The 70,522-nt window shown below is 54.2% G+C and overlaps 1 protein-coding gene across 1 annotated transcript; it reads left to right on the forward strand.

Moving 5' to 3' along the window:
* Nucleotides 1-6,031: 6,031 nt before the first annotated feature.
* Nucleotides 6,032-8,509, forward strand: CXXC5 (CXXC finger protein 5; the record flags this gene model as incomplete). Its single annotated transcript, XM_084252193.1, has 2 exons — nucleotides 6,032-6,949; nucleotides 8,465-8,509. 2 exons carry the CDS (start codon nucleotides 6,032-6,034, stop codon nucleotides 8,507-8,509), a joined length of 963 nt encoding a protein of 320 aa, XP_084108319.1.
* Between the last annotated feature and the right edge of the window lie 62,013 nt (nucleotides 8,510-70,522).

Below are 70,522 nucleotides of genomic sequence, written 5' to 3' on the forward strand. Positions count from 1 at the left end.
CTTGGGATTTAGAGGATGCAAGGGGATCACTATCTGGAGTCTGAATCTCATCTTCCCACCTTTTTCCCAGAAACCTCTCTGTGATGGTTTTCCCAGAAACCTCTCTGTGATGACTCCTGAAGTTTGGGGTGAGGAGCAAGAGCCCTTTTCCACTTTACAGATGGGAAACTGAGGCTCAGTGGGGTTGGGGGGAGAACTTGGTGAAAGTCAACAGAGGGACAGAATGGAGCCACAAGCCTAGACCTCAGAGCTCTAGTGCCCCAGCCAGCCCTCTTGACATGCCTCCCCACGCTGAAATGAGCCCCACAAGGAGAGACCTCCCCAATGCCTTGGCCCAAATATCTCTGAACTTGTCTCATGGAGAGGTGCACTGGGAAAGAGGCCCTGTGTCCCCATGTCTCTTTGGGCTCAAATCCCAGGCTGGTTCCTCTGTAACATCAGCCCTTAGGAAAACTTGAAGATCAGGGGGTCCCAAATGGAGAGGGTGTCATCACAACCTCTGCTCAGGGGGCCTGCTCTGAATGAGGCAGTAATAACATTTCCTTCAGAAGATGGGGATGAGGGCTCCCTGAAAGGAAGGTCCAGTGGCCTCCATGCACATTAGCTGCTACCGTCATGGTCCCGTTTCAGGTGAGAAGACTGGCTTAGAAACCATATTCCAAGGTCACAAAGTAAGGAAGGGCCTTCCTGATCCTTCGACTCTTACGAGGAAGGAACCTGATCTGAGGGAGGTATGTGCTGAGGAAGACCTTGTCTTTATCAGGTGTCCCCATCTCGCTCCCTAGGTGTGCTCAGGTCAAGACATACCTCCTGCCCGGCACCACAGTGTTCCCATCCATGAAATGGGTTGATCTCTTTTTTCTACTTGTTTTGGGGAGCTGCACAAGGGAGAACAGAGCCCCACATACCCAGGGGTTTTCTCAGCTGCACATTTTAGTCCTCAGGCAGGGAGGAGGGAGGGAGGAGGTTGAGGGTGTGGAGTCAGAGAAGTAGTATTACATTCCCCATTCTGTCCTTGGCAGTCAGGGTCGGGTGAGAGTCTTGGAAAGACCCTAGTGATGTTGCGGGCATGTCCCGCACCCTCACTGGGTGCTCGCCGTGGTCTGAGTGTCCTGTGTGAGTTCATTTATCACTGGACATGTACCCCACCCCCTCTGGCCAGACTGCATTTCTCCCTGCCTCACCCCAAGTCCAGTGTCCCCATGTGTATCTCCTTGGGCCTGAGTGGAGTGTTTTCCCCTATGGAAAGTCCCAACTTGAATCATGGAAATCAGATGAACGCCCCCCTCCACACACAACACACTTGGCTCAGCTCACTTGAGTAACCTGTAGTCTGCTCTCCAGGTCAGTCTGTCCATCTTAGCTCCATTCGCAGCCAGAGACCAGCCCACCAAGGCGGGCGGAGGGGATGAGGGGCCGTAGCGGGGATGTCAGGAGTATGCGTGGAAGGGCAGGAAGGTATCACAAGCTGGGGCGTGCAAGTCTCAGAGCTGGCCTGTCCAGACGATGGCGGGCTTGCGGGGCTAGTGCTAGGCAGGCACCTGAAGGCCTCTCTGAAATACAGCCTCCTCCAGGAGGCCCTCCCTCAGCAGGCAGGGTGCCGTGGGGAAGGGATGGCTCCTTGCTCAGACTCTACCCTTGCTGGTAGTGATGATCGCACGACTCTGTAAACTAAAAGTCGTTGATTTGTACACACACAAATGGGTGGACTTTGTTTTATAGTGTGTAAACTATACCTTAGTAAAGCCGTTTAAAATAAAATCCTGCCCTTGAACTCAAGGCCCAGCCTAGTTGGGATCCTGCCAACTTCATAGCCACACTTAGCACCCGCTTCCCATTTCCTAGGAACCCTTTCAGACGTGTGTCCCCTTTGGTAACCTCTTATCCTCAACTCACAGGCTAGCATCCTCACCCCCCACCCCCACCCCCGCCCCGGGAGGCCTCCCCAGGTTCCCTTCCCTCTGCCATTTTACATTGGTTCGTGTGACCATCAGCCCAGCTCCCACATTCTCCTCTGGGGTAGCATGTTCTGTACCCTACATTGTCTCCTCAGTACCATGGGGCATGCGTAAGCAGTGGGGGATCTGTGCACCAGAACATTGGAGTGTCTCGCAGTGGGCTGCCTGTGCGCCACTTGCCTTCGGCACCATCCCATCCTTGTGCCCCAGCAGTGCTGCCCGGCCCGAAGAACTCAGGATAGGGTCCTACTGGATGTTGATCCTGGCTCCCCTGGGGCTTCGGGTGAAGTGAGGGTGCTGCCACCACCTCCCATGACCTCACTACCAGCTGGCATTATGATGTCACTGACCTAGCATTCTTGTTTCCTGCCTGGGCTATCTCCAAGCCCCCCAGGTGGGGGCGCTCCCCTGGGGTCTGTGACAGCGCGCCCGCCCAACCACGTAAAGGTGACAGCACGTAACAGCCCTGGGGCGGGGGGTGGGGGGGGGTGGGGGGTGGGGGGCGTGGAGGCAGCTTCAGGGGTGGCTGGATCACCTTGCCCTGGGCTGCTCTGTCAGTTGCACGGGTAAACAAAGGCATCACTGAGAAGGGTGACTAAATTTGGGTTCTGGGTTCAAGTTCTACCCCCACTGGGCCCCAGCTGTTAGACATTGGCCTGACAACTTGAACCTGTGTGAGCTTCAATTTCCTTATCTCTGAAGTTGGTTCATACATAGTTCCTATCTCCTGGCTTCTGGGGAGGAGTCAAGGAGGGGAGACAAGATATATGTATCATAGGGACACAGCACCTGGGACACAGTAGGTGCTCAATAAATGATAGTTGGTAGGGTTAGTTGGTACGTAGCCTGAGTTCGCTTGGTGATGGGAACTGGTTAGAGAAGGGCGGGGCGTGTGCTCTGTAGGGCTGGCCAGGGCCTGGGGGTAGGGACAAGGAGCTGCCCCACTGACAGGAGAGTGGCCCCAACTTTGGCTAGCCTGAGGCCACAGAGTACTGGTCCCTGAGTCAAGAACCATTGCACGCCTCCCCCTGCCCCTCTAGCCCTCCTCAGAACTGGGACCAGTGTGGACTGGGTCCCTGGACAAGGTGGGTCTCATCTGCTCCCCCCACCTGTCTCCCTTTCTCTGGGTATGCCTTCTCTTGGTCCCACGTCCCTGAGTCCAGGCTCTCCTGGGCTCTGTTTCTGTGTCTCTCATACCCTCAAGTGTGAACTGGGCTCAATGCCTGGTCTTTCTGACCCTCCTTGCCACGTCTCTGCTCTCCCTGCCATTCTATCCTCTAACCTTGACCCTTTGCCCTTTCCTTTCCAGATTGCCTTTTCTCAGACCCACCCCTTAAGTGCTGTCTCATGACCCCCTATCTCCACCACCTGTCTCTGTTCTGCTTCCCTGTTCCCTGTGACGCCCCCAGCTCTCTATGACTAGCCCCCCCCCCTCATCCCCCACCCCCTGGGCTCTGTCCCCGCCCGTCAGCCCCTGGTCCCAGCTCCCTGGCCGGCCTGGCTCCTGCATGGACAAAGGGGTCCTTTGTGGGCTGACCGCGGCTGGCGGGGCGGCGGGGCGCTGGCTCCGCATTGCTGATGAAACGGAGCCCTTTGTTGTCCCTCCTCAGGCGCAGTATTTCTTTTTGGGGGCTGGATGCGTTCCTGGCAGGGCCGATGATGGATGCGCCCGCCGCCGCCCGCCTGCCCGCCAGCTTTCCCTCCCGCTCATTCCCGCTCCGCTTCAACGCAGCCCAGCTCCTCCCCTGCTGCCTGGGCACTGCCAGGCCCTTCTTGGCCTGAGAAGGGGTTGCTGTGTGCCCTCCTTTGGTAGGAGGCTGGGCCCGGGAGAAGATCCTCTCAGGTCCTTTCCTTCCATCAGTAAAGCAAACAGGCCTTGTGGTCAGGGGTCCAGTGGGACTCGGGCATCAGCTTTTCCCAGGGTCTGGAGGAGAGGATGAGCCAGGTGTAGGGGTAGATTTGGAATAAGCTTGGGGACTAGATGGTGGTATCTGCCCACTTTGAGATTTGAGCACGGAGGCACCCCGCATGCCAGTTCTCCTTGTGTACCCCCACCTTCAGTTTCTGTGGCTGACAAACCACAGCGCTGTGCTTGCAGCACCTGTTCGATGACATATCACGTCCTCTGGTCCCAAGCACCCAAGCTCAGCATGTCCCAGGACCTGGGGGGGCTGGGGGAGGGGAGCCCCCAGTGGAAGGACAGAAATGGAAGATCGGAGAGAGGGCCAGAGATCAACACAATGTAAGGTTTGGTCCCCACCACAAGAGACTCGGAATGGAGACAAAAGCAGAGAGCCTCAGCCAGAGCACTAGCCCTCGCTGTGTTGGAGGGAGCTGACTTCTAATTGACCTGCCCGCCCTGCACACAGAGCTAGATCCTGGAGCTGGGAGGAGGGAGGGAGTGAGTGGAGCAAGAGCTGCGTTAATGCAGCTATCGATTTCTGCCACCAGCCAGCAGGCCGCAGAGGCGGAGGACGCACGAGGGGGCTAGGGCGCAGACTGCTCCCCTCCCCGCCTCTCCAACCCTCGGGCGCCTGCCTACTCCTGTCTCCTCTCACCCTGTGTCTGGGGCTATGGTCCAAGGCAGAGTAGTTAAGCTTGGATGGGCAGGAACTTGGGTGAGTTGACTTAGGGTGATGATCTCTATCCCTGATTTCACTGACCCTAGTCCCCAACTCTTAGCCAGGGTCACTGATGCCTGGAAAGGTACCTGTCTCTGCAAAGAAGGCCAGCCTGGCCCGCGCCCTTAGGAGGTGGTACATGCAGCACAGCTGTCCTTGTGCGTACATGACCCCTTCCCTCTTAACTCTGACTTCTGTGGCACTGGATGCCTAGCAAGTCATCCTGAATGTCTGGTGGAGTCTGCTGACTTGCCCAGCACTTCTGGCCAGTAAGACATGAGCCTAGGCCAGTGCCCACTGGCAGGGCGGGTGTTACTGATGCTTGCCATTCACCCCACCCAGAAGACAGACTTCCCTTTCCTGCACTTGCTCCTCCTTGTGATCTCTCCTTAGCAGACCTGGGGCAGAGCCCTGCATGCTCAGGGCCTCAATTTCCCCTTCTGTCAGTGCAGAGAGTTGGACTAGATGATCTCTGGACAGACTGAGTCCTGTGGCTGGGGGATGGTGGGGTTGCCTGGGGACAAAGATGCTGTGTGTGCCGCCCCCAGGCCCAGGGCGGGACAGGCCCAGCCAGATGTGCGCCTCCCCCTTAAGCCGCCAGCTGCTCAGGGGCTGGGCCCTCTCTTGGGGGTTGCTGGGCCACGGCAGGCAGACAGAGAAGCGACGCTTGAGAGCCAGGGCTGATGAGGAAACTGCCACTCTACTCCATCTGGACTAGTTCCTTGCAGAGCTCCTGGCCAAGGAGCCTGGCTGCTCTGTGTCTTTGTCTTGGGGCTTGAGCAGAGCACGCTCTGTCTTAGGAAGGACCACCTCAGAAATGTGGAAAAGGCTTCGTTCTCTGGAGGGTCACACCTGTTCTCTCAGTTCTCATTTGTACCAGCCATTGGCCCTTCCTGCCACAGCCCAGCCCAGCTCTCTAGGCTGACATGCCCCCACACCCAGGAAGGACTGCCTGCCTCTGTCAGGTGTTCCCAGGTGTTCCCGGCATCACAGATCTGGGCTAAGGAATCTGGGTGAGCCTCCTCCAGGCCACTGGGCACAGGTGGAGCCATGGGCTGTGGTCAACTCTCCTACCCCTGGTCATCCTCATCTTCAAGTGGGGCTTGACTAGCCACTGCATCTTAACTGAGATGGTACAAAACACCCAAACACCTCACCAGGATGGACCTGACGTTGCATAAACACCTGGGCAGGTTGGTGGTCGATGCACTGGCTGCCCGGGCATAGCTGGTGGTGGTGATGTTGGCGGCCATGTTGAACGCGGCCCTGACCCTGTGTCCTCTTCTTCCAACAGAGTGAAGACACTTCCACGTGGACACCCGACCATGTGCCTGCCCTGAGCAGTCGGCCCACCAGGTGTCTGTTGTGGGCGGTGGGGCCCAGTGCTCATCTGTGGACCCCCCCACGGTTGACAGGCTCCCCCAGAAGCGGGCTCTGGGCCTCAGCCCCACCATGTCGAGCCTTGGCAGTGGCCCCCAGGACACCGGCGGCAGCAGCAGCAGTAGCAACACCAATGGCAGCGGCGGCAGCGGCCCGAAGGCGGGCGTGGCAGACAAGAGTGCGGCGGCGGCCACTGCCACACCGGCCTCGGTGGCGGATGACGCGCCACCCCCTGAGCGTCGGAACAAGAGTGGCATCATCAGCGAACCCCTCAACAAGAGCCTGCGCCGCTCCCGCCCTCTCTCTCACTACTCTTCCTTCGGGAGCGGTGGGGGCAGCGGCGGGGGCAGCATGATGAGCGGGGAATCTGCCGAAAAGGCTGCTGCGGCCGCAGCGGCTGCCTCCCTGTTGGCCAACGGGCATGACCTGGCGGCAGCCATGGCAGTGGACAAGAGCAACCCTACCTCAAAGCACAAAAGCGGTGCTGTGGCCAGCCTGCTGAGCAAGGCAGAGAGGGCCACGGAGCTGGCGGCCGAGGGACAGCTCACGCTGCAGCAGTTCGCGCAGTCCACGGAGATGCTGAAGCGCGTGGTGCAGGAGCACCTGCCGCTCATGAGCGAGGCGGGCGCAGGCCTGCCTGACATGGAGGCTGTGGCGGGCGCCGAAGCCCTCAACGGCCAGTCCGACTTCCCCTACCTGGGCGCCTTCCCCATCAACCCAGGCCTCTTCATCATGACCCCAGCAGGTGTATTCCTGGCCGAGAGCGCGCTGCACATGGCCGGCCTGGCTGAGTACCCCATGCAGGGAGAGCTAGCCTCCGCCATCAGCTCGGGCAAGAAGAAGCGGAAACGCTGTGGCATGTGTGCGCCCTGCCGGCGGCGCATCAACTGCGAGCAGTGCAGCAGTTGTAGGAACCGAAAGACTGGCCATCAGATTTGCAAATTCAGAAAATGTGAGGAACTCAAAAAGAAGCCTTCCGCTGCTCTGGAGGTAACGGCGCCTTAGAGGGAGGTGTGTGGGCTCTTGCGTCTGTCTGGCAGTCCAAACCCACCCCCACCCTCACCTTTCCTACCTGGCCAAGAGTCTGGGGGATGCCCGGCCATCCCTGGGCTCGGGGGTTCTAGACCCGGCTCCCAGACACCAGTTCACTGCCCTCAAAGTCAGAGTCACTTCCTGAGATCCCATTAGGTTATAGTTTGCAAATCAAGCATAAGATTCCAGGCAGGGTCCTGGCCGGGAATGCCAGGCTCTGGGATTCCGAAGATACTTCTGGGCTAGGTATCAAGACACCCGTAGAGGTCTGAAGTTTCCCACTCTTACACGTGTCCTTGAGCTTCCAGTCCATGACTGAAGATTCTGGGACTCTCCCCTGCCCTGTTTGAGGTGTCCCTTGGACCTTGCCGCTTTTAGAGTCAGCCCTTCTCTTGCCCCTGCAGAGCTCACTGTCTCCCCCAAGGCCACCCAAGGGTAGGGAAGCCTCAATGCTGCCCACCTTGCCCTGAGATCTGGAAGAATTCTGGGTCTGGGCACCTAGTTAATAGATTTGGTGTGCCTCGGAGCCTCAGGATCAGTCTGCCTGCACAGCTACTGGTCAGGGGTCCTATGGGCCTGGGGTTAAAAGGTGGCTGTGAGCCTGGGGTGTGGGTAAGTCCTGTCCACTATGGGCTTATCTTGAAGAAGGCAGAGAGCTTCCCATGGCTGCTTTCTCTTCCCGCTCATGACAGGGCCTGTCCCTGTGCTCCCAGCCACCGCAGCCTAGCTTTGGTGCCAGGCCTGGGTACAAAAGCATCTTTTCAGCCTGCTCTCCCTGCCCTGTCTCCGCCCCTCTACGAGTGGGCTTGATTCAAATGTCCCAAACGGTTGGAAAACAATAATGGCGTCCCAGCTGTGGCTCCCCCCCACCCCCACCCCGGCCCCAAACCTCACACATCTGCTCTCCTGCTCAGAGGATACACCTATGTGCACGCCAGGGCACCTGCTCTCGTCTCGTGTAGATACACACCCGAACACAGCCCCCCCACTACTGCCCCTGCCCACAGCTTAGAGGCGCAGCCTCTCGGTGAACACAGCAGCTATCCTTCCTCCCTGCCAGGGCTCCGACTCACGACACACTGTAGCAGAGCTCGAGGCACACACCCGCGTACCGCCCCGCGCACACGCTTAGCACGCTCAGTCGGCAGAGCAGCGCGCCCAGCTCCCAGATGCACCCCAGCCGCCTGGCGCTTGTGGCCTTTGGATCAGGGGGAAGGGGTCTTCCTGTCCGGAAGGAGGGTTCCTGGGCACAGTGACTCAGGAGACCTCAGGGTGCTCCGGGCTTGCCAGCGGCCCAGCGGGTCAAGGCTCCTTCTCTGGCCTGGCCAGGATGGCAGGAACTCCATGGGGTGGCTGCTTGTCCTCCATGCCCATCCCTCCGCCATGAGGCCATCCACAGGGAACGTCTTTGCACCAGGCCCGGCCGGACCCTGACTGAACTCTCTCCTTGTTTTTGTCTCCCGCCCCCGCCAGAAGGTGATGCTTCCGACGGGAGCCGCCTTCCGGTGGTTTCAGTGACGGCGGCGGGAACCCAAAGCTGCCCTCTCCGTGCAATGTCACTGCTCGTGTGGTCTCCGGCAAGGGATTCGGGCGAAGACAAACGGATGCACCCGTCTTTAGAACCAAAAATATTCTCTCACAGATTTCATTCCTGTTTTTATATATATATTTTTTGTTGTCGTTTTAACATCTCCACGTCCCTAGTATAAAAAGGAAAAGGAAAAAAAATTAACTGCTTTTTCGGAAGAACAACAACATATAAGAGGTAAAGACGAATCTATAAAGTACCGAGACTTCCTGGGCAAAGAATGGACAATCAGTTTCCTTCCTGTGTCGATGTCGATGTTGTCTGTGCAGGAGATGCAGTTTTTGTGTAGAGAATGTAAATTTTCTGTAACCTTTTGAAATCTAGTTACTAATAAGCACTACTGTAATTTAGCACAGTTTAACTCCACCCTCATTTAAACTTCCTTTGATTCTTTCCGACCATGAAATAGTGCATAGTTTGCCTGGAGAATCCACTCACGTTTGTAAAGAGAATGTTGACGGCGCCGTGTGGAAGCCCCTCTGTATCCATCCCCGTGTGTGCAGAGCCGCCGGGAGGGGCTCAGGGAGGGGGGGAGCAGCCACCCACCCCAGGCCCAGGTCAGTCATGCTGCACCCACCATCCCCAGAATGGGATCCCCCCACCCCAACAGTGATGATTTTACAAAAATGGAAGGTCTGTTCGTTTATCCATTGAGATCTGGGGAAGCCGTGTCTCAATATTTCCTATTCTGGCTGCTTCCCTTAGAGAAAATCAGTCCCTTCTTTCTGGCCTTGCCGATGGCAACAGAAGAAAGGGCTTCTTTGCGTGGCCCCCTGCCAGTGGGGGTGGGTGCCCAGGGGGCCCCCCTGTGGCCTGGGCCCCCTCACCCATGGCCCAGCTTCCTGCTGATGAACATGCTGTTTGTATTGTTTTAGGAAACCAGGCTGTTTTGTGAATAAAACGAATGCATGTTTGTGTCACGAAGCACTGCTGGCTTCTTGCTGTCTGGATTTGGGGGCTGTTGCTGGGCAGGGCTTACGTGGGACCACCGTGTGTGGGAAGAAGCTTTGTATTCAGAGGGGGGATTTCTTGGGGAGTGAGGTCTTCCGGATTCAGAAGAGGGCCAGACCAGCAGAAGCAACCAGTTTGGCTGACAGGATGGAAACAATCTCGAAGTAGCCGATAATGGAGCAGTTCACCTGCCTGGCTCTGCCCCTACCTCAAACCTGGACCTTTGGGGACCATCTTTGCCTGGGTCCTCCTCAATACCTCAAGTCATCAAGGCCTGACCAGGCCAGCCATACTGAGGGTGGGACCTGAGCTGCCTGGGTGTGGCAGGGAACTAGTGTTCCCCCCAACCACTGAGGTGATTCCCCAGGCAGCAGTTTCAGCTCTGGTCCATGGAGATCAGGCTGTGCCCAGCATACACAGACACCCCTCTTTGGGCCTGAGGGCTGACAGTCCCAGGGCCTGGGGGTGTGCCAGGCTTTCGGGGGGTTTTTTGTTTGTTTTGGTTTTTTTTTTAAAGATTTACCCGTCCATGCATACAAGAACTGGGGCACAGGCCAGAGGTGTGGGGGGTAAGAGGATTCACCAGAGACAGAGTGGGGAACAGAGAACAGGCAGACTGACTGAAATACACTGCTGGGGGTAGCAGTGGGTGAGTGAGGAGAGGTCTGCTGCACCATATGGGTTGCTCCCTGGCCGGCTGGGGGATTGAACTCATGCGGCAGTGGCTGCGGACAGCCCCATGTGTTGCGTCCCAACCCCCTGCGCCACCAGGGAGGCCCCCAGGCTTTCGTTTTTGAGTGACTTTTCGCCACCCCCAGAAATTATGTTTGGTACAGGTCATCTGGGACCTCAGAGACCAGATGCTTGGGGAAATCACATGGCCACATGGTCTAGGCTGAGGCAGCCTGAACAGGAAGAGGTAGCAGCTGCACAGCCCTCCTGCATGTCAGAGGCCGGCCTGTAGGTCGGGCCTATCATCCACTCCTCAGGGCAACATTCTCCCCACCCAGCTGCTTTGAGCCTGGTCAAGATGGAGGCTAGTTTGGGGAAGGACTTTCTAACGGTGTTGGAGCCTGACTTCAGGTGGGTGAGGGTTTTTAGGACAAGGGAGCAACTTCTGAAGCTGAGCGGGTGGCAGGGCGGGGGAGATGACCTGTCTCTGCCATTGTTTCCAAGAAGAGAGAAAGCGGCCATGTTGGGTGGGGGCTCTGACCCCAACCCCTTTCCCGGGTGTCACAAGCTCCCTTTCTACACCAGGAGCTCAGCAGCCTGGCCTGGCACAGCAGGGGCAGGCGGGGGCGGTGGGAGGCAGCTTTCAACTCCATCACTGCCTGGGAAAAATTCCCTTTCATGTGGCTGCCTGTGATCTCTCCAGGCGGCTCTGCCAAAGGGGGGCATCCAACAGGGAGTAGGGGGAGGTGTTACAGCCAGGGGCACCCTCACCCCCTGCGCCAGGCAAACTGCAGCACCCCCAGAACCTTAAAGGGTGGGGAGGGTCCTTGGTGGGGTGGGGGTGGGCAGTCTGACCAGCAGGGGGCACCCGGGCAGGAGGCCTTGCCTGTCCTGTCTTGCTGCTGGCAGCATGCGGGCTGCAGATGGCCTCGGTCAGCCCTCATTGGCATGCCTACAGGTATGGGGTGGGTGGCTCTGGTGCCAGCCCAGGGGTGCGGGATGCCGTGACTCAGCCGGCCTGTCCCTTTCAGTGTGCCAGCCCCACAGCCCAGCATGGCTCCTGCACCTATCCCCCAGCACAGGGAAGCCAAAGCTTGAAGTCCTTCACCTCTCAGCTTCGACTCTGCTTTGTGGAAATCGTTGGCCAGGCCCTCTGGAGGAGGCCCAGGCTGGGATGGGAATGGCTGTGAGGCTGAACACGTGATGAAACCTCAGTTACTTCATCTGGGAAAGGGAGGCAGTAATAATCTCCCCAATAAAGTTGCCTGAGATCACTCTAGGGAAGGGCCCAGCTCATGGTAAGTGCTCAGTCAGTGTGGCTGGTGTTGCCATTTTAAAACTATCTTTCACCTCATTTTCATCAAGATGTCCCTCACCTTTTGCCCGGAGTGTGCGTCCTTCCTAAAGCTCTAGCTTCCCACCTCCCACCTCCACAGAGTACCCTGCTTTACCCTGCAGCAGGCCCTCTTGGCCTGGTCCTGCTCTGGTGGGTCTGTCCTGTTTATGTCACGCTCGCTGTCTACATCTCTGTCGTGATGGTCTCTGTTTCTGTGTCTCATGTCTTTTGTCTCTGGGTTGCCCTACCTCCTGCACCTCTGTCTTTCTGTTGCAGGCTCTCCCTGCTGCTCTCCCGTCTGACAGAGAAGCACTTAGAGGCACGCTCCCCAGTGGAGTCATATGCCCAATTCTCTTCCCCTGGGTACCCTCAGCTCCCCTCTGTTACAACCTGGCTCCCTTAGAGATCTGGAAGCCTTCACCCGAGGCATCCCAAACCCCTGCCTGGGTGATCTGGCATTCAGGGTCAACTTGGGGCATGGCTGAGAGGCTGGGGGTACAGAGACAAATCCAGCCTCTCTGCACATGTGTGTGTGTTTGTGCACGCGCGTGTGTGTGTGTGTGTGCATAGGAGATACTTAAAGTCCCTGACAACTGTGTGAGGCCTTGTGCAGCAGTGTGGCTATGTGTGACACTGAGTGCGATATTATGGAAATAGGCCTGTGACAGTGTGTGCTAGACTATCATGTGAGACTCATGTCACCATGGGTTATTGTATGATGTCAGTGGCCAGACTTTGTGTTGTTTGGTGACATTGCATGTGTGATCCTGTGACATTGTACAGTCCTGTAACAGACCCAGTGTGATGCCAGTTTGTACAACTGAATGTGTGACACTGGATATGTAACACTGATATTGTGTGACAGCTACGACCCTGTGACTGAGACCCGGACATTCTATGTGGTTTGTGCCATTGTGTGGCCCTGATCAGTGTGGCCCTAGGATTGACACCAGGGAACCTATGTGATTGTGTGACACTGGCTTATGACCACACTCTGACCCTGTGATGCTGCCTGTGCTGGGTGTGTGGTCACACTGCATGTCAACGTGCACTTATGATCCCCGCACTGACACCATATGCAAAGTGTGTCTTTGCCTACAGCATTTCCTGAGTCTCTGCCCTGACATCATGTAACTTTAGTGACAGAGTGGGGATGGTGGCAGCCCTTCTTCCCCCCAGCCTGACCCTGAGGCCCAGTCTAGCAGGGGAGCTGGCATGGGGGCAAGGGGTGGAGTTCCCATGGCCACCGCCACCCCTCTCCCAGCTCCATTACCACCAGCTTCAGCGCCACAGAATATCCTGGCAACCCCAGCCTCTTTGTTCTCTGTGGCAGCCAAAGGCCTTCCCCCACCCCAACCTTCCCAGCAGTGCCTGGCAGGCACCCTCTTCCCCACGGCAGCGGGGGACTTGGTCTGACAGTCCCTTGCTACCCTTATCACCCTACCCAGACTGGAGCCCTGTTTCATTCCCTGAGCCTGACTCAGAACTCCAGACAGACTTTCGACCCTCTCCTATGAGCTAGCTGTGAGCCTATAGCACAGGAAGAAGGAAGCAGGATAACTGTGGCTGCACTGGGTGATTGTCGCCCACGAGCTTGGCTTTCTGTGCGGATACTTCCCCTGGACCCAAGGCTAGCTGGAGGCTCAGTTTTCAGACTGGAATGGTTTCATTTTGGTACGAGAAAAGCTGTTTCTTTGGCTGCAAGAAATCATGAAGATAGGGATAATTATCCATTTTACAGATGAGAAACTGAAGTGCAGAGTATGTGATACGCAAGTCACGGAAGACTATGGTAGTAAGGCCCTGGTTAGAGCTTAGGTTCCTGCCTATCAGACCCCTGCACCAGGCTGCCGGGGGAGGGCCAGCTGCACCCATGGAGTGGAGATGGGCTCTGAGAGTCTAGACACAAAGTTCTTCCTCACTTCTTGGTCACGAAGTGTCAAAGCCAGTGTATATGCGTGTGTGTGCGCGTGCGTGTGCGCTTACGCCCGCACAAGGTGACCTTGTCCAAATTCCCTTGCCTCTGTGTTCCCAGGCAAGGGCAACATAACCAGGGGGTGTGGGGTGGGTCACTTGACAGGGTACTTTGTCGAGCAACAAGGTCACCTCACAGTGCCAAAAGCCACAGCGTCTCCACCCGGGACACGGTTCTGGCTTGGGACCCCAGGCTCAGCCTCGTTCTGTGCTGTCACAAAGAAAGTGGTGATGGTGGCGTGGCTCGGCTGCGGTCAAGGCTGCTTAGGATTGACCTGATTGCAGTTCCCACTCCCTCCCAGGTGCCAGAGATAGATGGAGGTCACCGCACAGCCCGCCCCGGCCCCCCACTGCCCACCCAAAGCAATTGCCAACAGGCACTGCTGACAACCAGGGTGGGGGAGGGACAGGCAGCTACCAACATGTTAATGGTAGAGAGAGACCTTGGCCCAAGGCCCCTGCAAGCTGGTAACGGGCTCAGAGAGGCCCCACTGACTTCCAAGGTCACACAGCCCTGCAGGGAGGGAGTCCTGTCCCAGGAGGACCCCATCTCCCCTGAAGGCCCCTTGAAGGTGCTTTCTGGAACACTGAGTAGAAAATGTCTGGGGAGGCTGCAGGGGTTGTGGAGGGTCCCCCCGAGGCCACCGACCCAGCTGCCAGAGCGGACACTTTCATCTCTCTTCGCCTGTCGACCTGCCATCCCTCAGCGGCATTAAATTCCCCTCCTGCCAGAGAACAAGGGCTGCCTCAGATTCCAAGCAGCAGGGCGTGAAGATGGGGCAGGCCCAGGGGAGGAGAGCGGGTCCTCTGAGGCTATGGGCCTGGGTGCAAAGCGCGTGGGCTGAGGGTAGAGAGGTGCTTGAACTGGGGGCTCCGTGGCCGCTACCCCAGCTTTCCAGTACTTGATCAGATGCAGACCTCTTTTTGTTGCCCTCTCCCTCCTGACTAGCGCCTTCCTCCCACTTCAGGTGGTTCCTGGGTGGTGGTGGGGGGGGGCTCTTTAAATCCTGCAGGCCAGGCCAGACCAGTGTCCCTGTGCCACCCCCATCTCAGTGCTGGTCGCTGGGTACAAAAGCCTGGCTTCAGGGCTGTGGTTTGCAGTTCTGTGCGGGTGGCACTGGTGCCTGGCACATGGAAGGGGTCGAAAACATTTGTGGATTGAATAAGCGCATTATCTCTTCTTTCTGGCAGTTTTTCCTCCTGTCATTTCCAGTCCTAACGGGCGAGCTGTCACAGGTGGGGGGAAACTTACCAGAAAGATCACCTCCACCCCCAGACTCTCCTCTCCCTTGGTTAAAGGCGCTAACAATACCCCCTGCCTCACAGGGGTGTGGAAATGTGGAGCTTGCGTTTCTTCTGCCAGGCACTGGGCCAGTCCATCGCTCACAGTCTCCCTCAGCCCTCACATTGATCCCTGAGGAGGGCATTCATCAATCAGCTCCCCCATCTTATAATTGAGAAAGTTGAGGCTCACAGAGGTAAAGGAGGTCAAGACACATAGGTGAGGGCCTCCCCTGTGGCTCAGCGGTTGAGCGCTGGGTTGCGAGGCTGCCCGCGGCCTCTGCGGTGCCAGTTCTATCCCCGGCTGCTCCCCGGCCACCGGAGGAGGGTCCCACATGGCGCGCAGACCTCTCCTGCCGCCCGCTGCTCCCCTCAGCAGTGTACTTCGGTCCTTCTGCCTGCTCTGCTCCCCGCTCTGGCTCTGGTGAATTCTCTCACCCTCCCGCGCTTCTGACTGTACCCAGTGCTTGTATAAATAAATAAATAAACAAACAAACAAACAAACAAATAAATAAAACATGCCTCTATTAAAAAAAAAAAAAAGACACATAGGTGAGATCATACAGATTCCTCTGCTTTCCGAAGCTGACCCTTACCAGCTGGTTGTGTTTCAGGCTTTGGCTGGCCGGAACACCCCTGCCCCCATCCCACAGGCTGCCTGGGATTGTGCCCAAATGTGGGATTAGGGTCAAGTATTACTTCCTTCTTTCAACTCTTCTGCTCTTTCTGACTTTTGAACATTTTTTTCTTTAATATCCATATATTGCTTTTCAAATCAGAAAACCCACTAAAGTTAACTACCCAAACATCCTCAGACCCCAAAAATGTTTGGAAACAAAGAGCACCGTGTGGATTGAATGCGGGTGCGAGAAGAGAGGGTACCCCAGATCACTGCCCCCTCCCCTGTAGATTTTGTGTCTTTAGGAACCAGTGTGGGTGTGGCCTGAATCTACAAAGGCCTGTGCCCCACCGAGCTCCCAGCCCCTCACCCATCTCTGACGCCTGCCCAGGGGGGGCACTGCCCCTGGCTGAGTTTTGGCTGAGGTGGGAGCCACAGGCAGCTGATGGGCCGGCGGGGGAGAGGCTGCAAGGGTGAGGGCAGTGCCCGCCGTTGATAAGGCGACAGAGCCCTCGGGAGCTGGGACGCAGTGAAGCCATGGAAACGTGGCTGAGGTGTGAGGCTGGCTCAGCAGCTTCCCCCAGGTGGCCGCCTCCCGGGCTTGGCGGGGGCCCAGCAAGGCAGGTCCTCCTCCCCTGACCTCCTGGGGGCCAGGCCTGGGCAGCCGTCTGGGCAGGCTTGACGTCACCCCAGCCCGCTCTCCCCAGGGCCAGGCTGGGGTCAAACCTTGGGTCTGAATGGGGAGGGCTGAGGACAAGGGTAGGGTGCTCTGAGTCCACGGGCCCCAGAGCCCCCGACCCTTTTTAGTCCTCCCGACCTTCTGCACCCCCTCCCTTCCTATAAATATGTGTGCATTATTTACCTTAAGCATTTTGATAAATCATAATAGCAGAGACATCTGCTGTCAAAACTGCAAACTGCATTTGGGGCTCAGCTGGTGGATGAGGGCTAGGGGCCAGGGTGCAAGGGCTCCAATGGCCTGAGTGGGATAATGTGGATATCCCCCCCTCATCTAGGGCTGGGCCTTGAAGGGATCCCTCCTCACCAGCTGCTGACCACAAAACCTTCCCAAGGAGGCTACCCCCCGCTCCCCCCAACTGTCCCTTCCTTCCTGCCTCCCTCTGCCTCAGAATTAATGCAGCCGTGACAGCGGCTGAGAAGTCCCCTGAGCGGAGATTAACTCCTGGGGCAGCGCGGGAGGGGTTGGCCATGGGAGGCTGAGGAGTGGGGGGCTGATGCACGGGCATCACAAGATTAATCGCCCTACAGCCAGCTTCATCAGGAGGGTGTCCAGTGCTCCGGCCCCCACCTTCAGGAGGGGTGCTGGGTCCTGTGTCAGGAGCCTGCCTTGCCTCCTACAGCTCCCAGGGCTCTCAGTCCTGTGGGTGGGAGGATTTGGGGCGCTGAGACTGAGTTCTTTTCTGATTTTCTCTTCCCTTCCTGATGGCCCTAGAGAATCTTGACGACCAAGAAGCAATCGTGAGTCTTCTTTCCCGCCCCTGTTGCTGCCAGAGCTCAGCAGCCCCTGCAGGAGGTAGCTGTGAGCCTTGCCTGCCCCTCTCCTGAAGATCCCTCTGGCTCCCTTGGCGCCCCTGGCCTACCAGATCCCCAGAGCAGGGGTCAAAAGGAGTATGGTGGATGTTACCTCGGGGTCTGCTGTTACCTCGGGGTCTGCTGTTGGGTCTGCTGTCCAGTCAGCCCCCTCTTCCCATCCTGGTGGACCTGTGGCAGTAAAGAGAGGGAATCCTGGGCCTCCCTGGTGGCACAAGGGGTTAAGCATAGCACTGTGAAGCTATCTGCAGCCTCTGCAGCCCAAGTTCGATCCCCAGCCAGGGAGCTACCCACATGGCGCAGCAGACCTCTCCTGACTCACCCACTGCCCCCCTCAGCAGTGTATTTCAGTCAGTCTGCCTGTTCTGCTCCCCACTCTGTTTCTGGTGAATCCTTTTACATTCCTGTACCTCTGGCCTGTACCCCAGTTCTTGTATGCATAAATAAATAAATCTTTAAAAAAAAAAGAGAGAGGGAATCCTGGGTAGATACAGTATGAGTTTGCTGGGTGATAAGCACTGGGGCCAGGAACCTGAGTCCCTGCCTTTCTCAGCCAGTTCCCCACTTATTTCTTTCACCGACGCCCTGACCACCCTGCACACTTCTCTCAACCCTGAGACGGCCTCATCGTCTACTGCTGTGCTGGTCCGCGGCAAAAGTCCTTTAGGGATTGCAGCTAGTGAGACTGAGGTCAGGCACAGGAGTAAAGTTCTCCAAGCAAGCAGGACCTAAGGGGGTGCTGAGCTGTGGTTAGGGTGGGCCTCCACCCCTCAAGTTTGGCTGGAGAACTCCTTTCTGGGCACCACTGCCTCCTGAGACCCCCTCACAGTCTTGCTGGGATCATACGAGTGAGCTCCCCTGTTCACCTCTGGGCTTCCCGGCAAGAAGGCAAACTCCAACGGGGAGGGGATTGTCTACATGGCAAATGTTAGGTGCTCAATAATGTTGAATAAATGGATGATTTGGAGGTGGAGGGCGTAGGCTGGCCCTGTGTATTAAGGAGCTGGGGAAAGAACTATCGATTCTGAGCTTGAGGATGTCAATTGCAGTGCCCTGGGCTGGTGACTGCCAAGAGATGGCCCCAAGAGAAGACAGAACCTGGAACCAGGTACCAAGTTGACACAGGCTGTATAACTTTCCGCACAGCTCTTCCCTGCGTGATCCTTGGTTTGGTGATCAGCAACTAATATCACTCTCAGAGAGAACGAGAGAGAATAGAATGAGAAGTCCTGTGTGAAAGTCTCAAAACTTGTACCCCTTGGTGAGCAAAAGATCTACATGGATGGAAAGAACCAAGAGGGCTTCTCAGAGGAGGTATGAGTAGGGCTGAGCCTGTAAGGACTATGTTGCTTTCCTGGGAGACTTGGACACTGTTATTCCTAGAGCACTGAGGAGACCATACTAGATGGAGCCCAGGGTACTATGGGGTCAGCCTTAAGCTCCAGGATGACTGGATGTATTTTGTCTTAGGACAGTAGGAGCCAGAAGTGGTTCTAGAACCTGGGCAGCCTTTGGAGAGAGAAGGCTCCCGTCAACCTAGATATGTGCTATGTGGGGCAACTCCCCAAACCCACTCTGAGGTTGGGGCAGGGAGTCAGCAGGAGGCCAGGATCCTGCCATGCCCCCTTCCTGGGAGCCAAAACATCTCCCCTGTGGGGGAGTGTGAGGTGAAGGCCGACAAGAAGTAACCTGTCTGTTTTGGGGCCTCGACCGCTCATTATAGGATGGCCAGGGTGGTTGTATGGCTTCAGGACCCATTTACTTCCTGGAGATGAGGATAGGGGACAACCAGGCCCCATATTTTACTGGTCAAAAACCTAGCTTAGATGACTTCCTGCGCTGGGAGGCAGGGGACGAGCCCTGCCGCCTACCTGACTTTGTGAGCACATGACCAAAGGCAAAGCCAGTCCCTCCTGTGCTTGGCTTTCCCCTCAGTGCAACAGAATCCCTTCCAGCATCAAGGGGCCAAAGTTCTAGGCCTCTCCTGAGGGTTCAAGGCCTCATGAGGGAGCTGCAATTTGGGGGTCCTTTACACCAGCCCCTCCCCCATCTCTGTGCTGGGCCCCCTTCCTTCTCCTGCTTCTCCAACACACACCCCCCTCACCCCTGACCTTGTGGCCAGCAGCCTCTGCTGCTGTCATTCGTTGTCATGGGAACCTTGCAGCTCTGACCTGGCACAGGCGAGAGCTGGCCCAGAGCTCCTAGCAGGGGAAGATGAGGGTAGCAAGGGGTAAGGTGGGGGTGTCTTTCCCTGCCAGCTTGGCTGAGTACTCAAGTACCCCCATAGGAAGAGGGCATTGGAAAGATGACCCAGATGGGGGGAGACTAGGGTACAGATTCTCAGGACCTGACTGCTCTCAGTCCCTGGGGTCCCTGCTTTTTTCCACACTGCCCCCCGCCCACCAAACCCGGCTCCAGGCTGGCTGTGGTAGGGAGGGGTGGCGGGGACCTTCCCATTTCCCTCACTGCCGATGGCTGCTCAGAGCCCTGAGCTCAGCTCATTCTCGAGGCTAAAAATACCAGGGAGGCGGCAGCGGCAGCTCCCCTGACACCCTGTCCGCCGCCCCCCCCCCACGCACCAGCAAAACACACACACACACACACACACACACACGCATGCACACACACACACACAGCCCGGACCAGGTGCCAAGGTACAGTTTAACCCATGCAGCACTGTAGTCCGTGGGTTCCACTTGCACCTCTGCTCCCAATTTGCTGTGTGATCTTGGGATAATCCTTTGGCCTCTCTGGGTCTTGGTTTCCCCTTTTTGTGTAATGAGGGAGCCACAAGGAAGAGGGGAGGCTCAGGAATGGAGTAAATGGTCAAATCCTGATCGCCTCATCTCTCTTCTTACCATGGCTGTCCGGGCAGCCCCAGGTATACTCTGGTCATAGTCATTCTTTTCTAGAGGAGTGCATGGAGACTGCAGAGGTGAGGGTGGTTCAGGGGCTGCTTCTCCGGCCTTTGGGTCCCAGGGTAGGGCTCTCTTATCTTACAGTGGCAAGTTGAGCTTCTGGGAAGCCCAGGCATTTCTTGAAAAACAGATCTGTGCCTCCACAGCAGGCGGGGGGCTAGCTGCCCGAATCTGAGGAAGGCCGGCTTTGTGTGCTTGACTGGGATTGGGGAGGAGCCCACACCACCCGGGGTCAGGTTGGCTGAGGCTGCTGGTGAGGGCCCATGCTGTGCACCCCGGGTGTGGTTGAGGTTCAGGTCCATTTGCCCAAGGCCTGGTCAAAGCAAGGAGTGACTGTCCAGGCTGTTGGTCCATGCTGACCACGGCTGGGCTACCTGACCCATTCTGGCAGAGGCCAAGTTGAGAGGCCACACTGCCCATTTGCCCTGGGCCCCTGTCTTCTTTCCAGCAGCTCTGGAATCATTTTGGGTTTCATGCTTTCTTCCCTCCTGGAAACCAGAATTTTGGATCATCTACTCAATTTTAAAAAGACCCAGTTTTGGGCCTTCCTGGTGGTGCAAGAGGTTAAACACAGCACTAGGAAGAAATTCGCAGCTTCTGCAGCACTAGTTCGAACCCTGGCCGACCAGGGAGCAACCCACATGGCGCAGCAGACCTCTCCTGTCTCGCCCGCTGCTCCCCTCACAGGTGTACCTTGATCAATCTGCCTGTTCTGTTCCCCACTCTGTCTCTGGCGAATCCTCTTACACCCCTGCACCTCTGGCCTGTACCCCCCAGCTCTTGTATGCATAAATAAATCAATCTTTGGGAAAAAAAAAAAGAAGACGACCCAGTTTCGGGTCTCCCTGGTGGTGCAAGGGGTTAAGCACCACAGTATGAAGCAATCTGCAGCCTCTGCAGCACTAGTTCGATGCCTGGCCCACCAGGGAGCAAACCACATGGTGCAGCAGACCTCTCCTGTCTCACCCATTGCTCCCCTCAGTAGTGTATTTCAGATAGTCTGTCTGTTCTGTTCCCCACTCTGTCTCTGGTAAATCCTCTCACACACACCTGGCCCACCCGCCGCATCTCTGGCCTGTACTCCAGCTCTTGTATGCATAAATAAATAAATAAATCTTAAAAAAAAAAAAAAAAACAGTTTCAGGGGCCTCCCTGGTGGTGCAAGTGGTTAAGCACAGCACCGTGAAGTTATCCGCAGACTCTGCAGCACAAGCTGGATCCCAGCCAGGGAGTTACCCACATGGCACAGCAGACATTTCCTGTCTTGCCTGCTGCTCCCCACAGCAGTGTATTTCAGCCAGTCTGCCTGTGCTGGTCCTCACTCTGTCTCTGGTAAATCCTCTCACCCCCCCACACCTCCGGCCTGTACCCCAGTTCTTGTGTGTATAAATAAATAAATTTTAAAAAAAAGACTGGGGCCTCCCCAGTGGCACAGCGAGTTGAGCACCACACTGTGAAGCTATTCACAGCCTCTGCAGTGTGGGTTTGATTCCGGCCAGTGAGACTCCCACATGGCGCGGCAGACCTCTCCTGTTGTGCCTGCTGCTCCCCTCAGCAGTGTATTTCTGTTGTCTGACTGTTCTGCTCCTCACTCTGTCTCTGGTGAATCCTCTCACCCTCCTGCACCTCTGGCCTGTACCCCGGCTCTTGTATAAAAATAAATAAATCTTTAAAAAAAAAAAATATATATATAAAAGACCCAGTTTCATCTGGGGACCAACGGGGTGGGGGGGAAATACTGATGAGTCCCCTTGCTATTTCCAGGCCCTCCTGAGGTCTATAGAACCCACCATAGGTGTTGTTGCCATCGGGTGCAGAGAGGCCTGGAAAACCAGACCCAGACCTCAGGGGTCCGGGGTGCCCCAGTGCTGGGCATCAGGAGTCTCAGCGTCCCACCCCTCCCCACTCTCCACTGTCATACCTCCCCACAGACACAAAGTTTGAAACTGGTATCTGTAGGATCAGGGCATGGATTTTCTGAGGTGACCACCCACGCCTGCAGTGCACAGAGTGGGCTTCTAGCCACATGTCCTGCGTTTGCAATGCCAGCTCTTCCCTTTGGTAGCTGTGTGGCCCTGGGCAGGACTCCATCGTTCTGGGTCTGTTAGTCCATCTGTAGAACATGTGTTTAATAGTACCTGTTTGTAAGGACTGGCACAAGGATTATTGAGAGATTCCCCTAAAGTGTCTAGCAGAGTAAGCACTCAAGAATCATTCTCTCTGGGGGTCTGTCTAGTGGCCTAAGGGGTTAAGATGCAACCTATGAAGCTATCTGCAGTCACTGTAGCACGAGTTTGATCCCCGGCCAGGGAGCTACCCACATGGCGCAGCAGACCTCTCCTGTCGCACCCGCTGCTCCCCTCAGCAGTGTATTTCAATCTGTTCCCCACTCTGTCTCTGGTGAATCCTCTAACCACCCCCCACCTCTGGCCTGTACCCCAGTTCTTGTATGCATAAATCATCTTTTTTTTAAAAAAAAGGATCCTTTCTGGAGGGTAGAGACTTGCTCTGAAAGTGTTCTGAGAACTTTGTTCTAGCATAAAGAATGATACTGGTTGCTGGGCCTTAGGGTCTGAGGCCTGAAGGGGTCTGGTGGCCTGCTCTGCACTAACAGCTCCAAAAGAAAAGTCCTGTTATGGGGGCATCCCTGGTAGCGCAAGGGGTTAAGTCTCAGCTCTATCAAGCTATCACTCACCACTGCAGCGTGGGTTCGATCCCTGGCCAGGGAACTAACCTACATGGTGCAGCAGACCTCTCCTGCTTCGCCCGCTGCTCCCCTCAGCAGTGTACTTCGGTCAGTCTGCCTGTTCTGTTCCCCAGTCTGTCTCTGGTGAATCCTCTCACCCTCCCCGCATCTCTGGCCTGTATCCCAGCATTTGTATGCATAAATAAATAAATCTTTTAAAAAAAAAGTGTTGTCCATTAGTTTTGTGAACATATTTTCAGACCATAAATGGATGTTCTCAGACAAAACATTAATAAATTGCATCATGTTGGTGGGGAAAATTAAATGTAAATTAGATAATTAAAAATTAGCTGGTGCCTGCTGCTTGGTGGCTACTATCTCTTATTAAAAGTTGTGAGAGGTGGGCCCCGGTGAGTCGGGAGGCTGGTTGCAGGGTTCCGATGGAAGTGGGGGCTACACGGGGTTGCCTGCTAGAGCCCAGCCTGATCTTTGGGAGAGTTAGATGTAGAGATTCCTGCCTGAGCTCTGGAAGGCCCTGGATGTGCAGGCCTACCTGCTAACCCTGTGGGTCCCTGCCAAACTTCAGTGCTTCCGCATCTGTAAAACAAGGATAATAAAAGAACCTACCTCACAGCACTGAGGCGGGAGTGATAGGTGTCTAGGAAGTACCCAGTCTGGGGCCTGTCGTAAGGTACAGCTAAGCTGACTAACAATATCATCACCACTTTCAAGGCTATTGAGTCCCTCTGAGGGGCAGGCCCTGAGGACAAAAGCTACTGCAGAGCTCAGGTACGGGTATCCCAGACTAGGGGAATAAGGGCCCAGGGTCAAGCAACCCATGTGGTAGGTGGCATTGTTTATTATTCAAGGTCAGAGAGGAGGAGCCCAAGGAACAGCAGCCCCACATAGTGCTGGATCTCCAAACAACAGGTTACACTGCCTCCTTTCTTTTTTCTGCACCTGCCCTCTGCTCCAGGCACTGTGGATGGCGCTGGGCCCCCGCCAGAGGTGAATCATTCAAAAATGAGGGAGAGAGCCCCAGGGGCTAAGTCTCAAAGACGTGTTCTCACCAGAGAAGGCGTCCAGAGAATGGACCAGCCTGAAGAAGGGTTCCCAGGTCTCCCCAGGGGATGCTAGGGGTCCAGTATTGTAAGACTGATAGAGAGTGAATAGGTAGCAGGGCCAACCCAAGCTCAGTCAGGGAGGCTGGAAAACCACGGCCAGGCATGTGGTGGGCTGTGGAGGGTGCACTATGAGGGGGTGGGAACGCGAAGCGGGTGAGTCACCATTTCTGGGCCAGGCAGGCGGCGGCTGCAGAGCGGGGGGCGCATTCCTGGCTGGCAGGGCGGCCGGCACTAATGTCTTTCCCACATGGCCCCGAATTCCCGGCTCGGCACGATCACACGGACAAGACGCTCCCGCGGCCACCCCCGCCCCAGCTGCCTCCTTCCCACAGAGCGGGGAGGAGGGAGAGAGGGTGGGAGGGTGGTGGAGGCAGGCGGAACCGGCCCCTCCCAGGGCGGGGTGGGGGTCTTCAGCAAGGCCTCCCTGGGGCCTGTGCCCACCGTGCTGCACGCCCGCGAGCCACAAACAAGGTAGTTGTAGTCAAAATAAGAGCAGGACCGGGCCTGTCAGGCGGGGGAAGGAAGGAGGCCGGGAATGGCCGTGGGTCCTTGGCCACGTCCCTGCTTCTCTGGCCCCCGTTCATCCACCCCCGCCCTGTGTAAGGCCCTGGCACGGAGCAGAGCGCAGAGGACCGTTGCTGGAGGGCGCCCCGATGGGATTGGCCGAGGGATCATCTGCAATTTCAGGGCCTCAGACCCAACACCAGCTGTCCCCACCCCTCCTTCCTTATCCCTGAGCCCTGATTGAGGTGGGGGACTATCTGAGGTTGTGGTGCATCCGGTGGGGAGCAGGGGGCGGCAGGCGAGATCCTGGAAGAGGCCACACCCAGTCCCTCATTCCGTGGGGCTGAGGGGCGGAGGCCCAAGCTCAGACAAGGGGACTATGAGCCACTGCTCTCCCACGCAGTCCCTGTTGCTGGGCCAGTCCCCTGGGGGGAAACTGAGGCTGCTAGGGCGGCCCACCCAGAGCTGTGTGCTGGGGGAGGTTGGCAGTTGTCCCTCCCAGCTGGGCTCTGAGGCGCTAATGAGAGTTAAATGTGGGGTGTGAGTCACCTCAGGGGGGGGGCTGCAACCACCCCCAGATGTGGATCCTGGGTGGAATGGAGGTTTGTCCAGAAGGCTCAGCCTTTCCTCCAGTCCTCTGTGTTTCATTCCCCATCCCTTGGCAGGGTGGGACATGTGTTCCTGACCTACCAGATCAGACATGTCCCCTGGGTCAACCTCCCCCAGTTGTCAGGCAGCCTCAGGATGGGGAGTGCAGGGCTACGGGACTTCAGGGGATTACCAATCCCAAGATGGGGTCCAGTACCTCAGGACTTGAAGGATGGGCCAATATCTGGGATTGTCTAGTGGCTGTGAGCCCTGGGATATGGTGATATGCCTTGGATGGGGTTAGGCAAAGGGCCCAGGCCACCTGGAAGGGTCCCCTCATCCCTTACTGCCCATCTGGCCTCATTCATACCACCAGGCTTTGACCACACAGGGTGCCTATACCCCCCAGCCCCCACTTCTGACCTCAGGCCAGCACAAGGACTTCAGTCTGTAGTCCTCATGCAGGGCAGACTCTGTGCTTCTATGTGTATGTGTGTGTGTGTGTGCGTGTGCGTGCACCCATGCAAGACTATATACAAGCATGTGCCCCTGTGACTGGGTCTGTTTGTGCCCCTGTGTGTATTTGTGACGAATGTGCAATTGTGTATATTTATGTGTATGACGGGCTATCTGTGTGTGACTCAGTGTTGCAGGTACTAAAGAGGGCATGTGTGTTTTTGCATGTCTATTTGTGTGGGACTTTCTGCGTGACTGTGAGTGTCTGTGTCAGCCTGAGCACCATCCACCAGGATCCCTGGCTCCCCCTTGAGCACCCTATCACCACCACCTCCAGGAGTCACTGAGTGGGGAAGTGGATCTCAGAGGGGGTCGTAGTGGGGATGCAGTGCCTGCTGTTCCCGGAATGGAATGGCCTGGCTGGGTGGGCAGCACCAGGGGGTGAACGTGGGCGTGGGCAGCCACGGGAGAATGAGAAAGGGGGCCAGGGGAGGGCCCCCCTCAGCAGTCCCCTCCCTGCTCTCTTTGCTCCCAGCCCAACGCCTCCTGGCAAGAGCTTATTTGCATGGTATTTACATTTCATTTGCATCGCGTTCAATTAAAAACCTGACCAGCTCCCGCCTGCCTGGCGCTGCCCGCCCAGCCTGGTGAAAACGTTGGTTGGGCATTGCCTGCTGCCTTCCCACCCCCCCCATCACCCCCCACGGATTGACTGATGTGGGAGGGGTCCTCCCCTCAGTGAGATCATCCAAATCACCCACACTATTAGTGAGAGGGTTGGAAGTACATATGGAGAAACTGAGGCCCAGAGAGTCGCAGGGAGCTCCAGGATAAGGGTCAGTCTCAGACAGAGCTAGAATATTCATGGTAACTGCTGCCACTATTGGAAGCCTGACTGTGCCAAGATTGCGCCAGCATCTGGATGCATTATCTCATTTGAATGTAGCTACCCCTTGAGGTGAGACCTTGAATTCTTCCCAATTTACAGATGAGAAAACCAAGGCTGGGGAGGACAAGCCCAAGGTCACTCAGATGACTCAGAATTTAAATCCGTCAGTATGACTAACAAGTCCATGTTCCAAACCTTGAGCATGATTTCTGAAAGTACAATGCCTACCCACTCCTGATGAAACTAAGTCATTACCTAGAGTCTTTAGTGTAGCACAGCTACTGCAGGGCTCGCCCTAAGCTGTGGGCTGATGGTCTTGTTGCTGATTCTCCTGTTTCCTGAGACCGACAGCCATGCCCACCCCCGGCTATAGGGTGCAACACCTTTGTGTAGAAGTCCTTCCTGACACCTGGTCATAGTCTTTCCTATTGCAAGACTGCTCTTCTTGCTGTGACTCTGTTAAAGGCAATTAAAGGCTCTGAAAATGACAACTCTAGGAAACTTATAGCCAGGCTAAGGGTGAAGGGTAAGTGGGGAGATGAGGCTGACCCATGTAGACAACATAGGCACCAGGGAGAGCCCCCAAAGTCTCTTCTGCCATGGATCAAGACTCTTCCTGGAGGGCCTCCCAGGTGGCGCAGAGGTTGAGCACTGGGTTGCAAAGCTGCTCGCAGCCTCTGCAGCGCCGGTTCAATCCCCGGCTGCTCCCCGGCCACCAGCGGAGGGTCCCACATGGCTCATGGCTCGCAGACCTCTCCTGCTGCCCGCTGCTCCCCTCAGCAGTGTGTACTTCAGTCCTTCTGCCTGCTCTGCTCCCTGCTCTGGCTCTGGTGAATCCCCGCACCCTCCGGCGCTTCTGACTGCACCCAGTGCTTGTATAAATAAATAAATAAATCTTTAAAAAAAAAAAAAAAAAGACTCTTCCTGGAGCATCCCCCCCGCAGATCTGCACTGAGCTGGTGGGTGTCACCTCTAAGAGTGGAGCAGGGACCCATGGAGGGATCATCAGGGCATAGAATTCAGCTCTGGATCTGGGCAGCCTTAATGTTGGCAAGTCCCCAGTGACAAACGACCCCCCTCCACACCTTTCCTCTCCCTCATCATTTAGAGGGACTCCACTAGTGCTGGGGGGGTGGGGTGTTCGACTCCTTGATTTCATTGATTAATTCAAGGAGGATATGTAACCTGGGCCTGGCCAATCAAGAGCTTTGGTTGGGATTATAAGGTGTATATTGGGGGAGGGAGGGTCTGATCTGCTAGTCTGGGAATTTGAGACCATAGCCACTTGGAGAGAGCTAGCCAGAAATGAAGCCAGCAAAGGTAAACTGATCCCTGGACCTAAAGCCAATCTCTCTTCTATTTGAGCCTCAGAATGAGCCAATAGGTTCCAGTTTTGCTTAAGCCAGTGTGTGTTGGGTTGTAACTTCTGTGTGTCGCTTATAACTTGAGGTCCTGGCGAGTTACCGCATGCCTTGCCCATTTCTGCATTCAAGCCTTTGTCCATGCCCTCTTCTGCCTGGAATCTTCCTCTTGCTCTCTCCTGACTAGTCAGACCTCTGTAGAGGTTGTGTTCATCTGCTCTGGGAAACTCACTTCCATTCCGTACCTGTCTCTCTTAGTTCCCCTCTCCTAGAGAGTTGCCTGAACTTCTGACTCCCCCACTGGTGCTCAGAACTGCTATTACTTCCCTTTTTCAGGTTTGCATCTCTCCGCCCCAAAATGAGCTAATTGTACATTCTTAAATGGCTTGAGCTGAGTCCTTCCTAGAGAGCCGGTATGTGCTTAGAAGTATTCTAAACAGGGGCTCCTTGATAGCGCAGGGGTTAAGTCTCAGCACTATCAAGCTATCACCAGCCACTGCAGCATGAGTTCTATCCTTGGCCAGAGAGGTGACCCACATGGCGCAGCAGACCTCTCCTGTCTGCCCCCCTGCTCCCCTCAGCAGTGTATTTCAGTAGATCTGCCAGTTCTGCTCCCCACTCTGTCTCTGGTGAATCCTCTCACTCCCCTCCGGCTCCCCCACCCCCGCACCTATGGCCTACACCCCAATTCTTGTATGCATAAATAAAATAAAAATAAATCTTTAGGGCCTCCCCGGTGGCGCTGCGGTTGAGCGCTGGGTTGCGAAGCTGCCTGCAGCCTCTGCAGCGCCGGTTCGATCCCCAGCTGCTCCCCGGCCACTGGAGGAGGGTCCCGCATGGCGCGCAGACCTCTCCTGCCGCCCGCTGCTCCCCTCAGCAGTGTACTTCGGTCCTTCTGCCTGCTCTGCTCCCTGGTCTGGCTCTGGTGAATTCTCTCACCCTCCCGCGCTTCTGACTGTACCCAGTGCATGTATAAACAAACAAACAAACAAATAAATAAATAAACATGCCTCTATAAATAAAAAAATAATAATAAATAAATAAATCTTTAAAAAAAGAAGAAGTACTCTAAGCACAGTATAGTGAAGAGTAGCTTGGGTTTAGGGAGCCTCAGTTCAAATTCTAGCCTATGAGTGTGATCTTTGAACCTTTACCTAGGGCCTTAGTTTCCAGTTCTTTAAAACGGGGATGTTTTAGTGTGTCTGCTTGAATGGAAAATATTTAGCAGTTGGTCCACACATGTTTATTGGGCACTCACTTTGCCTCTCTGTGCCTAAAACTGAGGCTTCAACTATGAAGAGCCCATATGCGGGGCCCAATCCCATACCCTTAGAGCAGCTGAGGGCGGATGTGGGGCAGTGGGCCCAGCTGGAACCGCCCATGCGGAGCGTGGGGCTCTGGGGCAGTCCTCCGCAGCCTGCTAGCACTGCTCTCTGAGAGTCTAGGCCCCCTTCAGCTCCCCCTTCCTTCGAAGGCACTGGGGGCCCTTGGTGGGGGGAGCCCTGGACATCCCCTCCCCTCTCCTTCCCTCCCCCCCCCCCCAGTCCCTTGGAGCCAGCGCCGCTCAGAGTTAATCTCCTTGCCCGTCAGGGGGTGACAGGAGGTGTCTGTCATTCGGAGCCGTGGCCGTCAGCCTCGCTGGCTAATTGGGGCGCAGGCGCCGGGAGCACGGGAAATGGCCGGAGGGAAGGAGCGGGAATGAGGGAAGGGAGGCTGCCCTCCTTCCCGCCAGGCTTGGGGCCGATCCACAGGGCTCCTTAGGGGAGGGAGAGTCCAATCAGAGGAGGATGGGGCTGTGGGATGGGGACTCTGTGACCTTGGGCATATTGCTGTTCCTCTCTGGGCTGCATATTATTATTCATAATGACAACAGCAAGTCTTTATTGAGCAATTACTGTGTAAATCAGTTCCCAGCATGCCTGCCAGAACCCTTCAGTGGTTTTCTATGGCTCTTGGAATTAAAGGCAGATTCCTCCCAAGGTCCTTGAGGACCGCCAGTACCCATGAGGCTGGTCTTTCTACTCCCCCTGCTCTATGGACACTAACTCCCCCAAAGAACCAGTTCTTCCTGCCTCAGGGCCTTTGCACTTGCTGTTACCGCTACTTGCTACTTGGAACTCCCTACCTCTGTCTCTTAGCATGGTTGACTCCTCATTATTTAGGTCTCAGCTCAAATGACACCTCAGAGACTAGGTCCCTGACTGCCTTATCCAAAACCACCTCTGGTTACACGGCTATGTCACCCTGTTACATTATCCTATTTATACTTTCACAGCATTTGTCATAAAGTGAAATTATCTCATTTACATATCTGTGGTTTTTATTCATTCTCCCTTTCTAGCTAGAATGGAAACCCCTGAGAACAGGGGCCCTTGTCTCTGTGATTTACTGCTGAAACCTCAATCCTTAAAACAATGCTTGGCACATACAAAGCACTAGAAAAATTAAGAACAATTAAATAAAACTTGAGCATTCTGTTAAGTATGGCATCCAACTTAATTCTCACAAGAATTTTAGAAAATTGGTATCTCCATTTGAGGTGAGGAAACTGAGGGGCTCAAGGAGATCATGTGACTATAAATTATAGTAACCGGAATTACCCCAGGAAGGCATGATTCCCAAGGTGGAAAGGCTCTGGGTGTGATTGTGAAGCTCAGTTGCTCAGCTGAGTATAGGCTGGTGATGGGGGCATGTACAGGGAGAGGAAGCCAGGGGTCAGGAAAGACCATACAGGGCTGATGTTTCTGGAAGCTCAGCTGAGGGCACACTTGGGAAACTCTCCTGGGCACAGAGCTTTCTTAGTCTGTTCGTGCTGCTATAACAAAAAGACCATACTATAAACTGGGTGGTGTAAACAACCAAAATCCTCCTCCCCCCATATTTCTAGGGACTGGGAAGTCCAAGATTAAAGTGCTGGCAGAACCAGGAAGACCTGTTCCTGGCTCATAGAAGGATGACTTCTCATTGTATCCTCAATATGATGGAAGGAGCATGAGAACCCTCTGGGATCCCTTTCATGAATGGCATAATCCCTTCATGGGGGCTCCACTCTTGTGACCAAAACACCTCCCAAAGGCTCCACTTCCTAATACTAGCACATTGGGGGGTAGTATTTCAACATACACATTTGGGGCATCAAGGCATTCAGTCCACTGCAGAGGCAGAATGCAAGGAGCTACGCGGGGCGGTAGTCGGGTGAGTTAATGGAGCACTGGGGGCTTCCACACAGGCCTGACACTGTCTCTGCTTCAGGACACTGGTGAGTGTGAATAGTGAGCATGAGAGACAGGCTGGGGGACTCGAAGCCTCTTCCTCCAATCTGAATCTATCTTTCACGGCCCCTCCTGCCTGCCAAAAGACTGGGTCCTGGGTCTGGCACAATTCAGCCTCCACCTCCCTTTCCCTGCACTTCGCTGTCCCCAGTGCCCCAAGCAGCCCTGCCCACTGTGCCTGTGGTCACATGTCTTGTCATTTTCTCTACCCATCCTTGTGTCCCGTGCAGGAAGGGATCTCAGGGTACTCACCGAGCAGGTTGCCTGGAGGTCTGAGTTCTCTGCCAGGCTGTCAATACCCTGTGTCACCATCAGTGCCCATCACACAGCTGGCACAAAGCCATTTAGTACCTTGCTGCCTCCATCCATCCAAGGACTCCAGGTGAGCCCACTATCCTGATTTCCTGGGTCTCTGATTCCTATTCAGCTTCCGGGTGCCTGCAAGGCTGAAATCTCAGCCTGGAGTTGGGGGAAGGGCACAAGGGGGCTGCAAGTTGCCCGTCCAAATCATAGTCTTTAACTGCTGACACCCTATTGCCAATCAGACCCCAAACACTAATTACAATGATGTCTCGGTCCAATTGGAATAGGTTGGTGACCTTGGTTAACTCACATGGGTAATACCTCATCGGCCAATCACAGAGTGCCCTCTTCTCGTCCCCATGTGTCTTAGGAGGCCCTGATCTGGTTATAGGTTCAGACTGAGTCAGGCTGTGTACAGACCCCCATGTCCCCCATGATCACAGAGCCACAGTTTCTTCTCTCCAGTCTTTGTTACTGCCCATTGCTGGCATCTCTATTTCTTCCCCTCCCTCCAGCCCAAGCAACCATATCAGAAGGGTGTAGGTGTAGGTGTGAGGTCAGTTGTTGGGAAGGCCGACTGACCCTGTCAGCCTTCTGCTGGGGTGTGAGGTGCCCGTTGGGGACAGTTTAGCACTGCAGCAATACCTGCTCTCTCCTTTCTGCTCAACTTTTGTCAAGAGGGTGGCAGGTCTCCAGACCCCAAAGATTCCTGCTACTTCTGTGTGTGTGTGTGTGTGTGTGTGTGTGTGTGTGTGTGTGTACACACTGGCATTTGCTGCTGGCTCCCCTGTCCTGACCTACCATTCTTCCCCAGGAAGGGATGGAGGAGAGGGAGGGATGAGGGCAGGAGGAACTTTTTCATCTTCTTTTTGGAAGTAGATAAGCTGCAAACTAAAATGGCCACTTCCCCAATCCCTACTGCTCTTCAGGGTCAGCAGGTGGGGAGGGGTTACCCAGAGGGGGAGTAGGGTCCCAGAGTCTGGCCTCTGTGCATTTTGATGTTATGTGAACTGCATGCAAAGTAGATGCAAATATTATGCAAACTAGAACTTTTCTTTTTCTAGCCAACAGCTTTGACAGGCTCTGAAGTGGGGTTTAGGGGGCCCAGAACCCATGGAGAGGTGTGGCAATGAGGGCAGCATCCTCATGGCCTTGTAGGGAGAATGTTTCCTTCAAGCAATACTTGAGCACCTGCGGAGGACCTGGCATCAGGCTGGGCTTCTGGACTTCTTTTTTTTTTGTTTTGTTTTTTGTGGGACTCTCGCGGTGCCTGGGTATCGAACTGGTGTGCAGAGGCTGCGGGCAGCCTCGCAACCCAGCGCTCAACCGCTACGCCACCAGGTGAGGCCCCTGGGCTTCTGGGACTCTGATGAAACCTTAGGCACACAGGAAAGTTGAGGAAAGTAAGGGCTAGATTCAGCTCCACAGGACTCTGGTTAACAGCCTTTCAGAGACATCCTCCCATTTAATAGCATTCTGTTCTCAGTCAGAGCTGGGTTCGAGTCCTAGTTCTATCGCTTAATTGCTATGTGAGCTTGGAGAAGGTACTTTATCTCTGGAAGTTTCTGTTTATTTTGCTCATAAATTAAGAACAGTAATAGTATTTACCTCACTGGGTAGTTGTAAGGGCCCAACGCTACGTATGACCTAGGTTAAGGGACACCTTACATTGGTCCTGGGAAAAGGCTCCATAAATGGGAGTTGTGATTGTAGTAATTGCTTTCCTCTACCCTCTCACGGCCTACTCTGAGCTCCTAGAGCTTGAAATGCCATAAGGAATAGCAATCTGGGCTGAGGGCATCAGTCTTCCAGCCTGGGGGAAGGGCCAGGTTTTGCTTTGCTCTGTCCCCACCACAGCCCTACTTAAGAGAGTCACTCCACTGATGGAATCATTGAAAGCTCTCAACTCCCCTAGCAGGGAGGGAGGGCAGCCCCATATTGCCACCACTGAGGGACATGGAGGGTAAGGCCAGAATGATAAATTGAGATCCTGGGTGAGGAGGGATTACACCAGTTTAGTGAAAAAGGACTGGGTGAGCCTCATGAGTCTCTTCCCAAATATTGCCATATTGTCCTACCTTGCCACAACAGGTGTGAGGGGGAGAGAGGAGGATGAGGGACTTCTGCACTTAGCAAATAAAAACCAAACCAGAGGTTGGGCGGGCGGAAAGACCAGGGGATTGTTCCTGTACAAAGAGGCAGGTGTGTGTGGGGGAGAGGGGAGGCTACACCTATAATAATATCCAAATTTTATCGAGCATCCACTCTTGCCAGACCGTGATAAACACTGCACGTGTTACTTCATATTCCAGCGTCACGGTGACCATGTCCATTGCCCTCCTCCTCCCCTTTGAAATGCTTGAGAAATTGATAGAGATCCTTGGCCAGAGTCATCCAATTGGTGAAAATCAGTACCAGGATTTGAATCCTGGCTTTCTTGTTCTGTAGCCTTACCCTTAACTTCTAAGCAGCTCCTCTGTGCTCCCAAAGGCCCGCCTAGCTTCAGATCCTGCTTTTCTATTTACCAAGCTTCTGTTGTCCTACCTCACCCCCACATCCACTTCTCATCTGCCAAAATATGTCACTAATCCAGTAAACCCCTCCTTTTTCTCCCCTTTGCTCCCCTCCAGCGCACCTCCTTCCCCTCCTCCCTTGCTTGCACCTTTGCCTTCCTTTGATCTATCCAGTAGCAAGGGACTTTTAAAAAATTTAAGTCACACTTCATCATCCCCAGTTTAAACCACACCAGTGGCCCCGCAGCACTGTGTATAAACCCTGACCCATCACCTGGTCTGCAAAGCCAGGCTCTGCTTCCCCTTTGGACCTGACATCATGCCCCCAGTGATAGGCTCTACTCCCTCTCCTTTGCTTGACTGGCCCCTCCAGGTCTTTGAGGCCACGGTGGTTCCTGTGTCACCTCCTCAGAGAGGTCCTCCCTGACTAACATAGCTTCTCTGGTCGCCTCCCTGAAGTTGATCTCACATGATCTATTTTAATATCTTCATGGCTCTTCAGATCCTAAAATGATCTCGTACAACTCTGTGTTTGATTACCGAGTATCCCCTTGAATTAGAATGTAAGTACTGCGAGGCTGGGGATGAGATTATTTCTGGTGCCCCCGCAGTCTAAACAGTGACTGGCACTTAGTAGGCACTCAATAAACATTTGAGAGACTGTTGTGACCTGGGTCAAGAAGTCTCAGTCAATCTCGACCTCAGTTTTTCTTTCTTCTGTTGGGTTCTGCTCACTCTCTCAGCCTCCTAGGGAGCGCTCTGGATGAGATCAGAGATGGCAAAAGACTCCCTCCAGGGGAGGGAGGGCACGATGCCCGTCTGGGGATGAGGTCAGCGCGGCAGGCACCTTTCTGCAGTGCAGGAGGCAAGAGTCACAAAAGAAAGTCGTGGCTAGACCCCTGCCCAGGCTTGAGATCCTAGACGGGCAGGGGAGGGCGCGCAACCCCTTTCCTCCGGTGGGAAGCTCCTCCCGGCGGGGCCTCTCTTTCCCCCTCCCCGGGGAGGCAGGTGGAGCTGCGTCCTCATCTTTGTTCCCATCTGGAGCGCGTTTGGCGCGGCGTGGCGGGGGCGGGGCTGCGCCCCCGCGGTGCCCGGAGAGACGGGCCCGCCCGCTTATCTGATCTGCGGCTAATTGAAACTCCCTGCTCGCGAAGGTCAGCTCGGTCCCCTGACAGCTGCCGAGCCGAGCCGGGCCGGATGGAAAACCCGGGCTGTGCAGGGCCCGGCGGGGCGCTGGGGGGGAGGGGTTGTGGGGGGCTGCCTCTGCGGCAAAGTAGACAAAGGCGGCCCCTCCCTCCTTGGGCGCGCTGCTGGGGGTCGCCAGAGGTAGCGGCCTTCGCCCTCACCCAGCAGGGCGCTCCGGCCAGGGTCACATGGCCTAAGGCTACAGAGAAGGGGGGCGCCCTTAATCCCTACGCGCCCGCCCACCCCGCTCCCACGCCGGGGCCCTGTCTGGGGTCTCTGGGAGAGTCACCCCCAACTTCCTGCCCCTACCCCGCCTCCACGCCCCGGCTCTGAGACTTCCTGCCTCCCCGGCTCCGGGCAACTCAGGCTGTGGGAAGCTGGCGGGGCGGGGGCGGCTCGGTCCCCTCCCCCAGCGCGCTCGACGGGGCGCTGGGGGTCCGGGAGGAAGTGTGCTCGGTGGGGGGCACGGCCTGGCCCTGGGGCGGCCATCCGGTGGGGCAGGTGCGGCCTCAGCTCTGGGAGGGAGGGCTGTCGGGCCTGTTGCTAATGGTGCTGGGGCCCAGGAGGGGGGGGCACCGCGGGGAGCCCGGTTTCCAGGGTTCCGGGTGCGGATGTGGCTTAGGCTCTGGAGATTCCTACCCCGCCAGCCGCGCCCCGGGCGGGCCAAGGCCCTGCGCAGCCGGCACGTGTCCCTTCACCTCCTGCCCGAGTCTAGGTGGAGGTGCTGGGGAGCTCCCAAGATTTAACTCTCTAGCCCCCAGGCTGACCGCACCCTTGAGCAAAGTCGTTTTGGTTTTCGGCTTTGCCAGCCGGGAAGAAAATAACCCCAACCACAGCTACCATTTTTCAGAAACATGTGCCAAATATAGAGTTAGGCATGTAACGTACTTTCCTCTCAGGCCTCACAACAATGCCATTTCGTTGATGAGCAAGCCGAGGCGCAAAGGGGTTGTGACTTGCCCGAATCCCACAGCTAGTAAGTTCCCCGGGCGGGCCTTGGCTGACTCCAGAGCCTGCACGCCACTACGGGTGGTCCCGTTTTAGCAGCATCCCTGGAGCCGAGCACCTAGAGAGGCCGATCCCCCAGGGCATTCACTAGTGCCGCGTGCCCCTCGGCGGCGTCTCGCTGCACACGTTCCAGTCTCCGGGCTGGGCACGTGTTTCTGGGCGCAATCCCGCGTGCCAGAGCCCGGGAACAGGCAGAGCCCAGCGCTCTGGTGCCCAGGTGCGCCGATCCCGGCTGGGACCCAGCAGAGTCATATGGCCTGAGCCGCAGGCGGACTGAAGCGGGGGCGGGGAACTAGGAGTAGAGTCCACGCGGGCCGCGGCGCCTGGGAGGCCGCAATCCGGGCGCCTGCAGCCGGCGAGGCGCGGGGTGACGCGCGGGGGCCCAGCTACCGTGACCTCCTCCGCGGTTTCCATGGAGACGGTGCACTATAAATAAAAAAAAAAAAAAGGAGGAATTTCAAACCCGTTTTCTACGGCGCTTGGCGGGAGGGGGAGGAAAGCTCTCTTTGAATCGAGTTTCCCATTTCACCTTCCCAGGCGGTGGGAGCGCTTCCCCCGCAGCCCAGCCGGGAAATTGCCGCCCCTCACGCCGCGTGGCGCCCCCAGAGGAAGCTAATTAGCGCAACCCGGGGAGCTGGGACTGGGGACCTGGCCCCGGGGGGCCGGGGCGCGTCTCTGGTGGTGGTAGGAGGGCGCCTACAAATTGCCACACCCCCAACTCTCCAGGCTCGCACGCAGCCCGGCGCGGGCCGGGGCACAGGGCGCAGGCGGGAGGTCGCATCTGCAGCTTTGGCGCAATGAATCAGGCGCGGCGGCCGCCGCCGCCGCGGAGCGCGTCTGGCATCCGGAGTCTCCCGGGATCGAAAATAATTTGGGCAAAGCGGTGGGAGGTGTGTGCGCGCGCGTTCCGAGGGGAGGGCGGGGGAGCCGGCCGGGCGGGGTGCGCGGGGCGGGGGGAGGTGCCATCCGACAGCCCCGCTGTGGTGAGAACAGAGTTGACACTTCTTTCCTTTCCACTTACTGCGGCAAGTACCGCGAGGAGCTTAACCCTCTCGCTGCTTGGAGGCCTAGAGGCGCCGCGAGCGCCCTCATGAGGGCGCGTCGGGGCTGGAGCCAGGTGTGCGGGCCTCTGCGGAGACCGGCCTTTGAGGCCTGTTGGGTTCCGCCGTCTGGCTCCCGAGACAGGCTCTCCCACCTGGACATTCCTCCAGTCGTTCTTGCGCGGGGCTTTTCTTGCTCCCTTCTTTTACCTTCTTCAGCTCTTGCAAATATCAGCGCTCTGGCCTTAGTTTCCCCACCCGGACTTAAGGTGGCGACTGTTCTGTGGCAACTTCTCTACCTGAGATGTTAGTTTTGTGACCCTCTGGCTTGGGCCCTGGGCAGATGCAGGGGTGGACAGGAGAGCGGGCACAGGAGTTGGATCCCTCCTTCTGCTCCCGCCCCGCTCTCTGGGCGCCCTTCATCAAAATGGCCGGGTTCCTGTTTTTGCCTCTAACGGCAGAAATGTCACCGCCGCTGCATTAAGCACGCTCAGTGGGAACTGGTTTGGATCGAGGAGCTGATGCTCAGCACTGCCAAGCTGCCTGCCGCAGGCGGGAGGTGGGAGTGGGCTGGCCGGCCTGGCCGGGGTGGGCCTTTGTCTGTGCAGGTGCCCACCTTCTCCCCTCGCCAGCCCCTGACAGTCTGTCCCTTCCTCGGCAGTACAGGTTACTCGGTTACTCCCACCGCTCTCAGGTTTTTGTTTCTTTTTTGGGGGGGAAGTCTGTTCAGGCCCTGTGCCTAACTGGTGGGGTGGGGGGCATGACTGAGGGACAGAACTCATTTCTACCACCTTCCCTCCCCCCAGGATAGGGAGCTCGTTTGGAATTTACTAATTTCTCATTTGTGTGACCCGTTTGAGTGCGATGGAGTGGTAGGCAGGCCTTGGAGGACTCCCAGCCCAGCCTTCTGAGCTGAGGTTCTCCCAGTAGGGCTTGAAGAGGGGTGCTTTCCAGTTCCTCTGGCTTTCATCCAGTCAGGGGACCTCACCAACCCAGGAATTCTGAAACTTTGGTTCACAGCAGATCACTTGACCTTGTGAGCTTGCAGATGGGGGTCAGGGGGGTGGGGGGGAGGTAGTATGTGCAGAGTCTGAGTCAATGGGTGTGGGTGGTCCTGTAATTGCATTCTTCACAAGACCCCATGGGAGGTGTGGGCCCTCACTCTGAGGCATGACCCCCACCCAGGAGTCAGAGCTGGGATCCCCAGAGAGATCTGAGATCTTGGCAACTGACACCCTGGCTGCACAGACTGGGAGACTGAGAGGAGAGAAGGAACTGGCTAGGATCACTCAGGACGTTAGGGGCTCCTTGGTTAAAAGTGGGCTCTCCTGGCTCTGCCACTAATCATCTGTGTGCTGGAGGGCAGATGAGTTAACTAGTCTGTGCCTTCCTTTCCTCAATTATAAAACTGAAGAAGACTGATAACCCCTAACCTCACTGAAACAGTGTGTGACTTCAGTGGGGATGGTGTGTGGAAAGTGCTGAGTGCCCGTCTGGACATGATAAATGTAAACTTTATTATCCTTGTTATTACTAGAACCAGAACTGGAAGTCAGGTACTTTAGGGGTGGAGATTGTGGCCCAGCTGTCTCTGGTTCCCCAAGTCTGGTCCTTCAGGGACTCTACCAGGCCCTGACAAGGGAAGAGGGATAGGAGTCAATTCCCAGGAACTAGTCTCATCTATAGGTCCCTTCTCCACCCCCAGCTTCTCATACCCTTGCGTAAGTATTGCCTCCTCACAGTTCCAACAGCAATGGCCTGGTTTATATGGAGGGATTGCCCTTCTTAGACCGTGTCCAGCCATACTTCTTTTTTTTTTTTTTTTAAAGATTTATTTATTTATGCATACAAGAGCTGGGGTACAAGCCAGAGGTGGGGGGTGGTGAGAGGATTCACCAGAGACAGTGGGAAACAGAACAGGTGGATTGACTGAAATACACTGCTGAGGGGAGCAGCGGGCGAGACAGGAGAGGTCTGCTGTGCCGTGTGGGTAGCTCCCTGGCCTGGGATCGAATTCATGAAGTGCCTCAGTGGCTGGTGATAGCTTCATAGTGCTGTGACTTAACCCCTTGCACTTTCAGGGAGGACCCCCCAGCCATACTTTGTCAAATATCAGATCTTGTGATGGTGGGAAAGAGGCCAGGTAACTTAGCTCTTCCCTGCTCCTCCTGCCCCCACCTATACACCAAGGGGTGGTTGGTGGGCATTATGGGGGCAGGAATAGGAAACCCAAATTGGAGAGGCCTTGGGGAATGTGGAATTTGGAAAGGCAGATTGGGGGTAGGTGAATGAATTCATAGAACCAACGTGTGTCTGGAAGTAGGACTGATGTCTTTCATTCAAGAACTTTAAGGGATTGTGCTGGAAGGAATTCCTGACAACCAGGCTTATGTACTGCGGAGGATGCTAGGGTGGATCCCTGGCTACAAGAGCATTTACGTCTGACTTGGGGAAGAGGTGTGTCTACTTGAGGCTGCCAGATGGTTGAGATGACCTCTCAGAGCTCCTGGGCTGTAGGCAGCAGAGGGCACCAGTTCTGGCTTTTCTTGTTCTGACTTACAGTTGCCCCCACATCTACCCTTGTGCATTCATATTCATCCAGAATCATAGTGGCCCCTATTCTTAGGCCCCCATGTGCACATTCCTGTAAACGTGAACATTTATGCATATGTGTGAAACCACTTGTACTACAACGTGCACTTGGATACCCAGATGCACAGACACTAACACACATGTGCACATGGGTTTCCAAATGCCCCCAAGCGCACAGTGACACCTGTGTATGTACATATGCACACAGTAACACCAATGTATACTCACACTGGCATACATTAACACCTATGTACACTCATGTGCACATATGAGTAAACCCCTAGGCATTTGATTTCCCATCGGCTCATTTGTGTGTATGTGGAATATCTGTTTCCTTGCAAGGATAGGGCTATTTTTGTTCATTGCCAAGCACCCTGCAGATTTGCTCAACCTCAGGGCCCATGTGTCTTGTGCTCAAGGGTAAAATCCAGTCTTATCTAGAATAGATGAGTGTGTCAGTACAAGTATGAGTAAATGGTAGTCATAATCATCAAAGCAGACTCATCTGCTGAGTCCCCACTGCGTGCCTAACCCTGTGCTAAGTGCAGTCTTTTCAGGTACCATCTCATCTAAGCCTCATAGCAACCTAAGGAGGAAGAGCTATTACAATTCCTAGGCCTCTGGGAAATAAGGCTCCAGGACTTCTAGTCACTACCCATGTTCGTTTCCTAAGGCTGCCTTAAAGTACTGCAGACTGGCTAGCTTTCACAGCAGAGATGCATCGACTTGGTGCTGGAGACCACAGCTCCAAAGTCAAGGTATTGGCAGTCACCTTTTGAGGGCTGTGAGGGAAGGATTCGAAGCAGACCGCTCTCCTTGACTTGTGGATTGCCACCTTCTTCCTGTGTCTTCGCACAGTCATCACCGCACGTCTCGGCCCATGTTTCCCCTTCTTGTAAGGACACCAGTCACATTGGACTTGGGCCCTCTCTTATGACCTCATTTCAACTTGGTTATCTCCGTAAAGGCCCTATCTCTAAATAAGGTCAAATTCTGAGACACCGGGGATTGAGGACATCAACACAGGAATTTCAGGTGGGGCACAACTCCACCCATCACACCACCATAAACAGAATTGGATTTCGGGTTTGGAATGCCAGAGCCCAACAGTATCTGAGGTGCAGCGTGTGCATGTGTGTGCCCTCGTGGGCCCTCCCCCCGTGTGTGGTCACATCTCCATCTCACACCAGCATGTGGCACACAGTGCCTGCTTGCTTGCCTGAAGGAATTAGCCCTTTGCAACACTGACCTACTGGTTGCTTTAAAGCTCCTTGGGCCATGATTTTGGGCACCTAAATCCAGTCCTCAGTGCCTTGGTGGCCAACGCTGCCCAACAAGTCAACATTGATAGGAGTGCCTGGAGATACACACAGGTTGCCAAGGGGCCGCCTGGCTCCCCCCACCAGCTGCCATCTCGGATGCTGCGGCCTCATTTCAGAGGCTGCTGGCTTTGAAGTGCTCAGCCCAGTCAGGCGGGAAGCTGAAGCCAGTGTGGGGGCAGGGGGGGACAGTCACGAGGCCTCCCTGAATCAGCAGGGGCAGCCTGGACCAGGCAGGCCCAGTGCCGACTTTCCAGAGCCTGAACCTTTCCTTGTGCTGCAGAGGGGCAGCGGAACTGGGCCTCACCCTTTGCTGCTCCTCTGAGCTTGGCTGGAGGCTAAAAAGAGACTGTCTGGGTCAAGGAAGGAGACAAAAACCCCTGTCTGATGGGGGAGGCACGGCCTCAATCATAAGGGGACCCAGACTGAGGAAGCACAGTCTCTGCTTTCAGGGAAAAGGCTTAGCTTTTGTTCATTGGGAAGTGGGGATAACCGCTGAGTTTGCTGGGAAGGTTCCGGGAGTTACTGGAACAGAAGGACCAGGAATGACATGGGCGTTTTACCCCTTGCATAGCTGTTGCCTTGAGAGGGATGATGTTGATGGCGAATATTTCCTGGGTATTTATTGGGCCTCAATCTGGTTTGGGGAAGCCCCGTGGGGTGTGGAGGGAGGGTGGGGATTCCTCCTCTCCAAAACTCCAAGCTGGAGAGGACTGCCACCACCTCCTTCGTGCAGGCCATCCCCAGTGACTGGCTGGGGGTGAGTCAGCCTGGATGAAGTCACCCGCTTCCGCACAGCCTGCGCCCCCTGACCTGGGAGGCGCCTGCCAGGGGCACCAGCCGAGCCTGAGCACTGGCTGGGCAGCTCTCCAGGTCGTTCTGCTGCAGCTGATTTAGGGGGGCTGGAGGTGTCCGGAGCCATCACAAGCAGCTGGGCGTCTGGAGCTGCGAGGCCCATAAGTCATGCCGCCACTACCATTCCCTGCAGTGCGCCCCGAGAGTCTGTGATGAATCACCGGGGACTGGGCTCATCAAAATCAGTTTATGCCAAAGGAAAATTAATTTCTGTCTCCGAGATGTGCGGAAGGGAGGCCTGAGGTAGCACTGCAGGGCAGGACAGGTTCCTATGGTGTGGCGGCAGTGCCCTCTGGGCTCAAGACCCTGCCCATTCTACAGAGTCGGTGACTGAGGCTTTAAAGGGAACTCCTAGTCTTGGGAAAAGCAGATTTGGTTCTTTTTTTCTTTTTCTTTTTCTTTTTCTTTATTGCGGTAACATTGGTTTACAACACTGTATATCATTTAGGGGAATATGTTCACCCCTCTTTAGATGTATGTTACCACACCACCCCCGCACATTTAATTCTTTATTGATTTTTTTTTCTTCCCTTCTTTCCTCCCTTGTTCTGTAAGTATTTATTGAGCACCTGCTACATGCTGGGCACTGTTCTGTGGTGGGGGCACAATGTACAGAAGACAAAGTCCTGCTCTCGTGGAGCTGTGATTTGATTGGGTAGAACACACAGACTGGTTTTTTTTTTTCTTTTAAAGATTTATTTATTTTTGCATACAAGAACTGGGGTGTAAGCCAGAGGTGCAGGGGGTGAGAGGATCCACCAGAGAGAGTGGGGAGCAGAAGAGGCAGATGTACTGAAATACACTGCTGAGGGGAGCAACGGGCAAGACAAGAGAGGTCTGCTGTGCCCTGTGGGTTAGCTCCCTGGCCAGCTGTAGTGGCTGGTAATAGCTTGACAGCACTGTGTTTAATCCCCGTGCCACCAGGGAGGCCCTGAATTTGAGACAGTTTTAACACAGACCGTTTAGTTAGTCAAGAGTAATACTTTGAGCAAATAGTAGAAATGCTGAATTTAGAAATTAACCCCCACTTAGCTACTTTGCATAAAAATGGTTTCTTATTGATGGCTAGGAAATTAATGTACGTTAATTGATTTGATACATTCAGGTGTTTCTTTAATTCTTTCTTCGTAAATGTCAACATTTTTCCTTTTACCCTGTGAAGGACAGACTGATCTGGAAGTTTAAGCAAATCCTATAGGTTATTTAAGACTTTTTTTGTTTTTGTTTTTTTAATTGGAATTTTATTTATTTATTTTATACATTTTTACATCATTTTTCCACAATGTATGCATTTTCTTTTTTTTTTAATTTAAATTTTATTTTTTTATTCCCCATACAATTACAACCCCCTTATTTTGACCCCAAGCCCTCCTTTCCCCGCCCCTCCCCCCCCATAGAGTGTCTCTGGTTCATAGTTGTTTGTTGATTTTTTTTTTTAAAGATTTATTCATTTATTTATACAAGCACTGGGTACAGTCAGAAGCGCGGGAGGGTGAGAGAATTCACCAGAGCCAGAGCGGGGAGCAGAGCAGGCAGAAGGACCGAAGTACACTGCTGAGGGGAGCAGCGGGCGGCAGGAGAGGTCTGCGTGCCATGTGGGATCCTCCTCCGGTGGCCGGGGAGCAGCCGGGGATCAAACCGGCGCTGCAGAGGCTGCTGGCAGCTTCGCAACCCAGCGCTCAACCGCTGCGCCACCGGGGAGGCTCTGTTTGTTGATTCTGATATTTTCTTTCTTATAGTTATTCTTTTTCCTGGTCCCTTATTTAAATTTTCTAGATTCCTGCTATGAGTGAGACCATCTGGTATTTTTCTTTTTCTTTCTGGCTTATTTTGCTGAGCATGATCCCTTCCAGCTACATCCATGTTGCTGCAAATTGCATGTGTTTATCTTTTTTGAATGCTGAGTAATATTCCATGGTGTATATGTACCACATCCTCTTGATCCAGTCATCTATTTTTGGGCATTTGGGTTGTTTCCAAAGCTTAGCTATTGTAAATAGTGCTGCTATAAACATAGGGGTGCAGGTGCTCTTTGGAACTGATGTTTCTGTGTCCTTTGGGTAAATACCTAGGAGTTGAATTGCTGGATCATATGGAAGCTCTATGTTTAGTAGGTCCAGAAATCTCCACACAGCTCTCCATAGTGGTTGGACCAGTTTGCACTCCCACCAGCAGTGCAGGAGAGTTCCTTTTTCTCCACAACCTCACCAGCATTTGTTGTTGCTAGTTTTTTTAATATGTGCCATTCTCACTGGTGTGAGATAGTATCTCATTGTAGTTTTGATTTGCATTTCCCTGATTACAAGTGATGTTGAACATTTTTTCATATGCCTGTTGGCCATTGCATTTCCTCTTCAGAGAAGTTTCTTTTTTTTTTTTTTTTTTTTAAAGATTTATTTATTTATTGATTGATTGATACATGCATACATACAAGCACTGGGTACAGCCAGAAGCGCGGGAGGGTGAGAGAATTCACCAGAGCCAGAGCGGGGAGCAGAGCAGGCAGAAGGACCGAAGCACACTGCTGAGGGGAGCAGCGGGCGGCAGGAGAGGTCTGCGCGCCATGTGGGACCCTCCTCTGGTGGCCGGGGAGAAGCCGGGGATCGAACCGGCGCTGCAGAGGCTGCAGGAAGCTTCGCAACCCAGCGCTCAACCACTGCGCCACCAGGGAGGCCCAGAGAAGTTTCTTTTTAGCTCTTCTGCCCATTTTTTGACTGGATTATTTTCTTTGTTTTTGTTGAGTCTCATCAGCTTTTTGTAGATTTTTGTGATTAATTCTTTGTCATTAGTGTTGTGTGCAAAAATGTTCTCCTAGTTAGTGGGGTTTCTCTTTGTTTTTGTTATTGTCTCCTTTGCTGTGCAGAAGCTCATTAATTTGATGTAGTCCCGGCTGTTTATCTTTGCCTTCACTATCACTGCTTTGGGTGATGTGTGTGTAAAGATGTCTTTAATGTGCATATCATGTAGTGTTTCGCCTATATTTCCTTCTATGTATTTTATGGTTTCAGGTCTTATGTCTAGTTCTTTAATCCATTTTAAGTTGGTTTTTGTGCATGGTGTGAGGTAGTAGTCAAGCTTCATTCTTTTGCATGTAGCGACCCAGTTTTCCCAGCACCATTTATTGAACAAACTTTCTTTGCTCCAATGCATATTCTTTGCTCCTTTGTCAAAGATTCGTTGACCATAAATCTGTGGGTTTATTTCTGGATTTTCTATTTGATTCCATTGGTCTGTGTGTCTGTTCTTGTTCCAATACCATGCAGTTTTGATGATTATGGCTTTGTAGTATAGTTTGAAGACTGGGAGTGTGAGCCTCCATTCCCTTCTTTTTTTTTTTCAGGAGAGCTTTGGCTATTTGGGGTTTTTGGTGATTCCAGATAAATTTCATCAATAATTAGAACACACAGACTGGCACTAAATAAAATATCAGATGGGGAAGCGTCCTAGGCAAGCATTAAAACAGGGTGATGTGGCCACTAACCCAGTGAATCAGGGAAGCCTTCTCTGAAGAAGAGGCAGGTAAACTGACACTTCAGTTTCAAGAAGGTGCCCTTCAGCTGTGATTTTTCTGGAAATCTAGGTATGTTAGGGCTGGGGCCTGGGATTGGAGGAGAGTGTGTATCAGGGGAAGGAACCAGCAAATGTAAGAGACAGGGAACTCATGGCCCTATGCTAACACACACACACACACACACACACACACACACACACACACACACACACCCCGTGTGAGACCAGACTGCGGACTGTGTCCACCCATAGAGCCGGGCCCAGGTTGGGGTCTGGCAGCTGGGAAATGGCTGCTTCCTGACAGGTCTATCTTACTAGGGGGGAGAGTTCAGTAATTTAATATGGTTTTTATTAGATACAGACATGGAGTGCTTATAGAAGAAGTCACAAGACTGTTTGGTTTGCATTAATTAATTAATAAATTAATTAATTAATACAAGAGCTGGGGCACAGGCCAGAGGTGTGGGGCTTGAGAGGATTCATCAGAGATAGTGTGGGGAGCAGAACAGGCAGATCTACTGAAATACACTGCTGAGGGGAGCAGCGGGCGAGACAGGAGAGGTCTGCTGCACTATATAGGTAGCTCCCTGGCCAGGGATCAAACTAGTGCTGCAGTAGCCTTGGACAGCTTCATAGTTTGCGTCTTAACCCTTTGCGCCACCAGGGAGGCCCCATTTATTTGTTTTTAAGAGTAGTCTGCGCCTTTAGTGGCCAAGAAGGCCATTTGAGGGGGATGGAGTCCAGAGGGGCCGTCTTCGCGCAGCCATGGTTCAGGAGATGATGGCCTCTCTTGGGTGGCGGCTGATCCTCTTGGGCCTGATTTCTTACTGGAGTAAGGTCCTGCCTTCGCAGATGGCTGCCCTGCTGCCCACCCTCCGCAGGATGACCTGGTCCCAGGGGTGTGGCGCCACTGTGGAACTTCTCCCTGGGCAGCCTCCCGGCCTTAGGCAAGCGCTGCAGCCGATGGAGCTGCGGCGGGTGGCGCTGCACGGGGCTGGGTATAGCTTGGGCTGCTTGCTCGCAAGACCGGTCTGGAGACTCAGTAGAGGCCCCTCCGGGTAGGTGAACTTGAAGGAGCAGAAGATCAGCTCCTTCGGCTCTGCTCTTCCATCTGTCCGTTCTACCTGCACGCTGAGCCCTCAGCCACAATAGCCCCAGCTTGTTGGTTCTTCAGGAAAGCCACAGACTTTGATAAAAGCAGGTGGGTGTGAAAGGGACCTTGGGTGGGTGGGCTGCTGGCCAGATGCCAGGATCTGCTGTCAGTCATCTCGAGCCCAGGGCTCCTGGGGGTGAGGTCTGAGCAACTGGGTCAGCCCTTTCCTGCCTTTATTCGAGTCTCTCTGGGACCCTATTGGTCAAGAATAAGACCAACAGTTCCCAGTTCTTGAGTGGTTACCTTATGGGCATAGTCTTTTTTTTCCCCAAAGATTTATTTTATTTATTTATGCATACAAGAACAGGGGTGTAGGCCAGAGGTGCAGGGGTGGGTTTGGGGGGTGAGAGGATTCACCAGACACAGAGTTGGGAGCAGAATAGGCAGATGAACTGAAATACACTGCTGAGGGGAGCAGTGGGTGAGTCAGAAGAGGTCTGCTGCGCCATGTGGGTAGCTCCCTGGCCTGGGTTTGAGGTGCTGCAGAGGCTGCAGATAGCTTCATAGTGCTGCGTCTTAACCCCTTGTGCCACCAGGGAGGCCCTGCGCATAATCTTTGTTGAGTCCTCAGAACATTCTGTGAGGCAGAAACTATGATTATTCCCATTTTACAGATAAAGAAACAGGTTTGGAGAGAGGAAGAGACTCCAAAATTTGCGTGGTAAGGGCCCAGAGAGACACCAAATAGAACGGGGTGCATAGAGATAAAGGGAAGTAAAGTGCGACAGACTAACATTTAGGTTCAAGTCTTATTTCTTTCATTGATCAACTCGGGTCTTGAGAGGCCAACCATTTCTGAACATCTCAGGTTTTCATCAGTACATGGGGCTACAGTGGCTACCTGGCCTAGTTAGTGCAGAGTAAGTGGTAACTGTTGTTTCAGCCTCTGTTTTTCGTCTGTAAAATGGAGGAAATACAATAATTTGGTGCTCCCTTGTGTACTGGTAGAAGGTGGCAAAGGGCATCTGGTGCCTGGCACCCCCAGGGAGGGCATGTGTAGGGATTCAGGTCATCTTTCTCCCTCGCAGGCCCAGCCTGGGGTTTTGTGGCATGTGTTTGTCAGTTGAAGTTGAGGTAGATTTACGTTTCCAAGAGTTCAGCCCTTACAGAGTCCAGCTGCCCTCTCGCCTGGCCTACTAGGAAAGGAGGAAACAGCTTGAAGGTCCTTGGCGCCCCCAAAGTGCATCATCATCAAAATAACAATAATTAATTTTTTTGATATGGGCAACTGACATTCTCTTCATTTTAGGTAAAGCACTTTCAGAAAACTTTGCTGTTTTTATTGATCTGTAAGCTATTATTTAAGTACAAACAGCAGCTGCACTTGCAGCTTCAAGCAAAGCCCTCAGCTCCCTTCCAAACAGGCTGCTGCCTCAAGTCCCTCCTGACTAGGAATTTAGTAGTTCCCTCTCCAGTCCCCCCTTGCTCTCACCCTCCTTCAGTCAGGAAGCAGATTCTCTGGAAACTATGATGTTAGTGGCTGGGATGGGGGAAGACCCTCAACTCCTTTTCACACAGGAAGGTATTTTTTTGGTGCCTACCCAGGGAGCCCAGGTTTGAACAGCGTCAACAGACAGATGGGCTGACCCGGGGCTGTCTAGCTGGGGAGCGGGGCTGTCTTCTGTAGGCCCAGGGCCCTCTGTTGTAAGGACCTATAGCTTTTCCCATCCATTCTTCAGGATGCCGCCAGCCCGTTTCAGAGCTGGGAAGACTGAGACAAGTGCCAGAGACCTTCATCTTGGGGCTGTTTCTTCGGGGAATGGGATTGACCCTGTTTTAGAAGTACAGGGGTAGCCAGTGGGAGGCTGGGACTTGGTGGTGTCTCCTTTTTAGGCCACGACTGATGGAAATGGAGCTTCTCAGAGGAGGAGGCTCTGTCTGGAGGGGAACCTTGAGTGTGAGATCTCTGGGGTCTCGCGGGCCCACTGAGTGCCCAGGTGACCCCACTGGTTGGGGTTTTAGCATCAATTGGGAAATACTGATGGGAGCTGGAGAAGTTAGCCTGTCTTTTGGAAAAGTGGATGTGAGAAGAGAGAGATGGGGCAGCAGACTCAAAGGAGGTTCTTCTGTCTTTGTAGTTTATATTGCTTGAGGATTCAAGAGACCCTTTGCCTGGAGGGACATGGAGACCTGGGGCAGCTGGCTGTCCCTGTGGGGCTTAAGAGCCCATACCCTCTCTGGAATTTTCCATTGCCTCATACAGTGGGACAGTAGAGGCTTTGCAGTGAGTGTCAAAGAGAATGGTGTGTAGTGTTGGGATTGGAGAACTTGGACCTTTCTGGGTAACCCCTACCTCCTCCCCCCTCAGATATTAGGAATCTATCATCCTTATTCTGCTTTAGGTCATTAAGTAAACAATCTTTCATTCCTTTCTTTTTAAAAAGATTTTATTTATTTTTGCATAGAAGAGCTGGGGTGTAGGCCAGAGGTGGGGAGTGTGTGAGAGGATTCACCAGAGACAGAGTGGGGAGCAGAACAGGCAGACTGGCTGAAATACACTGCTGAGGGGAGCAGTGGGTGGCACAGGAGAGGTCCGCTGCTCCATGTGGGTAGCTTCCTGGCCGGGGATAGAACTCAGGCCATCGTGGTGGGCCTTCACGGTGATAGCGCTAAGACTTAACTCCTGGGCTACCAGGGAGGCCCTCACCAGAGTTTCTTTTTTTTTTTTAAAGATATCGATTTTGACAAATAGACGATCTCTTTTTTTTTTTTTAATTAATTTATTTATACAAGCACCGGGTACAGTTAGAAGCGCAGGAGGGTGAGAGAATTCACCAGAGCGGGGAACAGAACAGGCAGACTGATGAAATACACTGCTGAGGGGAGCAGCGGGCGGCAGGAGAGGTCTGTGCACCATGTGGGACCCTCACCGGAGGCCGGGGATCGAACCAGCGTTGCAGAGGCTGCGGGCAGCTTCGCAACCCAGTGCTCAACCGCTGTGCCACCAGGGGAGGCCCTCACCAGTGTTTCTTGAGAGCTTCTGTGGCTCAGGTATTTGTTAGGGGCTGAGCCCTGTGTGCACCACCAACATACATGTATCCTTATGGGAACCCACAAGGTGCTCCCCATCAAGAGAGGGGAGTGAAGCCAATAGACAGCTGATTACATCATAAGGGGTTCTGAATTTGGGGATGCTCACAGCACTGTCCCCTAAGTTGGTCTGAGAGGCCTAGGAGGGTGTCTGGAGGTGACGAGCTGCATTCCCATGGCAGCACCGCTAACTCACTGTGTGGAAGATCTCATAACCTCGCTGGCCTTTCCTCATCTTTAATAATTTTTTTTTTTTTTATAGAGGCATGCTTTATTTATTTGTTTGCTGGTTTGTTTGTTTGTTTTGTTTATACATGCACTGGGTACAGTCAGAAGCGCGGGAGGGTGAGAGAATTCACCAGAGCCAGGGTGGGGAGCAGAGCAGGCAGAAGGACCGAAGTACACTGCTGAGGGGAGCGGCGGGCGGCAGGAGAGGTCTGCGCGCCATGTGGGACCCTCCTCAGGTGGCCGGGGAGCAGCCGGGGATCGAACCGGCGCCGCAGAGGCCGCGGGCAGCTTCGCAACCCAGCGCTCAACCGCTGCGCCACCGGGGAGGCCCCTTTCCTCATCTTTAAAATGGGAGTAATAATAGCACCTACTTCAGGGGCCTCCCTGGTGGTGCAAGGAGTTAAGCATCAGCACTATGAACCTGCCCACAGCCTCTGCCGCACAAGTTCCATCCCCAGGTAGGGAGGAGACCCATATGGCGCAGCAGACCTCTCCTGTCTCACCTGCTACTCCCCTCAGCAGTGTATTTCAGTCAATCTGTTCCCCACTTTGTCTCTGGTGAACCCTCTCACCCCCTTTACATCTGGCCAGTACCCCAGCTCTTGTATGCATAAATGAATCAATCTTTAAAAAAAAAAAAAGCACCTAATTCAAAGAAAGGGTTATTGGGAGATTTAATGAGTTAATACAGTTTGAACAGAGTCTGCTACACAGTCAGCACTCTGTAAGTGTTAAATAAAAAAGCAAAACAGCCACCACTTGAATGGGAAGGACTTGGCAAGCGGGTAGGGAGGGACGTGTTCTCGGAATGAGAACAAAGGCCTGGGTGTGAGAAAGCAGGCTCCTCTAAGGAAATCTTGTATCACCTGGTGGGGTGGCTGGTGACTGTCCGGGTCTGCTATTCGGGCTGGTGATGTCGCTCCTCCACTGCCACATTGTGGTCTTGAGCTGGTCAGACCTTGGCCTAAGTTGTGACTGAATCTCCGGGCCTGGCCGTGCCCTGCCCACTCCTCCATTCCTCTGCCGGTCCTACCACCAGACTGGTCAGTGCTGGGGAGTCCCCTGTGGGCTCCCTGTTTGGTGGGGAAACCTTGGGATCTGGAGGGCTTCTTGAGGGAGATACTCTCTGAACAACAGTCCTAAAGGAAAATGAAAACTTCACCAGAAAAAGGGGGAAGGGAGTTCCAGAAAGAGGGAAAAACCTGTGCAGATGTCGGGAGAAAGCCTGACTCAGAAGAGAAACAAAAACCTTGGGATTGAGTTTAAACTCTGGGTCTGGGGCCCTCTTTGGGTTAGTTTTATCAGGAGGCTGGGCTTTTCCTCACCTTGCCCTCTAGTCCCAGCGTGGGCAGTGGCCTAAGAGGTTAAAGTCCAGTCTTGCTCCTGGAGCTGGGGGTAGGGGCGCCAGTTGCCCGGGTCCCTCCCTCTCACTCCAGAGCCTGGAGGGTTTGGCAAAGCAACAAGGCAGCCTTTGTGTCCCTCTGTGGGTCCAGGCACGTCTGGCCCAGCCTAGGCCGCTACTGGTTTCAGTGCCCTGTGATCCCAGCCAGGTGGTGCAGGCAGAGCAGGCAGGGTGACCTTAGGGCCCCGAATACGGTGGCCTTCTGTCCTCTCCAGCCCCTCCAGGGCTGCACAGGTGAGGCCGCCTGTGCCCGAGAGTGCACACGAACGTGTGGACTTTGCGGTGAGGACCTAGAAGGGTAGTGGTAGGCGCCAGTGTGCCCAGAGGTGGGGGAGGGCGGGGGCTTTCAGAGGTTTCCTGTGTGCTTCAGCATGAATTTGGGTACCCCTGGGTGAGTCTGCGCATATGAGGATGTGCTCGAGGTGTGAGGGTCTGTCTGGACTGTCGTCCCCAGCCTGCTCAGAACAGAGCACCGCTGTTTCAGCAGTGCCAATAACGAGGCCTCTCACTTGGCGCATAATGTCCTCTCTGTATTGTTTGCTGCGCAGTGGTGACGATAATTTTAAGGCCCAGATCCTTTTTGTGGGTGGGGGTGGGGTGGAGGATGAAGGCTGTCTGGGGTGGGCGGGAGCTCCCTGACTGTTTCAGTCTGTGTGCAGAGAGGTCTGTTGTATGTTAGGGTGTTTCACTGCACACTCACATCCCCTCCAGGAACAGCAGAGCTAAGACAGGGACTCCTAGAAACCTCTGCCAGAACCCTCACCCTAAAGTCACATGGCCTTGCCCCACCCTTCCCCCAGACTTGAAGGCCTGGGGCCTGGGGCCTCTTCAAAAGAACTGGTTCTGGTAGCCTCTTTTGATCACTGCCTATATTTGCTGATCTAGATGTTTCTTCATGTCGGCCCTTAGTCTTTCCTGCTAAGGAGACACTAGATCATCAGTTGTCAACTTTTTTGTTCTCAAAACTCCTTTGCACTTTTTTTTTTAAATCTCAGTATTGAGACCTTTAATTTTTTTTTTTAAGATTTATTTATTTATACAAGCACTGGGGTACAGGCCAGAGGTGCGGGAGGGTGAGAGAATTCAGAGACAGAGTGGGGAGCAGAACAGGCAGACCAAAAACACTGCTGAGGGGAGCAATGGGCGAGATAGGAAAGGTCTGCCCCACCATGTGGGCATCTCCCTGGCTGGCCAGGAATCGAACTGGCACTGCTGAGGCTGTGGACAGCTTCACAGTGCTGTGCTAAACACGCTGAGCCACGGGGGAGGCCCTCCTTTGCACTTAAAAAAATATATATATATATTTATTTATTTATGCATACAAGTACTGGGGTATAGGCCAAAGGTGGTGGTGGTGGGAGGGTGGTGGTGAAAGGATTTACCAGATACAGATTGGGGAGCAGAACAGGTGGATTGACTGAAATACACTGCTAGGGGAGCAGCAGGCGAGACAGGAGAGATCTGCTGTGCCATGTGGGTCAGCTCCTTGGCCAGGGATTGAACTCATATTGCAGTGGCTGGACATAGCTGGATAGCGCTGTGTCTTTAACCCCTGTGTCACCAGGGAGGCCCCTCCTTTGCACTTTTTTTTTAAAAGATTTGTTTATTTCTGCATACAAGAACTGGGGTACAGGCCAGAGGTGCTGGGGTGAAAGCATTCACCAGAAACAAAGCTGGGAACAGAACAGGCAGATTGACTGAAATATACTGCTGAGGAGAGCAGTGGGCGAGTCAGGAGAAGTCTGCTGCCATGTGGGTAGCTCCCTGGCTGAGGATTGAACTCATGCTTTGGAGGCTGTGGGTAGCTTCATAGGTTGCGTCTTAACCCCTTGCACCACCAGGGAGGCCCTCCTCCTTTGCACTTTTTTTTTTAAAAGATTTATTTATTCATACAAGAACTGGGGTACAGGCCAGAAGTGCAGGAGGGTGAGAGAATTCACCAGAGACAGAGTGGGGAGCAGAACAGGCAGACAGACTGAAAGCACTGCTGAGGGGAGCAGCGGGTGAGACAAGACAGGTCTGCCACGCCAAGTGGGAATCTTCCTGGCGGGCTGGGAATCGAACCCACGCTGCAGAGGCTGTGGACAGCTTCACAGCGCTGTGTTCAACCTGCTGTGCCAAACTGCTCCTTTGCACTTTAAGCATTTTTGAGACTGTCAAAAGAACTTATTTATATGGATCATTACCATTAGATTTGCCATATGAGAAAATAAAATTAAGAAAATTAAAAAACAGCTATCTATTTATTTAAAACAACAGTAATAATTCCACTACTTGTTAATATAGGTAGTATGTTTCTATGAAAAATAACTTTATTTTCTGGAACAAAAATTAGCAAGAAGAGTGGTTTAATAGAGCAAACAGTCCCTTGGGATTGGACTCTTCTGTCAGTTTCCAGTCAGTTGTGATATGTTATGTTTGGTTTTTGTTGTTGTTGTTGTTGAAGTGTTTGAAGAAAATCTGGTCTCACAAGATTTGTAGTTGGCAAAGTGGAGGATTATTTTCATAGCCTGCTTCTATAATTTGATACTACACCAAAACTTGACAAGTGTTAGTTTCTTAAAGGTTAGTTGTCACGTAGAATCCAATACCTTATTTTTGAAATTTTCCTATGATGAACTTTTCCCTATTCTGTTACATTAAAGTCCATTTGTCTACCTTACACTTTCAGTGGGTCTTTTTCCTGTGTGTGATTTTATAACATCATGCACTGGTTATTCTGAGTTATGCAGGTACTTCAAATAGTAACACATTTCATTATATAGCATTAACTAATCATACCCATTGACATGACTGCCAACATCAGAAATGTACCTGGAAGCTAACAAGTTTATGGTGACCCACACAAGTATTCTAAAATTCAAATTTTCACTTAAATTGCTATTTTATCATTGGCAACAAATACTGTTAGCTGTTTTCCTTGGAGTGACAGGCTTGCTTCATTATTTTTGTGAGAATATCCACAAATACCCAGGTCTATATTTGTCTGTAAGTCCTTGTTGAGAAAAATGGCATTCCATCAAAAGAGCAGCTAGTTCAGCTTGTAACTCAAACAGCAGCATAAGTGCTTTTCCTAATCTGCCTTATCATTGTACACAGTGTTTAATAGATGTGTCTGCAAGGGTTGAAATTTAATAAAATTACACATTTTACAGCTTCATTTCCATAAGGACATCTGTCCATGAAACTAGCTTTTATAAAAACCGCACCTTCTACATACTGACGAATCCAACGACTTTTAGTGCTGTTTGGTGTCACTGTCAAACAGATCTACCCACTCTTGTTTTTGTGCCATCAATGTCAATGTCAACACTGAAAAAGTTAAATAATGGCTTAGTATCATTAGTAAAATATCTCTGACCTTATCTACCTGAAAGGTCTTAGAGTCTCTGAAGGGTCTGTGAACCCTGCTTTGAGAACACACGTGCTAGGTTATTCTGCCTCATTCTGTGCTTGGTGGGGAGAGGCTCTGTCTTACATATTTCACTGATTAGGACATCGAGGCCCAGCGGAGCCCCACGTGGGTCCTCCTCTCTCATTCCAACACTGAAGTGAGAATTTTTTTTCCTGGCAGGGACTGGGGAGGCTTCTCAGGGGAGGTGACGCTGATTTGATGGATGGGCAGGATGCCAGAAGGTGGGGGTGGAGCCTGGGAATGCATTCGTGGTGGAGGGAACAGTGTCCATACAGGCCTGGGAGAAAGAACATAGGTTGGGGCTGGATAATTAAGGGCCTTGAATGCCGACCCAGGGCATCGGGCACCACAGGGTAGTGTTGAGTGGGAATTGATAAAATGTGCCCAGAAAGAGGGAGGACCACAGAAGAAAACCTGGTTTCTTCCCCAGGAGGCCTTCCCAAGCCACTGGTCTCAGAGCAGGGGTTAACACATGGCCCTCTGGATGGACGTGATTTTTGTGACCTTCACTGCAGAGTGTGGACTGCCGCCCAGAGCCACTTGCTGAGAAGTGTCTCCACAGGTTTCTGTGCTAACAGCTTCTCTTTTCCTTTGTATTGGTTTTATATGGATAGTGACCAGACTTGCCCAGTTTCTTCTGCCATTCATGGATGTGAGGGTGACCTGGGCAGAGGGAGAGCTTGGTAGTATGTGATGAGAACTTGTGTCTGGTCCTAGTCCCGTGAAAGTGGGGGCTGCAGAACTGACCTCAGCAGGGACTGCCTCATACCCTGACCCTGAGCTGATCCTGTGTTCCTGCCCCAACTTGTCCTTTGGACCGCTAGGGCCCAGCCCCAAGCCAGCTCTGGTAGAGGAGGTGGCTTCTGGGCAAGACAGGCCATTGCATCCTGCTGTGCACATCTCTGCTCTTGGCTGGGTACCTGGCCTTTCTGCATGTACCACACTCGTGTTTGTGGCTGTGCTGTGTGGCCATGTGGGTAATACTGGGGTGGGTAATCCTGGGGCGTGTATGTTTGTGACTCTGGTACACAGTGTGCTCTGTAACACGTGTGAGTCTAGTGTATGTTTGTGTTTTAGTTGGGTGATGCATATTTGTATACATAGTTTTGTATATCTTTTTAAAAAAGATTTATTTATTTATGCATACAAGAACTGGGGTACAGGTCAGAGGTGTGGGGGATGAGAGGATTCACCAGAGACAGAGTGGGGAGCAGAACAGGCAGATTGACTGAAATACACTGCTGAGGGGAGCAGCGGGAGAGACAGGAGAGGTCTGCTGCGCCATGTGGGTCAGCTCCCTGGCCGGGTATCGAACTTATGCAGCAGTGGCTGGCAATAGCTTGATAGCTTGATTGCACTGTGTCTTTAACCCTTGCATGGACAGGGATGCCCAGTTTTGTGTATCTTTTGAGAGTGTATTGTGGTGGATATGTGTTTTTGTGTGATGGTTTGTCAGTGTGTATCTTGGCCCAGTCCTAGAAGATGGCCCACTGAGGCATGGTGGGGTGTGGACAGGGTTAGGGAACCCTCAGCCGGAGGTCTGAATGGGAATGGGCATGTCTTCATCTGCTCAGCTAGTGTCACAAGCCCTCAAAGAACCCCTGTCTGGCTTTACCATCATTAGCCAGTCAGGGTGGGTAGCTGGAGAGGGGGCCTGAGGAACTGAAATAACCCTGTCCTCCCTCCCACACCTTCTAGCACTGGAGCTTAGTGGTGGCCTGGCGCCTGGGCCCATCCTCTTAAACCTCTGAGTGCTGTGTTGTGGGAGCCAGGCAGGGGTCAGAGACATAGCTCAGCTTGGCTCTTGTGGCTCCAGGCCCTGGGTGACTACAGGGGCAGAGCTGCCTCCAGGCCTTGTTGGCCTGGGGCTGCAGGAGGACCCCCATGCCCCCCCTCACCCCCACCCTGGCCTGTTACTACATTCACTGAGGTGTCAATCAGTCAACAGATATTTATTGAGAATGCGCTCTGTCCCAGGCCCTGCTTTAGGTGCTGTGAATATAGCAGTCATCTCACTGAATGAAGGGAGCAAAATGGGGGGACTGCTGCTGAGCATTGTACAGATGGGAAGGAAAAAAGATCCTGAGAGCTTTAAGTGCTTTGCCCAAAATCACAGCAAAGCTGAGATGGAAACCAGGCCTGTCTCACGGCCGCCTCCCCCTGCCCTTGATGCTCACAATTACACCTACAGCCCATTGAATAGGGTCAGCAGGGGGAGGGAGTGGGCAGACAATGCTGGGCTAACCTGGTGCCCCAGCTCTTGGCTGAAGTGGAGAAGTTCACTAACTGGTGAGCTCCTAGTTGTTCTGCAGGGAAGGTGGGTTGCCTGAGGTGGCCCCCAAATGCTGTGGGTAGAGGTGGTCAGGTGGGGATTGATTCAGAGGTGGAAAGGAAAAGAGGGTCCCCTTTGTGTCTCCAGGGCCCCTAAGGGAACCCCTCCTCTTTGTGTGATTTGTGATGAGCCTCTGCTTTAATTTGAGCCTCAGCTTCCTCATCTGTGAAGTGGGCACAATACTTGACCCCTCCCAGTTGTGCGATACACATGGCACAGTGTCTGGCACACCACAGGACAGCTGGGGGCATGGGGCAGGGCTAGAAGTTGTCAGGGCCTCCCCAGGGTGCTCTGCTCAGTCCCAGGAAATGGGTAAGGGGTGGGGAGGAGGAGGAGGAGCAGATGTGCCCGCGTCTCACAAGAGCAGCCGTATTTAGCCACCGAATCGGGTTTGAAATATTCCTGAGGGAGAAGAACCCTGAGGCTTCAGGGCGGCAACAGCTCGTCAGTGGGGAGCGGGGAAGGGATGTTGTCACCATCTGCCTCGTGTCTGTCTGCGACTAAAATAATACTGGGGTGAGACTCGCCGCAGGCACGGGCCCAGCCACAAGGTTCCCCGGAAGAGGGAGGGGCCCAGGGAAGCTGGCAGGCTTGGGGGGGGAGGTCAGCCTCATGAGTGCAGGGCCAGGGACACCCCCTCCACCCAGCTGGGGTCTGCTCCAGAGGGGGGACCAAGCAGGTGCTGAGGTCCAGGTAGAGCAAGAGGGACAGATTGCCTGATTCAGCTTCCATGAGCTGATCCAGAATATTGAAACTAGAAAACGTAGCAAGAAGCTATTTTCATTTCAGCCGACGTGTAAGTTTTGGGTCTATGGTTTACTGTGGTTTTTATTTTGAATCAAATATGGAAGATGCTCCATAATCTCAGTGCCCTGGGGACGGAGTTCCTGCCTCTCCCACCGGGCACAGTGGTCACGCGCCGACTGCCTGGAAGTGTTGGCGCACCTGGGCCCAGGCAGGGGCCCCCTCAGACTGGGACCTGGCTGGGCGCCTGACGCTCAGCCTCTGGGCGGTGAAGCAGCCCGTCTGGTCTTTTGCTCTGGGTCTCACCCGACAAGAGCGGTTGGGTGTTTTTTGTTTTTGCAGAGAGAACAGACCCGTGACCTCCGTGGTTTACTTTAACGGCAGAGGCATCCTAACGGCTGGTCGCTGTGAACTGACACGGTGCCTGGCTGTCAGTTCTGTGGGCAGGACTTGAGCCTCCACTGTGTGCAGGCCCCTCGTGGGGCAGGCTGGGCCCACTCTCTGTATATAAGCAGGAGACGATCCAGATGAGAGCAGCCACCTGGGCGACTGGAGGCCGATAGGGAAGTCAGCAAGGGAGAACACGGCTGTTGTCCTGTAGGAGGTGACAGATACACTTGCCCTTGAAGAGGAGACAGGCAGGGGCAGCAAAGGAGAATAGGGAGGAGGCCCCGGACAGAGGGAGACGTATATACACAGACCACCGCTTTGTAGCTGTCTCTGTGGCTAGGCTATCTCATCACAACCTTAGCTGCAATGCGGAGCCTTTCCTGCCAGCCAGACCCCAGCTCACTCTTGGGGTGTGTTCTTCTGGTCAGTTCTTTCCAGTAGCCCCATGAAGTCGGTATACTTAGTACCCGTTTTATAGACAAGGAAACTGAGGCTCAGAGATGTCTACTCACTTCTTTAAGTGAAGAGGCATGACCTGTGACATCCCTGCGCGATGCTCTTATTCAGCAGGCAGCAACTGAGGACCTACTGTGTGCAGGCCCTGAGCTGGGGTGCTTCCTGGGTTCAGAATCCAGCTGCATACTCCAACTGGTCTCTCTCATCTCCAGCTGGCCTCATTGACCAAAGGGACCTCTCTCCAGGTGGGAATGGGTCACTTTACAACTTTGAGAAAGTCTCCTCCTCTGAGCCTCAGTTTCCTCCTCTGTAAAATGGGACTGTGGTACCCACTGTGCTCTTGGTGAGGATTAAAAGTAAAAGCATGTGTAAGAGGTCTTCTGTGAGTTCAGTGAGCCCCGATCAGGGCTGACTCCCCACAAAACATTGGTAGCAATCTTTCCATGACAATCCAGCCACCAAGCTTTCCCTGCAGCTGACTGGCCACAGCCACCACAGCCGCCACCACCCTGAATTACTCAGGACCCTGCAGGCCTCTGTGGCAGCCCCACCCCTCCCCCTGCATGTGGGTTGGCAGCGCCAGTGTCTGTGGTTCTGCGGGGCTCTGCTGACCTCAGGGCCCCAGAACTGCAGTCAGAGTGACAATGTGAGTGTGATAGGATGAGAGTGTGTGACTGTGAGAGAGTGACAGCGTGTGAGCATAAATGTGAGGGCATACAAGTGTACAGATGTGAGTGTAACTGAGAGCAAAGTGTGACTGCGAGTATGAAAGTGTGAGTTTGACTGTGATACTGAGTGTGTTAACGTGTGAGGCTGAGGGTGTGTTTGGATGTGTGAGGATGATTGGGTGAGTGTGTGTGTGTGAGGTGCTATGTGTGAGTGAGGATGGGTGTGTCTGGAACAAGGGTGTTCATTAGATGCAGGGCAGCCGGCTCATAGAGGTGGGTCTTTTTGGCTCAAGAGTACACAGTGATCTGGGAGTCAAATTCCAGTCTGGAGAGAGGGGTCAGTTCATGTCTATGCCCAGAGTCCTTTAAGGTGTGTGTACGTGTGTAGACATTGGGAGAGGCAGAAGTTTGGGAAGTAGGGGATGTAGTAGTTAGAGCATGAATAGCACCTGGAGTTCAACCCCTGTGGGGTTTAGACCACTGCCACACTGTTCCTGGTGTGTCTCTTTTGTTATGAATTGACACTTGGGCCTCCCTGGTGGTGCAGGGGTTAAAGTCTCAGTGCTCTCAAGCTATCACCAGCCACAGCAGCCTGAGTTCCATCCCCAGCCAGGGAGCTGACCCACATGGCGCAGCAGACCTCTCCTATCTCGCCCGCTGCTCCCCTCAGCAGTGTATTTCAGTAGGTCCGCCTGTTCTGCTCCCCACTCTGTGTCTGGTGAATCCTCTCACCCCCACACCTCTGGCCTGTACCCCAGTACTTACATGCATAAATAAATAAAATAAAAATGAATTGACACCTTTCAAGGAGACCCTCTACCTCCTGAGCTTGGGAGAGCTGAGAGCCCTGTGAGTGAGAGGTGGGGACATTTCTCTTGGACCTGTGGCTACCTGGCAGCCCCCCAAGACTACAGGTGCAAAGGAGGGAGTGGAGGCCCATTGATACTCTATTTGTTTAAAATATTTATTTATGCATATAAGAACTGGGGTACAGGTCAGAAGTACGGGGAGTGAGAGGATTCACCAGAGACAGAGGGGGGAACAGAACAGGCAGATTGAGCAGTGGGCGAATCGGGAGAGGTCTGCTGTGCCATATGGGTAGCTCCCTGGCCGGGAATCGAACTTGTGCTACAGAGGCTGCGTATTGCTTCAAAGGTTGCGTCTCAACCCCTTGCGCCACCAGGGAGGCCCCCATTGACACTCTTTTTTTAAAGATTTATTTATTTATGCATACAAGAACTAGGGTACAGGCCAGAGGTGCGAGGGCTGAGAGAATTCACCAGAGACAGAGTGGGGAACAGAACAGGCAGACTGACTGAAATACACTGCTGAGGGGAGCAGCGGGCGAGACAGGAGAGGTCTGCTGTGCAGAGGCTGCAGACAGCTTCACAGTGCTGTGCTTAATTAACCCCTTGCGCCACCAGGGAGGCTCCCCCATTGACACTCTTGCTGAAAGTCTCCCACCCATAGGCAGGAAGGATGGAGTGGACCACTCTGCTTGACCCCCATTCCTGCCTACACATTGGCCCTGCTTGGAAGATCACTGTCCGTGGGTGGAAAGATGGAGTGCCTGGGGGTGGGGTGGGCTGTAGCAACTGGAAGTCTCCTGTGTCCACACACAGGTTGTGGGGGAACTGTGTATGAGCCTTGGTATGAGTGGGGTGTGTGTGTTGGTGTGGATGTGCGAGGGTCTGAGTTGCATTTGTATGTGTTTGTATGATGCTTGTGTTTTACTTGCATGTTTGCTTGAGACCCGTTGGTGTGACAGGTGAGCATGTGGTTCTGTGTTTGAGAGTGTGTGTGAGGCGGGTAAGAGGTAATTGACAAGGAGAGGGGCCTGAGCGGCAACACTCAGCCCCACAGCTTGGTCCTTCTGACATCCTTGTCTGGAACCACACTGCTGGGGGTGTGATCCCTGGTTTGACTGGCAGAACCTCAGAGACCCATGGGGGAGGATTCTTTAGGTGAAGGAGGAGAGGCAGGGTGAGAGACCTGATTGTCGGGGGAGACAGACGAAACTGGAACGGAGCTGTTGCTGCTGGAGCCTGATTCCAAGCCCAGGCTCCTGCCCTCACTGGGTGGGTCACTCCTCTCTGAGCTGCTGTTTTCTGTCAGAACAATGGGGAGCACGGTGAAGGGCACGGTGAAGGACCTGTACACTAAGCATTACCCACAAAATATCCTGCGAGCCTGATTTCTGCTGGCTCTGGGAAGTTGGAGGCCTGGACATTGGCCTCCTGCTCTCCTTCCCTGACCGGAGGCCTGACATGTCCTTACAGCACCCCTCCCATCAGAGGTCACGCACATGTGGAGGGCTCCTGGGAGCATAAGTCAGCAAGTCTTTGTGTGCGGCCCCCTGCGTACTGGGAAGGGCAGTCTGCACTCCCCAGATCAGGAAGTGTTCGTTCCTCAACTCCTTCCCGTGCTCAGACACAAGACCGGAGGAAGTCCCTTCTTTGGCCTCACTTTGTCCTTCTGTATTGTGGAGGAGGGAGGATTGAGTGTTCCCGCTGCTCGGTCCTCAGAGCTGGCTGGCTCCCCCAGAGCCTAGCACCCGCTTGCCTGCAGAGCTGTGGCCTGGGCAGCTGTCCGGCTGAGCCGGTTAGCAACACAAGACAGATGGCAAGGGATTATCTCAGCTTCTCAGAGCGCAATGGCAGTGGCAGCAGGGGCCTGGGGGGAGGCTCTTACACCCTGAACACACACATGCACATGCACACGCACACGCACACACACACACACACACACACAGAGCTCCTCACTTCTCCCCAGAACCAGCCCAGTCTCCTGCTTGGAGGAGGAGTGCAGGAAGGCAGAAGATATGGTTTTGAGAACTAATGAGGAGTGTGGGATTTGGCAATCTTGCCCCTGTGCCCTTGGTTCCTGGGCCACAAGCTGAATCAACTGGGCCTAGGGAAGATCTTCCCAGACCCCTGTTGGACAGTGCCCCTGCTTCTAAGCTTTCTTTCTTTTTTTTAAGATTTATTTATTTATGCATGGAAGATATGGGGTGCAGGCCAGCGGTGCGGGGTGGAAGGGGACAGAGAATTCACCAGAGACAGAGTGGGGAGCATAACAGACAGATCTACTGAAATACACTGCTGAGGGGAGCAGCGGGTGAGACAGGAGAGGTCTGCTGTGCCATATGTGGGTTGACTCCCTGGCTGGGATGGAACTCAGGCTGCAGTGGTGCTAGCGCTGAGACTTAACCCCTAGGCCACACCAGGGAGGCCCTCTAAGTTTTCTCTATAGCGTCTTCCACTGGGAATGGTATGTCCAGGAGGATGTGGACTTATAGAGAAATCTGAGGCTCAGAGATGTGTGAGCTGCACCCGTAGTCACACAGCAAATTTGGCACATTTGCGGGCTGAGCACTGGGGGTTGGCAAACAGTGGAGTCCCTCAGATGTCTGGGTGCTGGCTGTGGGTTTTCTGCAAATGAGGTACGTATTTGCCCAGTGCTTGATGCTGCTGCCCAAGGTCCCATGGGGTATGTATATAGCCTGTCAGAGGGGCAGCTGCATGACACAGCCTCTCCTTCACATGTATTGTCAGGCTCTGAATGAAGTTATTTGGAGTTGAGTGGCCTAGCCTGGGCTCCAGATTATGTCAGTGGGAAAGAACTAGGTGAGGTTGGAGCCCCACAAGAATTCTGCCACCTCTCTTCCATTCCCCAGATGTAGCCTGTGGAGGGGCTTTCTTTTCTGCCACCAACAGACCCGGTGCCCCCCTCCCACTTTGCCCTCCTCTCAGGTCTGAGTCATCTGCTTGGGCCCTAGGGAGGGGTGTGGGCTAGGGAAGCTGGGCCAGATTTGCAAATGGCAACCCCAGGGGACCCTTTTCCCAGAATGGGCGGGAGAAGCAGGGCAGGGTGGAGACCTCATGACAGAAACTGGTTCTCCACTCATAGCTGGCAATGTCCAGACCTCTCTTCCCTCCCCAACAATGACTCAGGGCCTGCTTGGACTCAGGAGTGTGGACTAGGGCTGCTGGGGTGGCCTGGCCCCATTCTGCACAGAGCAAATTCATTTCTCTAGGCCCCCGAGACATCAGCTAGTTACTGGGTTCCCATGTGTTTAAGTGTGCCTGTCTCGGATCTCAAGGTCAGGCTGGTCTGGGATCAGCTCAGGAGCAAATTGCCTTTGAAGCTGCATTATTTGTGTCCTCGTTGATTTTGATGACACCACTTCCAGTTTTTGCGTACCACTGGTTCCCCAACTCCAGAGCCAGACCAGCCCCTCCCTCTTACCTACCTCTGGGCTGAGAAAACCTCTGATCACACACCTGGTGTCTGGAGGTGGGCACGTGGAAGGGTGCTAGAAAAGAACCCTGTGTCTGGATTCAGGCCAAGCCCAGGCTTTCTGCCCCTCCAGCCTGGAGTTGGGCATCTGTATTGTGACCATTGGTTGAGGTCATGTCTTAAATGTCCTCACCCCTCAGAGCTTGGCCTGGGGGCCCGATAAGAACTTAAGGGGCCTGAGCTGCTTTCCCACCTCTCATTGGTGGGCACTTTCCTTTTTCTTAAGATTTCCAAGTAACAGTCTAAAGAGGCACCGTGAGAGCCAATCAGCGAGCCCATGTAAATAAGGGCGCGCTGATTGGCTGCCTCCTTCACGCCCTTTACGAAACTTCAACTTCATCAACTCAGCAAAGATTTTTCCCTCAGGCCTCTCTCGCCGCCGCCCCACTCCAGGAGGCGGGGCGGGGCGGGGAGCCACCCCCATCCCTGCGCTGCCCCCCTGCAGTTGGCTGCCTGGCGCGCCCAGTCCATCCCGTTAGGAGCGTCCCGCAAGGACCGGCGGTGGCCAGGGCGCCCTTCCAGCGGCCAGTCCCGGATCTGGGGGAGGTGGGGGCAGGAGGTTCTTCTGGAACAGAAGCCTTGGTGGGGCATCCCCGGGAGTGAGCCTTGCGCCCCTTCTCTGGAGGACCGCGCAGAGCAGGCTGTAGCTCGTGGTATCGAGCTTGGCTGGGCCGGATCAATATCTGCCCACTGGACTGATGCGCCAGGGAGGCAGCTCGACAGGGCAGGCTCTGAGGCAGAGTGATGGCCGTAGCCCCTCACCCCAGCATCTCTTCAACCCTGCACTCTTGGGGTACCGAAGCAGGGAAGTGGTGTTGGGATCTAGGGCTTGGCCAAGAGGCAGTGACTCTCCCCACATGGGAGCGGAAGCCCTCATGGTGGGCCTGGGGTAGACCAGGCCGGTGCCTGTTCCCCAACCTTTGCTTCTCCCCACCTCCTACGGATGGCCAGAAGCTCCAGGCCACCAGCCTGTGTCTCTCCTGCCTGCACCTAGTACCCTCGCCATATCCTTCCCCTTCCCTCACTGTGTGATGCTCTCTGGCTCTGCGATCCCTCCCTCCCTCCTCTCTCTGTGGGGGTCTGTTCTGTGTCTCTCCCCACATCTCTGTCTCCATTTCTTTCTCTGCCTGTCTCTGTCCCTCGGTCTCTGCTTAGGTCACTTCTTGCTTCCTTGGTCATTTTAGCTTTCTCCCTTTGTCTCTCTGGCTCCCCTTCCCTCCCTTAAGTCCCACATGCCTCCCCTCAGCCTCCCCCTCAACACACACACACACACACACACATACACACACACACACCCGGCGGGCACACACCCTCTCCCAGCCCTGTTTAGGACGTCCCCAGGGCTGGCAGGTGGGCGGGGCTGCAGCACAGAGGGGGTGAGGGCGGGAGCCGCAGCCTCCCCCCAGCTGTTAACCTTCACGCTTCAGGCCTCTGCGGATGGCAGAGGAGGGGGAAAACCCAGCTGCCAGCTTGGCGGAGGTGACCACGCTGGGGCTGGGGCTGCCCTCCCTCGGGGCTGGTCCCTGGGGAGAGGAGGCCGGAAGGAGCGCGGCAGGAGGGCGCCTCTGGCCGAGTGGGGCTGTTGGCGGATGAATGGTCTCCGAAAGCTTTTACTGGCCAGGCGGGTGCCCAAAGGGGGTTCTGAGCGGCGCCGGCCCTGCCCGCAGCCGGGCCGGACGTGGGGGACGGCGTGAGAATCCCGCCCATCTGTGAGCCGGCCTCACGCCGTCAGACCCAATTTATCTCGCCGCCAAAGTTTCACAGCCATCTGCTCGAGTGGAACGGCTTCCAGCGCTGGCCCCACCGGGCCCCCCAGCCAGCGCGGGGATGTTTTCCAATACGGCAGCATCGCAGCGCCCCCACCCCAAAGCAAGGCGGGGGGAGGCGGCAGAGCTCGGTGCGTGGGGCTGGCAGGCAGCCCTCTCCGGCAAGCGAGCCGACCCTGAATTTTAAGCGATTGATCAGGAAGCGCAGGCCGTTCCCATCACTTAGAGCAGCCAAATGCAACGGCGCAGGGATTTCAAGGGGCCTTTGCGGAGGCGGTAATGAGGTCACCGTCACCGCGCCAGCCCACGGGCAGGAGGGGGCGAAGGCCTGCCGGGACACGTGTGTACACATGCCTGTGAACCCGGCCACACCTGTATCCGCGTGACCCACGGGCTTTAGCACTGACCCAGGAGAGCCCCACATTTGGATATGCACTGATCACTGCACCCCAACACCTCCCACGCCGTCACAGGGCCAGCGAGGCCAAGCTAGCACATAGCGCGTGTCCCGTTCATAATCACCCCGTCAGAAGCTTCAGCACAGGAGCCCCAACCCTCCTCCCCGCCTTACTGATGCCTAAAATACAACCTTTGGGCACCTGCCCGTTGCATTCTGACTAAGCTTGCAAAGACAGGTGTACCCCAGACCCTGTAATCACACAGGTGCACACATTCTGACTACACACTTGACCTCCATCCTCAAAAACTGTGCCTCCCACCTCCCCTCGCCACCTCCCACCCCCCCAATACGGATGCAGGAACTCCAACATTCCCAGCCCAGCAGCACCCCTCCCCAGTTTGCACACGTGTGCACAATGGCTCTCAAGACCCCAGTTTGCTGTTGAATTCCTGTGCGGGTGGGCACTTCCACTGCCCGCCAGGCATCAAGGGTGCAGACCTCAAAGAGAACAAAGACCAGCTGGGTGGGAGGGAGGGGGACTGAGCCCCCGGCCTCGGCCGCCTTGGCGTTGCTCGTCTGTCTCCGCTGCACGGCCACCGCATCGAGCGGCTCTGATTGCCGAGTAAATCACCGCGATGATCTGAATAATTATCGTCTCCTGAAAAGGGAAAAAAAAAATCCAGGGGAATAAATAAACCAGAGAGAGCAGCCTCCTGATTTCTCGGAGCCCTGGAGGGTGGTGGTGGGGGGCGGAGTATATCCATGTGGGTGTCAGTGGTCCCCTGCAGATCCCAAGGGCTTCCTTGGGATGCAGTGGCAGGTAGGGGTGGACCAGGCCTCAGGGCAAAGTCCTCCCAGAGAGGGAACAGATTCCCATCCCCTGTCTTCATTCCATCTCTCCTGGTTGAGTCAGGCCAAGTCCCAGCTCCCAGCTCACCTTGCACTGCTCCCTGCACTATCATCTGCCCTATAGAGCTCCCTCTTGTCTCCAGTCCATCTGCCCCATGGGGTCCTCTTCCTCCTACTCCAGCTTGCCAGACTCCCGCCTCTGAAGTTCATCCCCAGGCTACTTCCTCTGGGAGGTTATCCCTGACTGCCCAGTGCTCCTGGATCCTCCCCTGCCAATGTTCTAGTGTCTGATTTCACATAGCTTGACTAATTTAGGGGTGTTCATTTGGTCTCAGCTGGGTGGAGACTTTAGTGGGAAGCAGCCATATTTTAAGCAAATTAATGATAATAACATTAATAGCAGTTACTACCCCAATCCTGAGCAATATTGATGTGCTAGCCCTGTGCTAAAAATTCTCTCATGGTGTATTCCCCCCAGAATCCTGTGTGGGAAGCACTATTCCTATTATAACAATTGGGAAGCTGAAGCTTAATGAGAATGAAGCTTGGCCCTGCCCTTTCCTCCAGGATTAAAATGCTGGTTATCTTCTGGAAACTTTTGGGTTCCTCTCCATTACCCCACCTCACCCCCAATCCTACAGGTTGGAGGAGCTGCTCCCTCTAAACACCCCCTCCCCATCCCAGCATCAAGACAAGAATACCTCCACCCCATGCTGCCCTTTCTTGCTTGTCCCACCTCCCCCACCTGTTTTCCTACCCTCAGGAGGGGTGTCATCCATGCATTGTGACCCCTGACCCTCCAAAGGCCATGACCCTTCCTCATAGGCCCAGCATCAAAAGAGGGGCAGCTCAGTCCTCCGCCTCTCCTCTCTGAAATGATTCCAGATGTGGGGCTGGTGGGGGCACACAGAAGACATAGGGTGACAGCTCAGCTCAGAACTAGGCCCTCCAATCCATGGCACCTGGTTAGTAAACGGGAGCGGAACGTGGTTCAGAGATACTGTGGCCCAGGAGGCTGGGTGCAGAGAAGCCTGGGTGTCTGGGGCAGGAAGTGAAGCTAAAACTCATTTGTGGGGCACAGACTGCTGCATCTGGAGCCCATGTCCACTGCTGGGTTCTCCAGGCTCTGGCGGGCAGCCTAGGACTTAGCCTGCATGCCTCAGAGGAATGCTGCTATAGATGGGGAAAACTGAGTCAGGGTGTCCAAATTGACTCCTGTCTAATGGTGCCCATGCAGACCTCACCTGAGGGCATCCTCATTCAGGGCTCAAATATTCGTGGGAGCATAGAAGAGCCTGCAAGTCTTTGTGACTTGGCTGGAGACAGGACAGTTGAGACATAGTTTTGGTCTAGAGGTACATCCAGGCAGTCCCACCTCTGGATGCGGGTAAATATGAGGCAGGACCCACCCTGGCTCTGGGAAACCCACGCTCCTCCTCCCCAGTTCTCTCTGCGAACCAGGGAAGCACCATCTCTCGGGGAGGGAAGCAGATGTGGGCAGTACCCATGGGGTGTTTTACAGACACCCCTCTGTCCCAACACCCTGCCAACATCCTTAGCCTCAGAGCAGATAGGATGTCTTGGTTTCCTACTCCCTCCACCAAACGGATTTTTCTTTGGCATCTACTATGTCCTGGGTACTGTGGGGAGCAGATGACCCCTGGGAACCCTAGGGAGCAATAATAAATGTGGCAAGACCTTTGGAATTAGACAAACCCAACTTCAGACTTTGACATTAATACAAGTCAGTTTCCATATCTGCAGAGTGGGAATTCTATTGGTACATGTTTCACTGCCCACGTATGAACTCGTTCAGCAACATAACACAGAGGTAGGATTTAGCCCAGTGCGCAGCCCACAGTGATTGCTTATCACTGTTAATTGTTAGCAAGGAAGGAAAGAGCTCCAGGTTGCTCGTTGGCCACACTAGGGCAGCCCCTCCATGTCATGGCTGGCTTCCAGCCTGCCTGCTTGGAGATTGTTGATCTTGGCAAGTCCTCGGAACTGCATAGACCCCCTGCATAGACTCTCTCCTGAAAGCTTGGCACCCCTACATGTCACTGGCCTGCACTGGCTCACACTCTCTGCCTGTCCATAATTCCATCCATCTCTCCCCTAAACACACAGAGCTCTCCACCCAAGAACATTCTCCCACCCCCACATCCAGCTCAGTTCATCAGATTCTCGCCATGTAACAGTCACGACTCTACACACTCACACCCAGGTGCACATAGGCAGAGACATACACAGAAGCAGAGTGGTGGAGACAGAACCACATACAACTTGAGTGCACACAGGCACAAGGTCATCACACTGACACTCACACAGGTGCACACACAGCTCAGGTAGGTACAGGCAGACACAGTGACAAACATGAAGATAGGCAAGCATAACGAGCACATATGAGCCCCCACGCTCACACATGCACATAACAGACAGGTATGTTGACAACACAAGGACACGCAGGTGCGTCTGCACAGTGAAGCACATGCACACATGTGCACACATATAGGCACACACCATCTCTCACCCCCACCCCCGGAGGGGAGCTGGCTGCTCGCCAAGCTCTGAGCTTTCTGCTGGGTGTGCACAACCTTTCACAGGCTCTAATTGAGTCGAGTGTGATTTATAACACGGCAGCGCCCCTGCTTGAGTGGGCTATCCACTCCTGCTGCAGCCCTGGTCTGAGCCTTCAGCCACTCCTTCCCCCTCCCCAACAGGGTCACACACACACACACAGGTCCCTCAGAGTGAGAAGGGAGCCTCTCCTTCCTTGTCACTAACTCCTTTCTTTATTTTTGCCTTTCTCCTGGCCCAGACACCGGGCTCTGAGAGGTTTTGACTCCACCCACCACCACCACCACCATCACCACCAGGCCAAGTATTCCATAGCTCGGCTGCAGGGACCACTCACAGCCTTTCTAAACTACCTGGTTAGGGATTGCCAGGACCCTGACGGCTCCCATGTGCATCCTGAGCTGCAGCAGGAGGAAATAGATTTAGACATGAGAAGGGACTTCCTTAGTGAGCTCTGTCATCAGGGGCTGGGAGAACCTGGGTTCAGGGTGATGGGAGATGGGAGGTCGCTGAGAATCTTGTTTCCTGCTTCTCTATTCTTTGGGGTAAGTGAGTTGACTATGGCTGTCCCTCCCAGCTGTCCTCATGGCCTGTGATTAATCACATTAATTAGACCCTGAGGTTTGACTCATAAAGTCCCCTTGTCCTCCTAAGAAGGAGCTGCAGGGAAAGCCTTTGTCTTGGTGTGTGTGTGGGGGGGATGTATGCACCCTGACCCCTCACCTTTGACCCCCACATGCTCTAGGACCAGCAACTCCAGCCATGGCCTGTGAGCTAAGCCTGAAAACAATTTCATCCTCCCAGAAGCCTCTTTGACATTTGACAGTGGAGGCAACCAAGACTCAGAGAGCCAAGTCCTGGTTATACACCTGGTGCATAGTGAGCTGGGTTTTGAAATCAGCCAGCAGTGCAAAGCGGGCCTGACCCCGTGACAGAGCCCCATCTGTCCTCCAGAAGCCCTGGAGCTCAGGAGGCTGCATTTTGGAGCAGGAGAGGTTCCTGGGAAGGTCTAAAACTCCCCAGTCCCAGAACTGGGGTCAGTTTATAGCATGAAAGACTCAGATTAGATTTAAGAGAAACCTCCTTGCCAGTAAAGAGATCGGGAGCCAAGACAAGAGTGTGTGTGGTGGGGAGTGGAGGGTCTGGGCTGCCTCTAACGTGGTAATGGCAGCCAACAAGTGCTGACCTATTGCCTCACACAGCCCCCAGGGAGAGGAGTCAAACCCCATTTTAGAGATGACTAAAATTGAAATTCTGACAATTTAAGCCATCTGCCTCAGCCTCATGGTTTCAAGGCAGCTGCACCTCTTCCCCTTCCCTCACTGCCATGTCCTCAGTTCACTGGGGCCCAGGGACCCCACCTCATATTTGCTGTGTGCATTGGCCCAGCTAGGCTCACCCTAACGCTCTTGGATACATTTGAGCATGTGTGATTGAGGGTGTGGACTGGGTGGCCTTGAGGGCTTGGGGTGTGTCTCAGAGACTGTTGTGGTGACTCGTGCTTGGATGTTTGTCCCCCTGTGCATGCTGCTGTGACCCAAGCCTATTTGCGTGTGTGGGCCTCTGTGTGGCTTTGTGCCTGCCTCTGTGTATCTGCATGTGTGTTTGTGTATAGATCTCAGTGTGTGTCCGTCTGTCTCTTCATACCAGTGTGATCTGTGCATGTGCCTGAGTTTCTTCCTCATTTGCCTGTGTGTGTGTGTCCATGTGACTCTGCCTATTTCTGT

The sequence above is a fragment of the Talpa europaea genome, assembly GCF_964194135.1.
Source record: "Talpa europaea genome assembly, chromosome: 13".
In the NCBI taxonomy this organism is placed as follows: Eukaryota; Metazoa; Chordata; class Mammalia; order Eulipotyphla; family Talpidae; genus Talpa; species Talpa europaea.